The sequence below is a fragment of the Aethalodelphis obliquidens genome, unplaced genomic scaffold (genome assembly GCF_003676395.1).
Source record: "Aethalodelphis obliquidens isolate GAN/ISIS:26980383/991018 unplaced genomic scaffold, ASM367639v1 scaffold91, whole genome shotgun sequence".
NCBI lineage: Eukaryota > Metazoa > Chordata > Mammalia > Artiodactyla > Delphinidae > Aethalodelphis > Aethalodelphis obliquidens.
The window spans coordinates 1,516,551-1,577,498 of record NW_020838035.1 but is presented as its reverse complement, the minus strand read 5'-3'; the positions used below and the strand labels follow the sequence as shown (position 1 = coordinate 1,577,498).

The 60,948-nt window shown below is 48.6% G+C and overlaps 1 protein-coding gene and 1 long non-coding RNA gene across 7 annotated transcripts; one reads left to right on the top strand and one right to left on the bottom strand.

Moving 5' to 3' along the window:
- Positions 1-276: 276 nt before the first annotated feature.
- CD99 (CD99 molecule (Xg blood group)) lies at positions 277-33,298 on the bottom strand. Of its 6 annotated transcripts, XM_027095522.1 has the most exons (11): positions 33,181-33,298; positions 18,310-18,342; positions 17,007-17,045; positions 15,703-15,744; positions 14,996-15,064; positions 13,691-13,735; positions 10,496-10,540; positions 8,417-8,530; positions 2,080-2,136; positions 1,677-1,752; positions 277-795 (listed from the first exon to the last, which is right to left on the bottom strand). In XM_027095522.1, exons 1-11 carry the CDS (start codon positions 33,245-33,247, stop codon positions 744-746), a joined length of 639 nt encoding a protein of 212 aa, XP_026951323.1. In that variant the 5' UTR covers positions 33,248-33,298; the 3' UTR covers positions 277-743. The 6 variants fall into 6 exon arrangements, with proteins under 6 accessions (XP_026951323.1, XP_026951326.1, XP_026951324.1 ...); XM_027095525.1 differs by lacking the exon at positions 1,677-1,752 and having other exon boundaries at positions 33,181-33,295; XM_027095528.1 differs by lacking the exons at positions 277-795; positions 1,677-1,752; positions 2,080-2,136 and adding exons at positions 2,751-3,256; positions 5,123-5,159 and having other exon boundaries at positions 33,181-33,297.
- Positions 33,299-33,457: 159 nt separating this feature from the next.
- LOC113614183 (uncharacterized) lies at positions 33,458-42,176 on the top strand. Its single transcript, XR_003430502.1, has 3 exons — positions 33,458-33,650; positions 34,512-34,636; positions 41,015-42,176. It is a non-coding gene; the product is annotated as an uncharacterized LOC113614183 (long non-coding RNA).
- The last annotated feature ends 18,772 nt before the right edge of the window (positions 42,177-60,948 follow it).

Below are 60,948 nucleotides of genomic sequence, written 5' to 3'. Positions count from 1 at the left end.
CCACGCAAAGCCCTTCTGTATAAAAGCAAGCATTCTGGGCGCTGTGCAGTGCGTGCGCGGTCCTAAACGGGGGAAATGCTTCTAAAGGTGGAGAAGTCATCGTGTGTTACCGGGAGAAGAGCAGGCATTCCGTTCATTGCAAGATGTTATAAAGAGCGAGCACTTACCGCGATCGTCTGTCTTACAGCCCCAGAGAAGGGAACAGGGGATCCATCCCACTAGTTTCACAACCTTTTTTAAAAGTCACCCCATGGCAAAACATTAAGTAAAAAGTACTTGGTTTCTAATTTCTTTTTATTAGTTTGGTGTGGGAAAAAAAAAAATCCTAGTAAATGGAAGAACTTTTGAGGAAACTAGCCGAAGGCTTACCTCACTCTATAAAAAGGTCAATGTCGGCAGAGGTTCAGACGCATTCAATTTACAGGCAATTGGTAAACAGCGCGGCGTTTCTGGTTGGGGAACTTCAGTGGGGTTGAATGACGGGGACTTGGTCGGTCAGCCTTTCACAGCACACGGGAAACCCCTCAGGGCCGTGGAGAAGGTGAGTGTAATTGCCCTCTGGAGGCAAAACTCATCCCAAGTCAATCTCACCCACCCAGCACGGTGGTGACGCACCTCAAGATTCAAACCAGGAATCCCAAGTTGAGCAAAGGCACGGACAAGCCGGGGCTTGTTTCCAGCGGGGCCGCTCTGTCCCTGCAGGCGATCTTTGGAGAGGCTCAGCAGGCCAGCTCGAGACCCTGCTATGACTCACTTGGCTGCCGACCTCCTATTTCTCCAGAAGGGTCTGTTGAACTGCAGAGGACCGAGACACAAGAACAGATTTTACAAGGCACCCCCAGCGGCCCCGACAAGCACGCGAGTACCTGCAGGTGGAAAATTCCAGAAGCGGGTGACGCTATTTCTACAGAAGATAGAAGTGTGCTCAAAGCTCACTGCTGACAGAAAGCAAAAACTAAATCCAACGGGTTAGAAAAAACAATTCAGTACATTTCATACTACGATGCAACGGTCACTCGTAAAAAACGGACACTTCGGGAAAAGTAGAAAGAAACTAAGAAGAGGCATTCTCTACTCGCGACTTCTCTGAGACGGTAAGAAATGTCTGTAAACTACAAATTTCAGAATAAATAATTCTGTAAATGAGGGGCCACGGCGTTGGTTCATTGACAACAATGCAGGGCTAAGATTTTCGGATCAGTTCATTTCTGTTTTGGAGGTCTCTTTCGCATTTTCTTGTCCTTAAAAAAGGATAGCTCATGTTACACATCCTTCCCTTATTTGAAAGAGCAACGAGCTAGACACTTTCTAAACGTCCGTATTTTTAGAATTAAAACTATGTTAACTTTTCACTAAAAACTTATCTCGGGACTTCCCCGGTGGTCCAGTGGTTAAGACTCTGCCTTATAACGCAGAAGGCATGGGTTCAAATCCCTGGTTGGGGAACTAAGATCCCGCATGCCGTGGGGTGTGGCCAAAAACGTTTAAAAAAAAAACCCCAAACTTATGTCAATTCCACAGGCATCCTATGCAATAAATGTTGCCTTTCTTGGGCAAAGGAGTGGGTCTCCACATATATACACCAACAAAAGAAAGAAACACACACAGGTGTATAGACACATAATTTGTGTTTTCCTGCCGTTTTCAGAAGTGGTTCTAATCACTGAACGTCCCGCCTCTGGCCCTGAGAAGTTTCCATAATTTGCACCACCTCCTGTTCTTGGTCCAATTCTCCACCAGGTTGGGAGGATTCTGTAAATGTGACCGCAGCACGTGAAAATGCTGCAAAGGGTGCATCTCAGAAGATGCAATCCGGCCAGCTGCTGACTCCGGCCATGCGGCAGTGGGGCGACACTTGGAAAACTCTCCTGGCCGACATTTAAAGAGAACTTGAAGCGGACTTAGGTCTCATCGGAAGCCTCAAGCCCCGGAAAGTCTATGTGGCATCTCCCCAGAGAACCCCCTTGAAAACTTCGAGACACAAAGGATCCCATCCAAGAATCTGAGCAGGACAGTGGTGAGAGGAGGTAACACAGACCCGCGGGGGGGCGGGAGGGGGCCACTCGGGGCGCTTCTTACCGGGTGGCTCGGCGTTGGTGCCCTGATGGTTCTCCATGTTCATCTCGCCTTGGTCAGCTGCAAGAAGAACAAAACGCCCCAGGAGGGTGAATACCAAGACAACCTGATGGTCACTCTCAAGCTGAACTGGCCTCCCACCTCCTGTCTCCATCCGCTGCCCCCAAGCAGAGGACCGCCCTGGTCATCAAGGCACGAAGGGCACCTCGCGGGGTCTGGCTTCTTCGCTCCCATGCTTCTTCAATCTATCATTTTATTTCCCAATTTCTACTCCAAAAGTTTTCGAACACACATACGTCAACGCAAAGAGGGCCATGCCGCGCCCCGCCGGCCCCCAGAAACGATCTCCCAGCATACAGTGCGAGGCGACAGAATTCCAAATGCACGGGCGAGCGGGGCGGGGGACAGGACGGGACGACAGGGTGGAGGGCGGGATGGAGTGGGAGATTGGGATGAGCAGATGCAAACGGCTAATGCTGAGGATGGATCCACAACAAGGCCCTACTGTAGAGCACAGGGAACTCGATTCGATATCCTGGGATATGCCATCATGGAAAAGATTATGAAAGCGAACGTATATGTGTATAACTGAATCACTGCTGTGCAGCAGAAATTAACACAACATTGTAAACCAACTACACTTCAGTTAGAAACAAACAAAAACGCAGGAGAGATTCCCAGTCAGAACATGTTTATTTCTTTACTGCATGCTTGGGAAGGGACACGGAAGCACGTATGACGTGAAAAGGACTGAAGTAGCTCACGGGACCCTTGACGACCGTTCTCCTATATTCCCGAAGCTTTGATTTTTGCAAAACCGCAGCATCTGGGGTTAGCATCGTGCGTGAACGCCCAACACCACTTTTCATCCCGGTCCCAGAAACACGCATCCCCCCGTCTGTATGAAATGGATTCTGTGAGCCACCAGCCTTTCCCCCAACCACGAAAGGAGACCCCAGTCAGAGACCAAACTTCTAAGATGACAAAAAAAGAAAGAGAAACACCCAAAGAGGAGAGAGTTTGAAGAGATCTGTGAAAACACTGCAGGGCGGTCACTGCCAATGTCACGTCTTCTGCTGGCCGGGCAGGAGGCAGGCTCTGAACACGCTCACATTGTAGAGTCAACTATTATGACGATAAATCCTAAATGTGCTTTAATTTCACGTGACAAAGAATCTCCCTACCAAAAGAAAAACAAAGGAAGAAAAAACCCAGTCAAAATATTCTAATGGGTCTGCAGAAACCCTATATCTAGGTATGTTCAAGGAAAAGAAAAAAAGAAATGCCCCTGGGAAATAATAAAGTACAGCCAAACCCAAATCCATGTGGGGCCAAACGTTATTTCCAACAAGTAAAAGACATGTTCAATCCATTATCTGAAGAGACATTTGGGGGGAGGGGGAGGGGATGCCGGCACACCCAGTTTTGATGTTGGTGTCACCAACGCCCAGCATTTGGGGAGAGCCTGAGAGTGGGTGGGTGCTTCGTGGGCGGGGAAAGGGATCGGCCCCCTGGGATCCGTTTAGCCGGCGCCGTGTGGTCAGGGATGCAGGGCCGGATTCCCCGATGCCAAGCGCCCAACCCAAGCCCGTGGACCCCTAAGAGGAGACCCGGGCTCCACCAGGGGCATCTTCCCGCTGCAACCTCAACACTTAGAAGGCCAAACACACCCCATCTCAAACTCAAAACCAAAGCAGCTCACATGCCTTTCTTTTAAGCCAGGAGCCACTCGAGCTATGAAGGCAACTACAGCAATGGCAGCTTTCGGGGTCTCTCTGTGTGCGGGCTGTTTATGTAAACACAGCAGGCACTGGGGGCCAAAAGTAGACCCCAGAGACCACTGACCGGCAGGGTCTCATCTGTAGATCACACCCAGGACTTCATTCTTGGGGCACAGAGATTCGATTTAAATGCACCCCTGTGCTAACCGGGACACGGGCTTTATTTCATCAGAACCAAGAAATCTGCGACGCTTTCTTCAAAGACCCAGACGGCCAGCAAGGTGACCACTGTCAAGGCCATCAAGGTGACCGGTGGAAGATGACCAGGCCCACGGGAGGAGCACGGAGAGCCTCCGTTGCAGGGTTCTTTTTTTTTTTTTTTGCGGTACGCGGGCCTCTCACTGCTGTGGCCTCTCCCGTTGTGGAGCACAGGCTCTGGACGCGCAAGCTCAGCGGCCATGGCTCACGGGCCCAGCCACTCCGCGGCGTGCGGGATCCTCCCGGACCGGGGCACGAACCCGCGTCCCCTGCATCGGCAGGCGGACTCTCAACCACTGCGCCACCAGGGAAGCCCGAGAAGCCAGCACAAGAAGGAGATGGTCTGATGTTAAAAAGAAAAAAAAAAAAAATGCAGCGATGACTTCCATGCTTACGGGGATATACAAGGATGCAAGAATTCTAGGGTGTCAAGATCCCAACACTCACGTCTCCGCTGACCTCAGAAATTTAAGATCGTGAGATTTTTAGGTTTTGCCTAAATATGTGGATTTTTTTTTCACCCGCTGCGAACTGGGAAATTCACATAATTGGCAAAAACTGATCTGAGCAAGAGTTAGGAAATACTTCATGGAAATGGACCATAAAAATCCAGGGGCTATGGAATCAGAAGGGTAAAAATTCCATCATGAGCGTGAGAGAGGAAACCCTATGACCCAGGGCCGGCTTTGCCCCAGGACTCTGAAAACAGGACGGCTCACCCCCTGCAGGATACACTGGCAAGGATGGGGGATGCTGAGAAACCTGGTTCGTTCATGGAAGCCCCCGCCGGTACCATTTCTTTCTGTTGGATTTTACGTTAAAAGGAAATGTCTGCATTTCTCTTCCTTATTCTGAAGCTACCTGGGCCTTAAAATATCATATCATACGCTTCTGTGCACCGTGAAGGGAGAAAACATATAGGATTCAAGGCATGGCATCTGGTCTGGGAGAAACACATCACGGTGGCAGTTTTACTAATAAGGAAAAGGACAAATGACAAGGTCTGCTTTCGACTCTGCGTCTTGGTAGATAAACACGGATCGGAAAGGACGATCTTGAGGCCCCACCTGGGGTTTTCTGCTCATCCCTAGGTCTTCGACTCATCTGAAATGGAAAGTCAGGAAAGGAAAATGAAAGAGAAACCAACAAACAACGAGAAGTAAACGTCCGAAAGGTTTGCTTCAGGTGCGTGCCCACAGCCCAGGCAGCAGTGAGAGCGGTTAGGAAGGTGCCCTCTGGGCTCAGAAGTTGAGGAGACAGGCTGACAGAGCAGAGCATCACAGAGTGGACACCAGAATTAAGTGGGGGGAGGGAAGGGGGGCAGGGAGGAAAGGAGGGAAGGCAGGAAGGGAAGGAGGAAGGAAGGAAGGAAAGAAGGGAGGGAGAGGACATGCCAGTAGCTCATTTCACCAAAGCCACAAGAATCTGCTACCATCAAGGACAAGGGAAGCAGCTGGCGGATGTGCAGTGAGCAACGAGAATCAGCTATCGACCGCATCCAGTGACAACAACCAAACACTGTGCCCTGTCCCAGCGGGTCAGTCTCAGCGTCACCCATCATTTAAACTGGTGACTTGAACCCAACCCACGAAAACGCAAAGACACACATCAACCAGGAGCCTGCGTCCCAAAACGGCTTTAAGAGGCCAGCTTGCATCACTTGGAAGAAAACCAGATTAAACTCCTAGAGTCACAACTTCAAACCTTTAGGCATAAAAGACAGAGCTACCAAACTTTGCTGGCCGTGGAGGTTTTCTCATACCTTCTCACAAAATGTAACACGGAGAAGCTCTTAACTAAGTATATATCAAGACTGACAGTACTAGATGGATGTGTCTCCACGTTGGGAAAACACATCTGCTTCCCCCGTAAGTGCTCGAGAGGAAGCTTGGCGCAAATTCAACAGACACTACAAAATTCAATACAACAACGAGGTCCCGGAAAGTCACTCTGCAAACCGCCACGCTCAGAGAATAATGGTTTACCCCAAACCACGCTTCCTCCAAGGACGCGAGCTCACTGTACCCGCTGGAGCCACATCCTCCTTACGAAACCTCCAAGCTCACAGCTGCACACCTTAAAATAACCACCCCAGAAATAAAGCCTATACAATAGTCCTGCACGGACCTGAAAAGGTCTAGCATCGTCATGGACCCGATACCTGGCCATCTCTGTTCATAAAAACACATAACTGACAACAAACACTGAATTCATTCTATAAGGCAGGTCTATAAACCGCACGTAGTCAGAAAGATGCTCACTGTTTGCGTTAGACTCGGTGCTTATATGAGAAAAGGGACCTAAGTTTCTTTGTGTCACTGCTGGACACTTTACAGCTGGAGACAAAAGTGCTTAATTACTGAAATCAGAAACACCCGCTCCCTTCCCTCATGAAGGTTCACCCCCCCCCCCTTTTTTTTCCTTTTTCTTTGTGCATCTGCATCAGCTCAAGAGCATGGACCTGTGAAAACCACAAAGCAAATCAAAAATTTAAAGTCGCACCTAATGTTAATTCAGCCTACGAAGACAGACTGGAGGACATACTCTAGGGGAATGAATGGAGCCAGCCTCTCCGGAAGCGAAAGTTGAACCCTCGCCTGCTCTGAGCCAGTTCTTCAGAAAGTTCGCTTTGGTTTTGAAAATCGTACGTTCAACTCTTTCTACCCGGGAAGCTTTCCGTTTCCATGCCCATCCCTTCCCCCTGCAATGGGGGAACAGTGCTTGAACCCAAGACCAAGACCCCGGGGTGGGGTAGGGTGGGATGCAGAACACTTGGTTTTCCCAATTTCTGAATCCCTTTTCCAAATATGAGATGATGTCAAGTCTATTAAGACTCTCGGGTGTTTCCTCAAATCCCTGTGTCTTGACATACGAACATCCAGAGAGTCATGTATCCCGTTCACACGGTAACAGAAATGCTTTGTAATTCCAGAGTCCAACTGGGGTTCACCTGAAGATTTTCAGGAAATCTCGGGGCCAGGACTTCCTGTTTATCTTGCCTAGCGAGCGCCTTCCTCTCCTGGCTGGGCGTCAAGCTCTGAGTTTGAGTATCTTCAGAGAAAGTGGAAAGTGTGATTGAAAAGGAAACAGAAATTCACTTCTATCGAATCCCTAGTCTTTTAAGTCTTCGCTCGTTCTAGGAGAAGCAAAAGAAAACGGTGTTTTCTTTTGTGCTGTTTCCCCCCACTTGGTTCTAACTGTAGATCTTTTGTAAGTATCTCCTGGAACTTGGTCATCTATCCATTTGGGCATTGCTGGACGCCCACCATTCCGCCAGCCAACCACACTTTCCTGAGCGCGGCCAGATGGAAGGCGACCCACTCACACGAGGGAAATAAGATGCACTCAGGCACCCTTACCCTCCACTGCTAGCAGAGGGATATAAAAATGGCCTCTTATTTTAGGTCTCTGAATCCAAACAGTGTGTCAGACTTTTAATTTCAGGCTATAAATAGTGTCTGTGAACCTAGAAATCTGGAATGATGGAAGATGAAGGATAAACTCCATCCCTAGAGGGTAACTTGGCCTCCATCAAGTCTTCTGGGAATTTCCCAAGAACCCTCAGGAAAGGGTCCTTTAGGCAGATGACACCTATGGCCAACAGCAAAGTATGGATAAGGACTTAGGGTCATACACAGAAGGGAAGTTCAGATACCACAAGCCTCCTCCATGGAGGATGGGCAGCCACAGCCACAAACACCGCAACCCAGCCCTCGCTGGTTCTCAAAGCCAGACCTGGACAGAGCCTTCCAGAGATGCACAAACATAAACTGTGCTCAGAACAGCAGAACTCACTGATGTCAGGACGAATCCTAAGTAACTTAGCATTTGAGTACAAAGTCCCAAAATGCCCGGTGATGGAATTCCGACCTCTGTGCTGGTAACGGTGGTATTCGGCGGTCCATGTAAATAACAACGAATGAATCGTAAGAACTAACATTTCTTCAACACTCACTCTCTCCCAGGCAACCTGTCAAGACTTTCACCCATGACCTTATTGACCTTCCCCCATGACCTTACTGACCTTCACCCATGACCTTACTGACCTTCACAATGACCTTATTGACCTTCACAAAAATTCTAAAGCGCAGACTATCATCTCTCCTCGTTACGGGGACGCCTGCCCCCCAAAATGGAATGGTTAGTAACTTGCACCAGCTCACATGGCTAAACACAGGAGACGCTGGGATCAAAGCCACAAAGTCAGATCCCAGTTCTCTAGCCACTTCAGGACCCCCTCGGCCGCCTTCCACGTGTTTGTGCCAACCTGAGCTCTGCTTTTTAGTTCTTTTTTTTAAAAGAAAGCACGCTTTTCAAAGCAGCAAGGCCCCACGGAAAGGATGCGGCGGTGAGCGCCTTACCGTTCTCTCTGAAGCAGAGCTTCTTCTTCTGATAGGCGATGAAGCTGGAGATGGCCCCGGCCACGGCCACTGCGACGGCACCGATGATCCCAGGGACCACCCCCGGGGAGTCGGCTGTGGAAGGAAGCACAGGACACCGTGACACACGTAACCCTCGCGCACGGACCACGCCGGGGGCTGGCGGCCCTGCCCGGAGGAAGAGGGTGGGGCTGAGGCCTGAGAGGCAGGGGCTCCCGGTAACCACGGAGGGAGGGCCCGTCACTCCGGAGCCACGTCGGAATTCGGAATTCGTTTTACTACGCGAGCTGTTTCCAACCCAAGAACTGGCTCCCAGTGGGAGGCCAAACCCCACCTCTTCCCCACCCCTAGGACCAGCTCAGCTGTCCTCCCAGCTCAGTGAGGAAGGTCTCAGGTGGGTGATAAATCCCAGCGGGGACCATTCAGAGGCCGTGTGACCTCAAGCAGCCAGATGGCCGTCTCTTCATGTACCTTCCGAAAAATCAAAGTCGCCCACATCTTCGTTAGTCTCATGTGCTCTAGGGTGACGGGGTTTCCACCCCCCACCAAGAATTCTAAAACTACCTGCATCCGTCCCACATCTACAGCTGCTTCTTGACACGGCAGGTGCACAAGACATCCTCCCCCGTGAATAAAAAGGACGGTGTGATGGACGGTTCACCCTATGTGTCAGCTGGACTGGCCAGGGCCTGCTAGGCAGCTGGGAACACTTTATTTCTGGATGTGTCCATGTGGCCCTCTCCAGAAAAAAATAACGTTCGAATCCGTTAGCCTGGGTAAAAGCCCTCACCAACGTGGACGGGCATCGTTCAATCCACTGAGGGTCTGATTAGATCACAAAGGGACCATTTGCTCTCTGCCTGCACTGGCACGTCTGTCTTCTCCCGCCCTTGGACATTGGTGATCCTGCTTCTTGGGATTTTGGACTCAGACTGGGACCTACGCCATTCGCTGTCCTGGTTGTCGGTGTTTCGCATGGGGACTGACTGGCCACTTCCCTGAGTGTCCGGCGTGCAGACAGCAGATCGAGGCCCTTCTCAGCCTCCGTAACTACGTGGGCTAACTCCTTACAGTAAGTGTCTTTCTACTCATCTCTATACATCCTAGCGGTCCTGTTTCTCTGGAGGCCCCTGGGTAATATGGGTGGCGTTCCTTCTTAGGGCACCTTGGGAGGGCGACTGAACTTAAAATGCAGATCCCGTCGGCAGCAGGGAGACCTCAAGCTAGTGCGCTTCACGGACACTGTGGGTTTTTTTGTTTTTGGGGGGTTTTTTTGCGGTACACGGGCCTCTCACTGCTGCGGCCCCTTCCGTTGCGGAGCACAGGCTCCGGACGCGCAGGCTCAGCGGCCATGGCTCACGGGCCCAGCCGCTCCGCGGCACGTGGGATCTTCCCAGACTGTGTCCCCTGCATCGGCAGGCGGACTCTCAACCACTGTGCCACCAGGGAAGCCCTGTTTTTTTTTTTTTTAACAAATTTAAGGTTTGTGGCCACCCGACGCCAGGCAAGTCTATCAGCGCCATTTTTCCAACAGCATTTGTCCACCTCACGTCTTTGCATCACATTTTGGTAATTCTTCTAATATTTCAAGTTTTTCATCATGATTCTGTTTGTGACGGTATCCGTGATCTCTGACGTTACTCCTATGACTCGCTGAAGGCTCAGAGGGTGGTGAGCATTCATTAGCAATAAAAAGTTTTATAAATCTAGGCCTGCACGTGGTGTTTTTTCTTGGCCATAATGCCGCTGCACACTGAACAGACTACAGTGTAGTGTGAACATCCCTGTTAGATGCACCGGGGAACCATACAATTCGTGCGACTTGCGGTATCGTGATATTCGCTTGACTGCGGTGGTCTGGACCTGAATCCTCAGCATCTCCGGGGTCTGCCTGTGTTTCCGCTGAGCCCCCTTGGAACGCGTGTCCAGAGAACCATTCTTCATGCCAGTATCTTTCAGATGACGCTGCAAATACTAAAAGTGAGGCTGTGACCACTGGCTCCTGCTTTCCTCAATAGTACACGTGAGGAACCCAGGACATCAGGAACCAGGGGTACGTACCCTGCTCCGCCCCTCCAGGCCTCTGGTTGCCGCCATCACCGCCTCCTGTAAGAGAGGAATGAGGCTTGGTGACAAATGGCGCTGGGAAGACGTTCGGTAACCGAAAACTCATACCAAGGACCAGCTCCTCTGACCCTGGGTTGTGAAGGTTCCTTAAGAGGAATGACCGTGGGACTGATGAGGCCGTTAATATCAGGGTGTCCCTTTCCACTGATGGGAGGGGCTGTCCTCATTCTGCGGGAGGTATCACCTGTCTTGCTCCCGTGTCCCTGAAATCCAGGCTTGGCACCTGACTCAACCCCCTGGCCCCATGGTGGGCCCCAGGAGACCCACTGAGTCTTCAAAGTCCCCCAGGGATTCGGGGAGAAACCCAGCAAGGGCCTCAGAGCCCACCTGAGAAGTGTGCACAGCTCTACTCCACCCTTGAAGAAAAAAAAGAGAAAAAAAAGAGAGAAAAAAAAGTGGAGAAAAAAAAGAAACTAAGAAACCTAGATGCTCGCATGGCTATGGGGTCATCCCAGGCACATTCCTGTTACCTCTCAGGCCCCCAGTCTCACTAGGGGTGGTTGTCAGCCATGTGCCATCCAGGGACCCACCACCTCTGGGTATGGTCTTCCTTCGTGCTTTCCCCGGGGCTAAGGGATGCCGCTTCACCACCCCCTCTACTTTTTCCACATTTAATGCCAAGGGATACTCGATGTTTTTGTTGTTGTTTGTCTCGTTTTGTTTTTTCTTTTTGCCCACACTACGCAGCTTGCGGATCTTAGCTCCCCGACCAGGGACTGAACCTGCACCCTCGGCAGTGAAAGCGAAGAGTCCTAACCACTGGACCGTCAGGCCATTCCTGATACTTGATGTTAAGCTGATGCTTGTACAATTATTAGTGCACAAACCAGGAATCCACCCAGTGGACTGTACACTTGTGAGGGTGCCTTCAGCTTTGTTTAATGTCAGCCAGTCACTCCCAGTGTGTCTTTACAGTATAGTCACACAGGCACTGCATGTTACATGGCTATGGAGCAACACTGCCTGCTACAAAGGAGGGGCTGCATGTTACGCAGCTACAGAGCCAGCGTACGGCCTGTTACATTCAGTGGGTAAGAGCACGTTACACGGGTATCAAACTAGAATCCTGTCTGTTACACTCCTCAAAATGGGGCGATCTTGTACAGCACCTAGAGATGTAAATTTAAACGGAAAACCAATTAGAAGGTAGACAGCTAGCCACTGCAGACATGACTTTGGGGACCAGGGTAGAAGGGGTTTACTCTGAAAGGTATGTGAGCTCAAGAGGGGAGGTAGGGGCATTCCCGGTAGAAGGCAAACGAGATGATAAAAAAGCATGTCACCGTAAGGGCGTGACTGATAGAAACAGACTTATAACCCTTTGGGGGCTGGTTCATCCATTGATGTCAATCAATGGCACTCCAACAAGCAAGGATTCAAAGCAAAAATGTTTCCAGTAACATTTAAGGCAGGCCAGAGAGGAATGAACCCAGCAATCTCTTACATGGTCCTCTTACCAGTGGGACTATCAACGATCCCAGCCATCCTGGAAAGCAATGTAGCAATCCATGAAGGGATGTAAAAGTGGGAACTCCTTTCAGAAACCCTACTTCTTAGAAACCACCTTAAGGGAACCACATGGAGGACATCCAATATCAAAGCGTAAAGATACGTACAAGAAACCGGTGCAGAATCTAAAAATCACAACAAACTAGTGAAAATAAAAAAAAGAAGCAGCCTCACAGATATAGAGAACAAACGAGTGGTTCCCAGTGGTTCCCAGTAGGGAGGAGTGGTTCCCAGTCTGTGCCCAGGGGGATGGGCAAAATAGGGGGAGGGGATTAAGAGGTACAAACTACTATATATAAAATCAATAAGCTACAAGGATAGATTGCACAACACAGGGAATGGAGCCAATATCTTATAATAACTTTAAATGGAGTACAACCTAGAAAAATACTGAATCACTACGTCATACACCTGAAACTTATACAATACTGTACAGCAACGATAAACTCAAAAAAAAGTATTAAGGAGTATCAGGCAGTTAACAAATAAAAATGTTATTTTTTTATTAAAAAAAAAAAAGAAACTGGTATAACCTAAATGCTTAAAAAGGGAAGGGACAATAAACAGATTTTACACGCAGCGGGGAGAACACGGGTCAGGGCGGGAGTGTGGGGAGACGTCAGAGCATGAAAGTCCCTCCCCAAGGATGTCAGAGTCATGGGTCACCTCCTGGGAAATCTTCACGTCATCTTATTATTATTATTCACCGTTTACGCTCCATTCTCCAAGAAACAAACAAGAACCAGAGCTCGATGGCAGAGTTAGAAATAAAAGATTTCCCAAACTGGGGGCTGAAGCCAGGGTTTTCTACCTGGCGGGGGAAGCTGGAGTTAACTGCCATGGAAGAAGCTTCCCTCCAGGGGGAGGTCCAGAGGCTCTGAGTTTGCAGCCCTCCTAGGAGGCTGTGGGCCAAGAGTGAGGCCCAAATTCAAGGCTGACGCACAGTCTTTCCCCACCTCCTGAGGGTGGCCCAAAGGAATCCTGGGGGAGAAGATCTTTACCTTGTGTCTGGCTACGCCTTATATATTGCATACACATATACTACACATATACCTATTTTAGATTACATATGCATAACAGATGAATATAGTACAAATAAATTTATATGTAACATACGTATACACTATCATTTATACATACATAAGTACATAAAAAAGACTATATCTTTCATCAAGTTATAACTATTCTAAGCATATATTAATTTTACACTTATTTATTTATTATATTTAAATACTGCTTTGCCTCCACATGGACCTAAGATTTTAAAGACAGAGGTGGAAAAAGGACCTACGGTAGAGCACAGGGGACTCCACTCAATATTCTGCAATCACCTACACAGGAAAAGAATTTGAAAAAGAACAGACACGTGTCTATGTAGAACTGACTCACTCTGCTCTACACCTGAAGCTAACACAACATTGTTCATCACCTCTACTCCAATATAAAATAAAAAACGGAGGGACTTCCCTGGCGGTCCAGTGGTTAACACTCTGCCCTTCCTGGTGTGGGTTCAATCCCTGGTCGGGGAACTAAGATCCCACATGCCGCGCGGCGCAGACAAAAGATTAAAAAAAAAAAAAAAAAAGAGAGAGAAAGACAAAAAAAGAAGGGGAACCCTACCTCCATCTGAAGTCCCATCAGTAAGGTCCGAATCCGAAAAGCCATCTAGAAGGAAAAAGACAGCATCATGTCTCACATCAGAACCGTCGGGAGTGTCTTGATGTCTTGGGGTGAAGGGAAACGTATCAGAATCAAAAGCAGACATGGAGTGGCGGGGAACCCCATAAACGTACTACTCTATGGAAGGAATCTTTCAAAGATACAATTACTGGACTTCCCCAGTGGCGCAGTGGTTAAGAATCCACCTGCCAATGCAGGCGACACAGGTTCGAGCCCTGGTCTGGGAAGATCCCACATGCCGCGGAGCAACTAAGCCTGTGCGCCACGACTACCGAGCCCGCGAGCCACAACTACAGAGCCCGCGTGCCGCAACTACTGAAGCCCGCGCGCCTAGAGCCCGTGCTCCGCAACAAGAGAAGCCACCGCAATGAGAAGTGCACGCACCGCAACGAAGACCCGACGCAGCCAAAAATAAGTAAATAAATAAAATTATTTATTCATTAAAAAAAAAGAAATAAAACCATAAGAAAGCATGTGAAGGTGGCTTCAATTTGCTTTGCAACTCATACTTCTAAAATAGCAGAGAAACATAACATTTTCAAAATTAGGGATTAGTTATGACAGTATATAACTGCCAAGAAAAGTCATATGATAAAAATTATTAAATGACATAAGAAAATGCTTATGGAATACTAATAAGCAAAACATAATGTTATGACACAGTGTGAATAAAAGATTGACAGTTTTACTTAACAGTTGTTTCATTTAAATTGATATAAAATACTAGGGAGAAAAACCATCTTCACTGTGGTAGAGGATGGACAGTATTTCTACTTTTCTGCATTAAAAATTAAACTAATGTATAAACAATCAAAAAAGCCAACTCAAAATCTGAAGTTTCAACAGCCATTCAACTCAGAACACTGATGTTGCTCAAATACTCAGAGAATACTATGATGTGTCCGAAAAAAGGCGGCAAAAACCTTTAAAAAAAAAACAAAACCAAGAGCTTCTCTAAAGGGAAAGAACAAGCTGATACTTTTCTCCATATTGATTCTCTATATTTAAAATCTTATATTTAATGTTTTAAAGTTTCCATTAAAACCTTGGAAGTTAAATCAGCAAACTAAAAATCAAACCCGAACCAAAAATGTCTTTTTGAAAACTGTTTTCCATGACTGGAAGATGGGCATTACCGTTCACAGTAAGATCGCGCTAAATCTGAAATTACCTCCTTTCAGCTGACATGGAAATCGCTGTACTCTGAGAAACACACAAGGACCCACAGGGGCGAGAAGGTCTTACCAGAAGAGCCGGGCTGCTTGGGGTTTGGATTAGGTTTTGGTTTGGGTGCTTCGGGTGTCACCGGGTCATCTGTAAAAGAGGAGAAGTGCAATTATGAGCACTTTGCAGTCAAAACAACAAAACGTGCATTTGCACACAAATGGTTTACTAAACAGTTAGAAACGGAAGCATGTCCTTTGTCGTGGCGGGGCAAGTACTTTGTCATGATGGGGATACCCGTACACACAGGCACCTGTGGACTTCTTTCCATCATCATCCAGCTGCAATACTTAAATTCATGTATTTCCAATAGAAAATAAAGCAGACGGCTGGACCAGCTACAGAGTTTGCGGAGCCCGGGGCAAAATGAGAATGCAGGGTCCCTTGTTTAAACTGTACTAAGAAATTCAATATGGCGGCCACAGAGCAGTCCACCGAGGAGGGAAGCCCTTCTGAGTGTGGAGCCCTGTGTGACCCTACGCACCCACGAGGCCAGCCCCGGCAAGGACATTCAGTTTGTCTTATATCACCCCAAAAGACTGTAAGAGCTTTAAAATAAAAGCAGGCCTACGGATAAAAGCCAGAAAAACTCAACCACAACAAACAATACATCTATTCCTTAGGTTTTCGTCGTAAAAACGAATTCGACTTATGTAAAAGAGACAAGCCTCTTTGCAATGATAAATAAGCCAGTCAGACACATAGGAGATTTAAGAGGTACCACTTACTGCTCCCTCCACCAAGGGCATCTTCTAAATTGAAGTTATCATCTAAAGGAGAAAAACAGATAGTTAATACTGAAGCTCTGGGTGAAACGAGGAACAGAAATGACTTCCTTAATAGATGGAGGAAACACTGCATCTCCACATCTCCAAACACTTTCCTGAGTATCAGTCTGACCAACGTCTCAACAGAAAAACCAAATTCCTGACTGTATCCATATCCTCCTTCTCTCCAAGGAAAGGAATAAAAGGCAAAAACCAAACCAAAACAATGCAAGTAATTTATAAAACAAGTACGCCCCATGGACCGAGTTGAAATTCCAACTTCCGCCTGCAGACAGTTCTTCCCCGGGGACCGTTCATCCTAGCATCTTCCCCTACCAAGTTGCCAACAACTTCCACAAGGTAGATAGTACGAGATAAGGGGGGAAGTCTGAGGCCAGATCTGGGCTTGTGCCCACCAAGAAAATGATTCAACTGACCCAGGTGTGCTTGACAAAATGATGTGACAACTCCTGATGGCTTCTGAGGTTGCCTTCTTAGTTTTAAGGACTCTTTGCAAGTCCCAGCAACATCTAGGTGAGCCTGTGTATCCACCCAACACGATGTACTGACCCATCACGAGTCACGACTGGGAAACACCGTTGCTGCCCCAGGGAGCAAAGTCCATTGTTCAATAATGACTGGTCCAGCATCCTCCGCGTGCCTGCACAGGTCAAGGACCTGGCTCTGAACAACGCTATCTTTTTCCTCATAAGATGCCCTTCTAGATGAGAAGCCCAACATTTGAAGAGAGCTATCACATTTTTTAAAAAATCAGTGATAAGAGCTCTGTAACTCTGGGCATCGATTTTACTGTGGGTGACTAACCACCAGTAACTCTGACCTTGGTCAATTCCACGATCGGTCTGATTCCTGACGTTTACTGGAAAGGGTTAGTGACAGCTAGTAGGCTCCTCCTAGAGGCTGAGATCGAAGTTTGCTCATGGCTTATAGGAGGGTCCCAGGGTCCTAAAACTGTTCCTGCCAAGAAATGAGTATCCAAAACCAGGGACAGACACTCAGGAGAAAGGCATCCCGAGATGCCTTCCAGGGGACCCAAACGCATCTCGCCAAAGTGTCAGCGTCCGTTCTCTTACAGCCTCTGTGGCCTTGAAAGCACCCGCATCCCAGCATAATTCAAATATTAACCAGGCTGGATCCAGAGCCGGTGAATCGCTGACTACGTCTCACCAAGCTCTTGGGAAAACTGGGGCGCACGACAACGATTTCTCGGCTGTGTTTGCATGTTGGGCGCCTTTGCTTCTTACCGGTGGCTTTTTTTGGTGGGATCGGAGTGGGTTTCTTGTCTAAAGAGAAAAGACATTTCTGTCAGTAAAACTCGCAGCTGGGAAACAGAAAGCAACTCCCGACACTGTTCTGTTTTCCTTAAAAAGACTCAGAAAACGTTTGAAGCATCGTTTTTTCCTGGCAGTGGCCAAGCACTGGAGGACCCACGGCAACAGGAACATAGGATGATGTCGACCATGGCTGCCACGGAGACCAAGGACCCCTCCCACCTCATGACGCCAAGTGGGGGGACTGTGAGGGAAAGGGGAACCCGGGAGAACACAGGACACGAGGGAGAGCCCGGGACCTGTGTGGGAGAAGGAGGGACACGGGACCCTCGGCTCAAAGGCTGTGCACATTCACTGCGTGCAGCACACCTTTTGCTCCTTGGGACCCCCAGGCAACCAAGGCAGTGTGGGCTGAGGCCATTAGGACCACAGACACCTCCCCGGCATCTCTCCCCACCAGCCAGTGAGGGTTCCATCATCAAGAAGAAGACTTAACCCCCGCTGGCTTTGGGGAATACTACTGCCCTCACGGTTTTGACTCACACCTCTGCATCGGACCCCAGGAGTGAAAAAGATATCTTGGGGCCCTGACATCCATACAGTACTATGTATAAACTAGGTAACTAACGAGGACCTACTGTAGAGCACAGGGAACTCTACTCAGTGCTCTGTGGTGACCTAAGTGGGAAGGACATCCCAAACAGAGGGGATGTATACATATGTATGACCGATTCACTCTGCTGTACCGCAGAAACTAACACAACATTGGAAAGCAACTGTACTCCAATTAAAAAAAAAAAAAAGATGTTTTCGGTTGAATACTGGGCTCCCAAATTCACATCCACTGGGAACCTCAGAACGTGACCTTATTTGGAAACACTGGTTAAGATGTGGTCACAGTGGATTAGCACAAACCCTTATAGACGAGTGCCTTTATCAGAAGGAAATGGGAAAACATAGAGGCACGTGAGGCAGAGGCAGAGACTGGGGTCATGCAGCCACCAGCCAAGGGATGGAATCAGTGAGCACACGGGGGACCAGCCCACGGGGGACCAGCCCCTTCCCCAAGCGCATGGCAAGCCCACGTGGCATTCATTCACCACCACAGAACGTGGAAATTATTCCACCAAAAAAGGTTCATTTACCCTGACAAGGGCATGTTGATTTTCCTCATCCTACGTGAGTCTGGTTATCACAGTAAGACATATTTCAAAAGATTGACTACAGTCCAATAAAATATTCCCTGTAGTTTACAAAATGTTTTAATGTTACTCACCATCAAGGGCATGCGATAAATCTAAATCCTGGCCTAAAAGAAAAAAGAGTCCAATTAGAAATAAGTCAAATAAAAGTAAATTGGGAAATTAAGAAGACAATTAAAAAAGGGCATGATTTTGAGATGTCTGGCGGCTTTGAAAATGCATCACATGCTGTGATTTCTCATTTGAAATATTCACTCTCATGTGTAAACGTAAGAACATGTCAGCTTAGGTTTTACATTATGGACATCCTTAGAGTTTAGCAGCAATTAAATTAGTGGGGAACCATGATAATTCTGCACGTGCGTTGGTCTAAAAAAGCAGGTGTTTTGAAATAGGTGAGTAACGATTTCCAATACATGATGGAGAAAAAACATGGAGAGAAAAACATCTCTGTAATTATGCGACCAAAATGTACTTCTCGTAGAAACACCAGACAACCCAGAAAAAGGTAAACTTTCTTTTAAATTTCCTGTGATCCCAGAGAAGGGGGGAAACTGCCTTTAATTCCACGGTGCTTCTATCCTGTTGCTACTGCTTTACTGAAGCAATTTCAATACGATTTCTATTTCTATCCAATTAATGATGGATTGAAGGAAAGCACAGTTAGGGAATCGGGGAACAGTCCACTTGGACCGTCCGGTCAGCGGAAAGGAGGGTGACAGCGGGTCGGAGGATCGTCCTGCAGGGGCAGAAGCAAAGGGCACACATGTCCCATGTCAGGAAGTGCTGGGCGTGTAACAAGCCACCTTCATCCCCGGGGGCCTCCAGAAGGTTGCAATGTGTTCAGTCCCCCTGAATGTCTCACAGATAGGTGTCAGCCTGTAACTCTCTCTCTCTGTCTCTGTCTCTGTCTCTGTCTCTGTCTCTGTCTCTCTCTCGTGTGTGTGTGTGTGTGTGTGTGTGTGTGTGTGCGCGCAGCTATGTGTGTGAGCGATTGGGGGTGTGTGTGTGTGTCCGTTTACTGAGTTGTTTGGGATCCACGGGGTTTTGTGTGTAGGTGTGTGGGTGGTTTGCATGTGTGCACATGTGTGTGTCTAAGTGCAGTTGGCATGTGTGTATTTGTGGTGTGTGTAGTGTATGTGTATATGTGGGGTTTTGTATGTGCACGTGTGTAGTTTGGGCGTGTGCCCATGTGTAAGTGTGTCTACGTGCAGTTTGGGAAGTGTATTTGTGTGTGTGATTTTCCATGTGTGTATTAAGAACAGGCAGGCAGGTAAAAAAGAATGAAATCATGCCATTTGCAGCACCGTGGATGGACCTAGAAATTGTCATACTAAAGGAAGAAAGTCAGACAGGGAAAGACAAACACCCTATGATATCACTTATATGTGGAATCTAAACTACGACACAAATGAATCTATCTACAAAGCAGAAACAGACTCACAGACATAGAAAACAAACTTACGGTTACCAAAGGGGAAAGGGAGGGGGGAACAGATAAATTAGGAGTATGGGATTAACAGATACACATGACTATATATACAATAGATAAACAACAAGGACCTACTGTAGAGCCCACAGAACTCTATTCAATATCTTGTAATAACTTACATGGGAAAAGAATCTGCTACATATATATATATATATAACTGAATCACTTTGCTGTACACCTGAAACTAATATTGTAAGTCAACTCTACTTCCATAAAAACTACGACATGAACAATGAGATGTGCCCCCGAATTAAAAACAAAGAAAACAACAGGCAGCAGAAGCAGCAGCATCTGGGAAGGCCCTGCGTCGGACGGACCCCAGCCCTCGCAGGGGGAGGGGCGCTGGTTTCTGGATCTCAGAGCTCGGAAGGGACAGGTGTGGTTTCAGCTGTTCCTGCAGCATGTGGCAGATGTCCACGTGGTAGCCAGGGCGGCTGGGGAGGGTGGGATTTGTTCAGCCCCGAAGACCCCCCCCCGCCCCGGGCAGGTGCAAAGCCTACACATACATGCGCGTCTCTGGTCCTGTACGTCTGCTTAGAGACCCACAACCGTTATCACTCCCTCTACGCTCCCTCTGCCGAAGCGACGGCGCTGGGACCTTCCTGAGATATTCAGCGCCCCTGCCATCGGGACGCCTCCACACCTGACTGTGGCGGGGGGAGGCAAGTAACCCCAAACAGAGCGATTCAAGGAGCGGACGATGCTGCGTTTCGGACGGGGATTTGGAAAAAACAAGCAGACAAGGCTCTTTGGAATGTTGAAACCAACAGCAACACACTTGAACGTAAGATGTTGCTACACGTGATGCGTGCGCGCGCATGCTCCTGTGTGGGTGTGTCTGTGTACGGATGTGCACGTGAGTATACTCGTGTGCGAGTGTCTGTGACCACGTGCACCCGCGGGCGTGCACACTGCATGTGGGTGAACTGCACGCGTGCCCACGTGTACCTGTGCACATGCATGTCCACGTGCACTGGTGCGTGTGCGGTGCAGGTATGTGCTCATGGGCGCGCGCGCGCGCGAATATGCATCGTGAGTGTTGTGTATGTATGCGTGTCTGTGCCCTGCGTATGAGCATGCGTGCACATGTCTGTCTGTCTGCCTGGTAGCTCCGTGTCCAGGGCCTGGAGCCTCCCCAGCCCACCTGGGCCCCGTGCCCCACCCCGCTCCCCGTGCCCCGCCCTGCTCCCCGTGCATCTGGGCTCCTGAGTACCGTTGACGTGGCCTCGCTTAGAGGAGAGCTCATGGCTCAACTCAGAGCCCTCTGCTGAGCCCCCGGGGTCCCGCACGAAAACCCAGGAACAGCAGACCCAGTGGGGCTGGGGGAGGGGCCGGGCATCCGAGGGGGACACCCAGGCATTTCTCTTCCGGCTGCCGTTGCCCAGCCCATCGGAGGCAGCCTGCACCGCCTCTGCAGCTTCCAGGCGGCCCCTCCAACCTCCAGATGCGGAAGGGGACACCTCCAGATGTGAGGCGGCCCCCCCAGACGCAGGGCCTGAGTCATCCCCACAGCACACACACCCCCTGCCGTGCGCCCTCCCCCACCGCCGTGCACCCTCCCCCCCCAGCCATCTGTTCGGTTCCCTCCTCCCGAGACCGAGGACAAGCCCCAGGACGTCCCCAAGGCCACCCTGGGCGCCGGCTCCTCCTGGGGAGCTGTGCAGCTGCACGTGCCTCACAAACCCGCTGAACCGCGAATCTGAGGTTCCACAACCATGAACTGTGCAAGTGACGAGCGCACAGCACGAGGCCCGAATCCGGTTTCCCTTAAATTCCATCAGGGTGGCGCACTGACGCAGACATCACAACGAGGATATAAATACTGCTGATAATAATTTATAGAGATGATCAGTTACACAATTTATACACAGAGCTTATAAATTATACAAATGGAAATAGAAGTGAAATAAATACTGGAAACAAAACTAGAACAGAAACAAAATATAGATCGGGGCTTCCCTGGTGGTGCAGTGGTTAAGAATCCGCCTGCCAACGCAGGCGACATGGGTTTGAGGCCCGGTCCTGGAAGATCCCACATGCCACGGAGCAGCTAAGCCCGAGCACCACAACTACTGAGCCTGCGCTCTAGAGCCCACAAAGCACAACTACTGAGCCCGTGAGCCACAACTACTGAAGCCTGCGACACCCGTGCTCCGCAACAAGAGAAGCCACCGCAATGAGAAGCCCGCGCACCACAAAGAAGAGTAGCCCCCGCTCGCCGCAACTACAGAAAGCCCACACGCAGCAACGAAGACCCAACGCAGTCAAAAATAATAAATAAGTAAAAAATTAAGAAAAAAGAAAACTAGAACAGAAAGAAAATATAGTTACAATAATAATTACAGAAATTACAAACTATAGAATTTATCATTTATATACAGAACTTATAAATTATATAAATATATAAAAATAAGTAGAAATAAGTTTTAGAAACAAAATTAGAAGAGAAATTAATATAATTATAGAAGTTACAAATTATGTTATTTATACTTTAGACAGAATTTATAAGCTATATAAATAAATATATACAAATAAAATAGAAATAAATTATACAAGCAAAATTAGAAAAGAAATAAGATAAAGTTGCATAATAATAAATTACAAATTATATAAATTATAATTTATACACAGAACCTATCATTATGTAAATGAATATATGTTTAAATATAATAGAGATAAATTCTAGAAATAATATTAGAATAAGAAATAAATTTTATTATAAATTAAATTATAAATTATGTAACTTATAATTTATACACAGCACCTATCAATTATATAAATGAACACATGTATACATATAATAGAAATAAATTCTAGAAATAAAATTAGAATAGAAATTTTTATAATTATAAATTAAAAGTTAAATTATAAATTATGTAATTTATACACAGCACCTATCAATTATGTAAATGAATACCTGTATACATATAATAGAAATAAATTCTAGAAATAAAATTAGAAAATATAAATTTTATAATAATGAACTATAAATTACGTAATTTATAATTTATACACAGAACCTATGAATTATATCAATGGATATATGTATACATGAAACAAACTCTAGAAAGAAAAAAGGGTAGAGATAAAATTTAAATTTTTATAATAATAAATTATAGAAATTATGAATTATACATAAATTTTATCATTTACACACAGAACCTAATAATATAAATACAGGCACAAACAAAATAGAAATAAATTCTAGAAATAAAGTTAGAATCAAAATAAAAATTAGGCAGTTAAAAGATTCCTTGGGCTTTCAGATCTTCCTACTAATGAGGTAAGAATCACGTAAAACTAACAGTAGCCATGGATGAATTTTCTGGACGGCCTGCATGCTCCTGGAGCTGTCTAGATAATACCATTGATCTGCAAGACCCTCTTTTAGGGAGGAAGAAACGGAGACCCCAGAACTCGCCCCCAGTCCCCTGCAATGTCAACGGCAACACCAGGGTCCCCCCGGCCCTGGCCCCGTGCAGGCTGGTCACTGCTGTTCAGGGCTGGTCCAGGGCCAGAGGTGATGGTGAATGCTGTTTGATCTTATTTTATTTCTAAATATTAGAGATGCCCTTACTTTTCTGTAGCTAGGAAGGAATTGCTCCAGACATAGTTTCGACGTTTCTCGAGCCATGTCATTGAACATTCTGCCTTACAGATTTTGTGACAAGGAGGGGAAAGGTTCTTCTCTTGTACCATGACCCTGGGGGTGCCGCTCTGGGCTGGGTCAAGCTTTGGAAGAACCCAGAGCATTTGGGGACGCTGTGGGCTGGGCTCCGGGTGCCGTGGACCAGTGAGTTTTAGAATTTGGGGAGCCCAGGTTCCTGGGCCCCGATCCCAAAGACACTGTGGGTGGGAGCCGCGCCTGTGAATCTGCATTTCTAACAGCCTCCGGGTGATGCTGATCCTGGTGGGCGGGCTGGGATGGCAAGAGTGGCCCAGGACCCTCATCCCGGCTGTAGGGAGGTAGTTCTAGGACCCCGGTAAATTCCGTCTCCCTGAGCTAGGAAACCAAGTCATTGTCACCCTGAAAGATAATCTCCAGGATCTGACTCAAAGCCCCAAACCCATTTCCAATTTTATCACCCTTCACCCTGGGTCACCGCCCTGCCCTTCGCACTGGCCCTAAATGACCCGTCAGAAGGCCCCAAACTTGATCAGTCCACAGAGGCTTTGCATCTCCAGAAACTGGCCCAAGGCCCCTAACCTAGACCTGACAGTTCTGTTTATTAATCACAGTCAAGGCACGTCATCCGTAGTGGTTCTGTTCTTACAGTCGCCGGAAATGCTGAATGAGCTAATAATATTCAATCATGGCTCCTGGGGAACTCCAGGGTTAAGTCCCTGCGCCCTCAGGTCACACCGCCGTCAGTTAATCGCACATAACCTTGTTTCATGCATGTTTCTGTGGAATTTGATCTTATTTAATCTAGACTGTTGATGCTCACAGCACTCTTTCTCCCGCCTAAAGGAAGCTCATCTCACACACATATTTCAGGCACGCGGCAACCTCCTCGTGCTTAGAAGCAAAATCGCAAGCATAAAGCACAAAAATGCGGCACGACACAGATACTTGTTTACGATCTAAGACTGGAGAGGTGACTCCGTGTTTTTGCAGCTGGGCACAAATCCCCGAACTCAGTATCAATTTGGGAGTTACCAATAAATTGTAGCAAGTAGGCAGATTTGCAAATATGGAGTCTGAATGCTGAGGATGGATGGTACAATCACTACTATGACTGGCCAAGAAGTTCACTCGGGTTTTTCGTTAAGATGTTATGGAAATACAATAGATGTCACTCTATGTCCCTCGAAAATTTACAATCCCCCCAGCATCCTGTGAATGATTTGAGGGGTCATACAGTTTGGGCACCTTGTCCGTCCTTGGGGTTTCCCTCGAATCCTCTACTTGGCCGTAAATGCCAATCTCTTCTGTCCATACCAGGAAAACTCCTATTCAGTCCTCAAAGCCCCGATAAGAGGCTGCCCTCCTACAGGAAGCCCTCAGCATCCCTCCCAGCCAGACTAAAGCATTTCCATGGGTGATTCCTATGCATATTACAGTTTCTGAAGCTCAAATACAGATCTTGGTTCTCATCTCTGGCTGCACATCCAAGGAGACCTCGTAAGTCCCGAGACCCAGGCTGTGCCCCAGGCCAATTAAACAAAAAACTTTGGGGGCCGGTTCGCAAGCCACTAGTATAGATTTTTATTTCCTTACTACTCCTTAACACAGCTGGTCCCTTCTCTCTCATTTCTGCTGTCCTGGTCCAGGCTCTGCCAACACCCTCGGCTAAGGCCAGCATCTTCTTCCCCTGCACACTGGGTGGCTGGTTTAATATAATCTGTTTCCCTGGCAGTCCTATGTATTTTATTTTATGCATTAAAAAGAAATGTTATTCTGAGGGGGAGTCCCCAGGCCTTCTCAAAGTACCTGAGCATCCAGGAAAGAAAATGGTTAAGGGCTTCTTGTATTCTTCCTGGAAGGATTTTGGGGGGGCAGGGGGAGCCTTAAAAATGAAAGCAGAAATGGAGACAGGAGCATAGGTGGAGAAAGATTTAGAAAATGAAATCAACAGGATTCGCTAACATTGGATATGGGAGAAGGAGCTGGCAGGAATGAAAGCTGACTTTTCATTTTGAGAATCTGGGCAAATGGTCCTATCACAAGAAGCAGGAGTGAAGGAGGACATGCCGGCCTGGAAGAACATCATGAGAAGCCCGGGATATGGAGCAATGTAGACACCGTGGGTGCATCCAGACGGACCAGATCTATCACCATTTATGGAAGTTAGCCTAGGGTGGAGAGAGATCTGGGGGTGGGACTGCAGGGGAACCAGCATCTGCCTTCCAAGAGGTGACCAGGAAAGCTTTCTCTGTGGTAGCAGGATGCAGTCCACACCGCAGCTGAGGCTCATCTTCTGCTCCGTCCTTCCCATGCCCTGATTCCTTCCCCAACTCTGAGTCAGCTCTTATCATGTAGGAATGCAGAGATTATAACCCACTGCCTGGTGCTGTGCTTACGGTGAGTCTAGGTGCTGGTGGTTTCAGAGCAGTGAGATAATGGCCCCCTCCAACTGGCAACCACTTGAGACAGGTACTGCAGCTATCTATATATCTATCATCTATCTATCTATCTATCTTCTATCTAATCTGTCATATCTATCTATCATCTTTTATCCATCCATTCATCCATCCATCATCTATCTTTTGACATGTCTCCATCTATCCTGTGTCTATCTATCATCTATCCATTATCTATCTTCCACCATCTGTCTGTCTATCCATCCATCCTCTATAAACCTATGATCTATCTATCTATCATCCATGCACCAATCAATCATCAATCACACCTGTCCAGCGCTACCTCACTCCAGCCAGGCCACTAGTCTTTAATTAATTCCTCAGCATGGAGTCGAGTCAGGGCGGGGGGAGGGGAGGGGGAGGGGAGGGTGGAACGCCCTGCGGATGCACAAACAGAAACAGCCGGAATTTGCTGGCTGCATTGTCTGCGGATGACGAATGCCTTCCAAGTCCCGGAATACAACAGGTCTGGCTCTTTGCCTTCTCACGAAGGGCGGTGAACAGGCAGCAATGAAAATGAATTCTCTCTCTCTCTCTCTCTCTCTTTTTTTTCCTTCTCAAAAGCACCCTTGGGAGTCATTACTTGGCTCTTTGAAAAGTTGCTGATGCCCTGTGGCTTTATGGCCCTTTTTGAAAACAGAGGGATTCTATCGAAAATGTCCAAGTGCAGAAGGCAAGAGCGATGGAAAAGGGGTTCAAACGCCCCCGCCTGCCTTCTGCGGAAATAAAGACATTTTACGACACGGCCCAGTCCACCCAGACAGCTGAACTGGCACCGAAGCCACACCGATGCTTACTTAGCAAAGCGTGGGTAAAGTATGCTGGTGTTTTCTACTCTAATCTATTTGATCTTCCTTGTTTCAACGCTGCTGGACGTGCACTACATTCCCAGCCTGTCCAAGGGTCCCTAATCGCCACTGGAAAAACACCACTTAGAGAGCTTGTATCTAACTCCAGGGGGAGAAAAAAAAAAAAAGGAAGTTTCTGGTTTTCTGTTTACGGGATTTTTAAAAAATAATACGAGTAGCGAGACGGTGGCCACACCGAGTCATTCAAGACAAAGCTGAAACTAACACAGCCGTGTACCGACTCCCAAAAGTGCCATAAGAATTAGGCGAAGAGGGGCTTCCCTGGTGGCGCAGTGGTTAAGAATCCGCCTGCCAATGCAGGGGACACGGGTTCGAGCCCTGGTCCGGCAAGATCCCACATGCCGCGGAGCAGCTAAGCCCGTGTGCCACAACTACTGAGCCTGCACTCTAGAGCCCGCAAGCCACAACTACTGAGCCTGCGTGCCACAACTACTGAAGCCCACGTGCCTAGAGTCCGCGCTCGGCAACAAGAGAAGCCACCGCAGTGAGAAGCCCGTGCACCGCAATGAAGAGTAGCCCCCGCTCGCTGCATCTAGAGAAAGCCCACGTGCAGCAACAAAGACCCAACACAACCATAAATAAATAAATTAATTAATTTTTTAAAAAAGAATTAGGCGAAGAATACAAACAGGAGATTCCAAAAAGCAAAAGAAAAAAAAAAGGAACTCCTGTGTCCCTACGTGGACAGATACAGATGCGGATGTGAAAGACACAGGCAGACCTATTTAGCTTTACTGTGTTTTTTACAAACTGAGGGTTTGGGGCAACCCTGTTTCGACCACATTTATTGGTGCCACTTTTCCAACAACTTTTGTTCACTTCGTGTCTCTGTGTCACATTTTGGCAATTCTCGCAATCGTTCAAACTTTTTCATGATGATGTGTGTGTGACGGTGACCTTTGATCAGTGATCTTTGATGTTACTACTACAACTCTCCGAAGGCTCAGAGGATGGTTAGCATGTTTTAGAAATAAAGCATTTTTCAATTAAGCCATGTTCATTGTTTTGTTTTTGGTTTTTTTTGCGGTACGCGGGCCTCTCACTGCCGTGGCCTCTCCCACTGCGGAGCAAAGGCTCCGGACGCGCAGGCCCAGCGGCCATGACTCACGGGCCCAGCCGCTCCGCGGCATGTGGGATCTTCCCAGACCGGGGTACGAACCCGTGTCCCCTGCATCGGCAGGCGGACTCTCAACCACTGCGCCACCAGGGAAGCCCCATTGTTTTTTTTTAAAGACATAATGTCACTGCACATCCGACAGACTACAGTCTAATGTAAGCATGACTTTTACATACACTGGGAAACCAAAAAATTCATGTGACTTGCTTTTACTGGGGTGGTCTGGAACCGAACCCGCAATCTCTCTGAGGTGTGCCTGTCCTATTAATTAGGTCAATACACATAGGAATTCTGGTTAGTTAACCTCTTTCACCCAAGAGATTAGGCACGAACAAAAAAAGAACATGTAGTGTTGGGTGGGCAACCAGAACCCCCTGGGAGGACAAAGCCAGAATCAGAAGCAATACGGCAGCATCTCCTAAGACCACGCATTTGTGTATCCTACACAGCCTGGCCATTGTCCCAGAAGGACACAAATATAACAGAATATTCATGGTTGTTGACTGTGATTGAAGTGCGTGTGCGTGTGTCTGTGTGTGTGTGTATTGTGTGTGTGTGTGTATGTGTATGTGTCTCTCTGTGTGTGTATGTGTGTGTCTCTCTGTGTGTATGTGTGTGTCTGTGTGTGTATGTATGTCTCTCTGTGTATGTGTGTATATGTGTGTGTTGTGTATGTGTGTGTGTGTATTGTGTGTGCATGTGTGTATATGTGTGTGTGTGTGTGTGTGTGTGTGTGTGATGTGGGTCTTTGTCCTATAAGGTTGGAAGGGTGACTGTAAATTAAAAATAAAAGCCCTGGAGGAAACAAAGGAAGAGACTTCTCTTCCCTCGCCCTTTGCTTCCAGAAGATCTTTCTCTGTCCTTTTCCAAGGTGGGTAAATATTTTCAGTGGCTAAAGGAGCCTGTTTTGACAACCTGTATAGAACGGGTGACATTTACTTAGCTACTTTTAAAAGTGCGTCTTTGCGGCCTTAGTGGGTCACCTGTGATGCATGTCACATCCTGGCGTCACGCTCACTCAGTCATAAAATGGGTTTCTTTCCCTTCTACCGTGGCAGAGAGGCTTTCTGGGTTGATGTTGGGTTGAATTCTGATTCCCCAACAACACCTTCCCTGTTCCACCAGAGACGCTCTGGTAAACACTACCGCCACGAAGGGGCTGCCGTGACTTGTATCACGAAACCCATGTTGATAACAGTGCTTGCGGGTAGTTCATTTTCAAGTATGTGTCATCCTCTGAGGGTTAGAACACACCCCTCTGTCTGCAGAAAACACTTCCAAAACCACTGTATCCCCCCAAAAGGACTTTCGGAGATCTGTAAACACACACTCCATCGTTAACCCTGAGAACTGGCAAAGGAGATCAAAGGGCAATCTCCACTGATTTACATGGGACGGACACCCGGGTGTCAGAACAAACCACATGGGGACTCGGTGAGATGTCTTGTGCCAGATGTGTCTTCCCAGCTGCCACCAGGGCTGGGCGTCCTCCAACAGCTGGGTGTCTGAAGGATTCTGTGGAAAGCCAGGACGCTGAATGAGTTGACACCTCACCCCAAGACAACCTCCGTCTTCTTTCTAACCCCGTCTGTAAGTCATACAGAAGCATGGGATTCTTTTCTCCCTAAAAGAAGCCACCGTGATTGGAAAATCTCAGTAGGAACAAACACATGGGCTCCATGTGTGTGGTAGTCAGTCTCCTTTGGGAGGAAAACCTCAGCTGGAAAAAATTCCACATTTCATCCGTGAAAACCCTGCCTCCTACACGTCGGATGGATATAACTACTCGACCACCTGCATTCTTTTTCCGAACACTCAGCATATCACCCAGATGAAGAAAAGTGCATCTCCCCCCATGAAGAAACCGCCCCCCAAAATCAAGTATTTTAATATCTCCAGATGGAAAAAAAAAGGGGGGGGGTTGAACCATCATAAACTGAGAATGAAGAAAAAGCCAAAGCCCTAAAGGAAATAACACGCAATTAACTTTTTATCAGAGCCGAACACGCAGGCAGGACAATGAAACTCACTTTCTCTGCGTGGCAGGCAGAAACAGGAATAGCCGGATGGGAAGCGGGAGAAGCCACACCTGCTCGGGCGGGGGAGGAGGGAATCCCCCGAAACCCAGCAGTTGCCCCGGAAGTGTCGCTTTCCCTATAGGCGTTTCTGGATTTTCGAACGGCACTGGCTACTGTGCAGAGGCTGGCACGGAGCGTGGGGTCCTGGATTCAGCACCTTCCTGGACCCATTTCCCACCCGGTCCGCCCTTAGGTCGCCCAGGTGCCAGGAGTTCTAAAACCCGGGATGTAAGTGTCCTACCTGGAGGAAGACTACGGAAACCAAACCCCCAGCCACCAGCAACCTGGAACGTGTGACACAAATCCCTGGGTGTCTCAGCCTCAGCACGACTGACATTGGGGCTGGAGGACCCTCTGATGCGGGGCGTCCTGGGCACTGCGGGGTGTGCAGCAGCTTCCCTGGTCTCCACCCACCGGATGCCAGGAGCACCCCCTCCCCGCAGTGTGACAACCAAAAACGTCCCCAGACACTGTCATATGTCCCCCTGGGGAACCAAGTCATCCCAGGTTGCAAACCACAGCCACAGGTAGACAAATGGATGGAGGGACGGATGGATGGATACATAGATGAATGATTTATATGAAGTCTCCACGCTCGGTCAGGGTTTCTCAGCCTCAGCACGACTGACATTGGGGCTGGGTGACTCTAATACGGGGCGTCCTGGGCACTGCGGGCTGTGGACCAGCAGCCCTGGTCTCCACCCGCCACATGCCGGGAGCACGCCCCCTACCGTTGAGACAATCACAAACGTTTCCAGACATGGCCAAGTGTCCCTGGTGGCGGGAGGAAGCAGGGCTCCATTGAAAGTCGAAGCTGCCTCTTGCCTTCTAGGGCCCCTGCGTCTCTCCACCCCACGCTGTCCCACGGGGATTTCCAGAAAAACCTGGGAACACAAGAGCCCTGGGTCCCAAGGCCTCAGAAACCAGGCCAGTGCTACCTGCACCCCGATGAAGATCTACCCCCGACTCAATGGACTTCTGTAGCCAGAATGGAAACGAAGCCAAACCCCGATTTCTAGAGGGAAGTGTGTTCTGAACTTCAGCAACTCGAAAGCAAACTTTCCTGATAAAACCCCATTTGTATCTTAGGAACAGTCCGTTCCCTGCCTCGGACCCCAGAAGGATCAGGCAGGGGACGGGGGAGGCGCCCTCCAAGAGATCAGCACGTATCAAGGCTCTGTTCTCCCTCTGTTCTTTCGGGGCGAGGCTGGCTCTCCACCCCCGCGCTGCTCTGTGCCCCCCTCCCATCCCCCTGCCATTCAATCCCCAACATCTGCTGGCTGAAAGCATCAACCAACCCCGAGTAGCTGGGAGCAACCTGCATAGAAGTCAGGCAATTCCAGGCTAACGGTGCTCTGGGTTTCTTCTAAAAATTACACATTTTATATACAGGGTAGAATACAACCTGTACGTGAAAGCTGTTAAAAAACAAACACACGAAAAACAACTGTCACCAGAGACAGCTTCCAACTCAGCCACACCCTCGCACTGGCCAAGGCTGTGTTCCCCACCCCGGAGTCCTTGAACTGTGGGACTGTCACCATTCTTCGGCCCTGTGTCCTATCTGCCTGGTGAGATGTTTCCCTTCCCCCAGCAGATGGGACCTTCCTGGGCGACCAGAACCCCTTGTGATCCATCTCCCTGGGGCGAGGCACACAGTTAAGGGCTCAGAGGGCAATTAACTGACGAAACATGAATGAAGGTGTAGCCAGGGGGATGCACGAAAAAGTCTCATGAACAGGTGGGACTCAACCACACGGCAGGAAAAAAAAAAACAAAACCACTAATGAAGAACTCTGTGGTGAGGCAGCTAGGTGGGATTTAGGGCAGGAAACAGAGAAACAGGAAACCCATCCCAGGCCCTCCCCACCAAGCTGTAAACTATTCCAAGAGTTTCCCGTGGATCAGGCTGAATTGGTTCTAAAGCCTGCAACGAACACACAACTTCTAGAATACGTGGCACACATTTTAAAAATGCAGACATCGATTAGCAAATCCTCCCCAAAATAAAACTCAGGCGGGGGACCAGGGCTCAACATTCAACCTCTAGCGCTGAGCTGGAAATTTCCAGGTAAACACCGGGCCTTCTCTGTCCTGTGTCTGGCTCCTAAAACGTGTCCTCCACCGACCAGACCACTCCTGAAAAGACACTGCCCTAGTGGCTGTGCACTTAAAAATAACCACGTAAGGACAGAAAACAACCGTTAGTCGAAGAAACCCGTTTTTTATGCCACGCCCAGCAGGATCCCAACTTTCCTTTTCAAAGAAGAGAGAGACAGGAAAACTGGATCTCAACTTCCATTTTAAAAGGAGAAAGACAGAAAAACGCAGGCAAGAACCAGAAACAGGCCAGGTTGGCTGGGGAGTGTGGGCGTCCCGGGCGTCCTGTCCTTCTCCTGACACTTTTTTGGGTGCGGTTTTCCGAATTATCTACTCGGACACACGGACGATCGGCTGAGAACACGTGTCCCTTGGCGGCGTCGTTCTGCACCCGACCGCGCGCTCGCCAAAAGTCCCCGCGGCCCGGACACCGCAAGAGCTGCTGAGCGTTTCTAGAGCCCCGAGTTTTTCCTGGCTTCCTCCCCCTTTCCCGGGTTTCAGGCTCCCCGGCCGAGTCCAAATTTAGTCCCGGGCCGCAGGGCGTGGCGCCCGGAGGCGGCCACCGAGCGCCTGAACAAAGACGCGGTCCCCGGGCCCTGCCAGCGCTGTGGCCGGGGCGCGGGGCGGCCGCAGAGGCGCACACCCGCGCCCGGGAACTGAAGGGAACCCCGGGGGGAGGAGGAGGGGGAGGGGACTCGGGGGCCACCGCCCCACCCAGGGGCCTTCCAACTTTTAAGAGTCTGTGAATGTGAAAACAAACGCTGACATTCCGCCTGCGGAGTGAGTGCAAAGGCGCCCGGGAAGAAAGCGGGGAGGAAAGGGTAAGGCCGCCTCCTTGGGCCGTTGGCCACCCGTTGGCACAGCGGGTCCCTCTAGGCGGGAAGGACGGCTCAGGGCTCCCCGGCGCGTCGCCCTCCACGCGCCACCCCCCCACACACACAGTGCGCCCCCAAAATACGTCCCTCGCCATGCGTCCCCCAACGTGTGTAGGCCCCGCACAGCGCGCCCCCGAGGTGCATGCTTCCCCAGTGCGACCCCCAAACTACGTGTCCTACGCACTATGCCCCCCGAAGTATGTCCACCCCACACGGAGCGTCCGTCCCCCAAGGTTCGACCCCCTCCCATGGCCCTTCCCTGGGGCCCCGACGCGGGTCCCCAAGCCAGGCCCGCGCCCCCGTGAGCCCCACCGGCCGCCTCTCACTCACCCCGGGTGGGCACCTGGGTGCCAAGCAGGCCGAACAGCAGCAGCGCGAGGGCCGCCCGGCGCGCCATGGTGCGCCCCGCGACGCACAGTGTCTGTCCCGGGAGTGGCGCGCGGACGGTGGCGGCGGGAGGGACACCCCCGGGGCGGGGCCGGGTCAGGGTGCAGCGCGGTCGCCCCGCCCCGGCCTCAGCCCTCCCCGCTGGCGGCCGCCCCACCCCTGGGCCACAGGGAGCCGCAGGGGCAGGGCACGCGCTCGGGAGGCGGGGCGAGGCCAGTCTCTCCTGCTCCCAAAGTGGAGGGCCGCGTCTCCACCCTCCCACCCCTCTTTAACGGGGACCCCCCCGGGCGGCCTCTCTAGACAACGGAGTGAAGCCCCCGCTCCGGGGTCTGCTAAGAGTGGACCCCCTGCCTCGGGTGCAACAGCCCGCGGTCCCCAAAGTCCAGTCTGGAGTAGCAGAGCGCAGAGCACGGGTAGGGGTTTCCGGGCGCAGGGCCGCCCTTACTTCCCAGCCTGACCAAGGACCTCCTTTGCAGGAGCCTCCGGGCTCCGGAAGCGTCTCCCCGCCGAGCCGGAGGTGGGGAGGGGTGGGACATGTCTCCCCTCCCCCATCCGAAGCAGCTGGCTCCCAGGTTGGTGGGGGGAGAGGCATCTCTGGCGACAGTCACAAGCCACAGCTGCAATGTGGGTGCCCTTCCCTGTCCCGGGCTTACAATATTTTTTAAATTAAGGTATTAGCTTAAAATTCTATCCGTGTTCCTTCAGGACACTGGAACGAAGGTGTCAGACAGAAATAGCCCTGAGTCACATTCCGGGATTCTACCCTCCCGACCCTACCCATCCAGGGCCAGGTCTTACCCATCACACCCCTCCGGCTCCCGGGATGCCTCAGGGCCCCTCCTCCCTGCCCTCCTGACACCTGTCCTTCCGCCGCCATCTGCCGCCATACACAACGGACACGTGTACCCACTGGGTCAGACACACATCTGGCCAGAGGTGCCTGGACCCACACCCCAGGGCCCCCAGACTGCTTATCTTACAAGACCAGCAATCTGAACAAACACACCTGTACCCAGGGAGAAGGTGGTTCTTTTTCTCGGCCAACTGAAACCCCAACACATGATTGTAGACTACAGGCAGGAAGGTAATGTAATCATTTTCCGGCGAAAACAAAAACCAAAAAAACCGTCTTTGAAGTGTCCCTTCTTGTAGCTAACCTGGGTTGACCACTCAGCCAGAGAGCCCCATACCTCCAGGGAAATTTCTCTCTATATGTTTTTCTACCCCTCGCTTTTCAGCCTTGACTCTGCCAATTACCACTTTCCCTTTCCCAGACCACAGTCTTGGGGCCAATAGAGGACATATGGACCCTGGTCAGTTGTAAACAAGAGGACGTCCAGGGCACTTCTGAGGGAGGAAGGGGATGTTGGAGCTGCTGCAGCCATTTTGGCACCTTGAGGTAAGCCAGCCTCTGAAAGAAGCATAGATAAAGAAACCATGTGCTTCCTGCCAAGGTCAAATTCCAAAGACCCTTCCCTGGGAACTTTTCAGCTCACCCCAATTACCTTCAAAAGAAAGGTCCTACCTGGCAAATCTCCAGCCTCCGACAATTGAGCTGTACCACGGCTGACACTTTTCTCTTTTTAGAAGCTTCTGGAGGCTGTGTGCATTTGGTCACTGAGGGGCTGAGTCCCCATCATCAGCCATAACCTCAGGCACCATTGCTCTCTGAATGCCAGGGCTGGAGGTTTTAGATTCATGTCCCTACAGGGAGGCATTCTGAAGGCTTCTGTAATTTATTAAGATGACTTTTGGCTACTTCTCTTCTTTTTTTTTTTTAAGCGCTGCCTTCCTTAGTTCAAAATAAAAATTTCCATAACATCATGCAGATGCTTTGGCTTCAGAAAGCTCTAACTTCCAGAATGAAAATTAAATTACTTGAAAAAGCTTCCTCCCTTGTATCCAAACACCACAGAACCCATGTGAAGTCCATAAGCTGGACTGGGAGCTGGATAGAACGCATTTGGGAGCAGGCTTCTTGCTCCGAGTGGGGAACCCAGGGGAGTCATCAGTGAGATGCGTTAAACTGTAACGTGCTTAATACATGATGAACTTGGAACCTGCCTTCACTGATCACTTTAATTGTTGCTACCAAAAAAAAAAAAAACCCAGAAAACAAAAAGCCTCACACGCTCCCCAAGCATCACAGAGCCTAAACTGTTAGATGTTTGCCAAAAAAAAAAAAAACAAACAAACAAAAAAAGAAAAACAAAAAAAAACTGTTAGATGTTTGCCAGAGTTATTTTTCAGGAACTTGGGTTCAGCTGTGTCCAGTTTGAGCTCAAGCCAGGTAAGACTGGTCAACACCAGAGACCCTCCAACTGGGCATTTCTGAGAGTCCACTTGATGACATTTTCACATCCCAGGGCCAAAAACTCAACCTTCAGAGCAAGCTAATGCCAACATTTTCTGAACAATGGTCCCATGAAGAAGCCTGGACCTTAGTTGCACCTTCTCAGAGTGACGATCAACTCACTTTTTTCTTTTTTTTTTAAATTTTTTTTAATTGAAGTATAGTTGATTTACAGTGTTGTGCTAGTCTCTGCTGTACAGCAAAGTGACTCAGTTATACATAAATAGATACACACACACACATTCTTTTTTTTATATTCTTTTCCATGATGGTTTATCACAGGACAGTGAATACAGTTCCCTGTGCTCTGCAGTAGGACCTTGTTGTTTATCCATGCTATATATATTAGTTTGCATCTGCTGACCCCAAACTCCCAATCCATCCCTCCCCCACCCCCCCTCCCCCTTGGCAACCACAAGTCTGTTCTCTATGCCTGTGAGTCTGTTTCTGTTTTGTAATTAAGTTCTTTTGTGTTTTAGAACACAAAATTTTAGATTCCACGTATAAGTGACATCATATGGTACGTGTCTTTCTCTGACTTACTTCACTTGGTATGATCATCTCTAGGTCCATCTGTGTTGCTGTAAATGGCGTTATTGCATTCTTTTTTCATGGCTGAGTAATATTCCATTGTATATATGTACCACATCTTCTTTATCCATCCATCTGTTGATGGACATTTACATTGCTTCCATGTCTTGGCTATTGTAAATAGTGCTGCTGTGAACACTGGGGTGCATGTATCTTTTTGAATTAAGAGTTTTATCTGGATATACACCCAGTAACGGGATTGCTGGATCATATGGTAGCTCTATTTTCAGTTTTCTGAGGAACCTCCATCCTGTTCTCCATAGTGGCTGTATCAATTTACATTCCCACCAACAGTGTAGGAGGGTCCCCTCTTCTCCACACCCTCTCCAGAATTTATTATTTGTAGACTTTTTACTGTTGTCCATTCTGACCGATGTGATCACACATTTTTTTCTTATCTTCAGTCACCTTTCCACACACTCCCCACACCTCAGCTTTGCCCCATAGATACCCTAAGCCCTTCACCTTCAGGGAGGCCAATGTGCGGTTTCTTCTCCTGTCTTCCCACCTGGCTGCCTCGTGAATAAGCCCTTTCTCTCTGCTGCAGACCCCAGCATCACAGCGTTTGGCTTGCTCGGTGTCAGGCAAACAAACCTGGTTCAGTAACACGTGCATTATGCTGGCTGAACCACAGGACGTGACCAAGGTTGGACCATTTTTGATGGATGCAAAGGGCAATTCTGTGTTTCAGCGTTACCCTTGGTGACTCCCCGTCTTAAGCTGGGACCTCGTCTATCTCTTCAGTTTTTAACTGTTAATGCATCTGACTTTGGTCCCTTCCTAACCTGCTCTCCAAGCCAGATATTCATGCATATGTATATATTTCCTCTAAAACACACGCTCACACGCGGCTTAAACAACAGACATTATTTCTCACAGTCCTGGAGGCTGGGAGTCTGAGATCATGGCATGGGCAGATTAGTTCCTGGCCAGGCTCTCTTCCTGGCTTACAGATGCCACCTTCTTGCTGTGTCCTCACATGACGGGGAGACAGCTCTGGTGTCTCTTCCTCTTCTTATAAGGACACTAATCCCATCACAGGGACCCCATCCTCATGACCTCATCTAACCGTAATCACCTCCTAAAATCCTAACACCATCACCTCAGGAATCAGGGCTTCTGCATATGAATTTTCGGGAACACACACACATTCAGTCCATAACCACCTCCATCCATCAAGAATATTCTTTACAACAGCAAAATAGTAAAAACAAACACAACAAAAAACAACTATAGGCACTACAGGAAATCAGAGTGTACTGGGAAACTCTGCAGCCATTTGAAAGCATCGTAGAAGAACGTTTAATGATTTGCAAATACTCGTAAATCTTAAAGGCACAGCCTAAGCCAATGCAAGTTCTATAGAAACTCTCTATAAACAAGTGAAAGTGAATAGCAGCATACACACTAAACCTTTAGTAGGGATTAGTTCTTAGATTATGAGGGATGTTTTGGTGTCTGTGTTTTCTAAATTTTCTGCACTGCATTATTTTTGAATAGGAGGTAAATGTATTTTAAAATTGTAAGAGTGGAAATTTGGAGAACGCCCTAGAGTGTGACCTAGTTCAGGAAGGAGGTCCTGGAAATATGATGGTAATTTAATAGGATGGAGTCTGACCTCCCCTCTCACCCGTGGACGTGGAAGCAGTGAGAACAGACAGAAGGACCATGGGAAGCCTGAAGTCCAGAAAATATATGAGCAGAGTGCCCTCCTGGAGTTGGCAGAAAATATCAAGTACTGCCGCTGAGAAAGAGGAGGCTCGAGTTGCATTCCCAGAAGCAGAACCTGAGATGGGCATTCTTGTGCCAGTGGGTTATGGAGGGAGAGCTCGCGGGAGGAGAAAGTTAGGGAGGCTGGCCAGGACAGGGCCAAGAGCTGAGCAAGGAGGTAGTGTCAGCTGGGGATGGGGCTTACCCTGACCCTGCCAGGCACTCTGGAGCGTGGAATGTATCTCCTAGAGGCCAGAGGGGCTTCTGTCCACCCCAGTCGTCAGTCGTTGGCCAGGCACTGCCTTCAACCCTAGGAAGGGAGTATACGGGCATAACCTTTAGGGTAAGGTGGCTCATCTTCAGGCCAGGACCGTTCTGTGAAGAAGGGGCAGTTAATAGCCAACACTCATAGCTGTTGGCAGTCAGGTGTCCAGGCTTGGGGAGCATCAACAATGTCCACTACATCACCACCCGCGATAAAATCAAAGCTCCATACTGTGGAAGAAGGGCTAAAGGATAGGGGATGGTCAACTTGAAGTCTCACATGTACACAAAATGGATGGCAGGAAGAAAGGAAGATAGCAAGGAGGGAAGGATATATGGATAGATGGTTGGATGGATGGATGGGTGAGTGGGTAGTAGGTGGATGGATGGAAGGATGGATGGATGGGTGAGTGGGGAGTAGGTGGATGGATGGATGGATGGATGGGTGAGTGGGGAGTAGGTGGATGGATGGATGGATGGGTGAATGGGGAGTAGGTGGATGGACGGATGGATCAATGAGTGGATGGATGGAAGGATGGGAGGATGGAGGGAAGGAAGGTCAGATGGATGGAGGGATGGATGGATAAATGTTATTAGCACCTGGCCACACCGAATCATGTTCACCAGACTTTCTCCTGACGTTTAAATTATTCTTGGGGAGTCAGCCAAACTTGACAGATCTGCAACCTGGTGTATATTCAGCCAGCCCGCTACCCTGAATCAGGTCAGCTCTAGTGCCCTTTCAAGCTTAAGGCTTTAATCTTCAAGCCTGGGCAGCACCTGACCCGTTGGCCTTTGGCAGTCACCAGGGCCAAGCCCACAAGCATTTCCCTCCTCCAAGCCCCCACCTACACAGCTACCTGCCCGCTAGAACTTTATTTCTTATCGTCAGCATTTCTCATTGGCAGGAATCATTTTTTCCCTCATCTATCTGTCATCGAACCGATGTTAGAAAATTGAGACTCAAAAAATGTATATAGGAGTGTTTGAAATAGTCTTTAATTATATCTGAAATATTGGTTCTTCTTAATATAAAGAGAGTGTATCAAGGAAAAGAAAAAAAAAGAAAAAAAAAAGCACAAGTAGAACACTAGTGTAGCCAAAAGTCACAGGAAATGTTTCACAGTCAAAACCGTAATTTTTTCCTGTTTAAATGCCACTGACTGGAAATGATCATGAATAAGAAATACTTCATTTTTGGTGGTACACACAGAAAAGCAGATGGCAGCAAGCAAGTCCATGTGGCTTTAATTTTACATCTGAGGCCATGTCAGGAGTGTAAAGTTGTTGGCTAAGGCTCTTCCAGAAAGCTGGAAACCAAAAGAATGAGGTCACACCCCATGTGGACGGGACTCATCCAACCCACTGAGGGCTAGAATGGGAAAACAAGATGGTGGAAGGAGGAATTTGCTCCCTCTCTGCTTAAGCAAAGACATCCATGTTCTCAGGCCTTTGGACTTGGACTGACACCACCACCAGCTCTCCTGGGTGTCCAGCTTGCAGACAGCAGACCGTGGGACTTCTCAGCCTCCATAGCCATGAGCCAATTTCTTTCTTTCTTTTTTTTAAATGATTTTATTTATTTATTTATTATTTAGCTCCTTCGGGTCTTAGTTGTGGCACGCGGGATCTTCATTGAGGCATGCGGGATCTTTCTTTGTGATACAAAGTCTCTTCATTGGGGCACGTGGGCTTCTGTCTAGTTGTGACGTGCGGGTTTTCTCTTCTCTAGTTGTGGCACGTGGGCTCCAAAGCGTGTGGGCTCTGCAGTTGTGGTGCACGGGTTCCAGAGCATGTGGACTCTGTAGTTTGCAGCACGCGGGCTCTCTAGTTGAGGTGCTCGAGCTCAGTAGTTGTGGTGTGCGGGATTAGTTACCCTGTGGCCTGTGGGATCTTAGTTCCTCAACCAGGCATAGAACCTGCGTCCCCTGCATTGGAAGGTGGATTCTTTACCACTGGACCACCACTAATTTCTATAATAAATCTTCTCTTATACGTATGTCCACATATCCTATTTTTTCTGTCTCTCTGGAGAACCCTGACAAATACAGAGGGTGATGGGCAGAGAGGGTGATGAGGATGGAGGATGATAGGCAGGAGGTGGTCCAAGAAGACCTCTTTGAAGACACAGGGGGCCTCTGAGGCCACATGAATGAAGTGGAGGTTGCAGCGTGGAACAGATTCTCCCCCCAGCACCTCCAGAAGGAATTAGCCTCACTGACCTGTTGATTCCAGATTTCTGGTCTCCAGAACTGTGAGCAAATAAATTCCTGTTGTTTTTCAGGCACCTAGTTTGAGGTAATTTGTTTTGGCAGCCCCTGGAAATACATACAAAGATCAGACCCGTGCTGACAGTCTTTCCCATAAAACAATGATGAGTCCATGCGCTTAACGATATCCTCTCTGCACTCACATGCCTTTCTTCACATCATCATTTGTGTGTGTGTGTGTGAGGGAGGGTGGAGAGACATATGACAGTCAGAGGCAAAAATAATTAAGGGACACAAGTGTTGTTTGGGGTCATTCTGCTGCACCGTTGATCTGTCCTCTATTCAGTTTTTTAGGTGCAAGCAAAGAATAGACTTCTGAATGATGTTGCAAAAAAAAAAAAGGAATTTGGATATTTGCAGAATTGCTAAAAGAACCGGTGGGTGCCCAGATATGAAATGTTTATATGTTTATAATATTGTATAATCCCCTTGCCTTCAGTGTGTGTGAGCTCTGAGATGTGCTTCTAACCCAGAGAATGTGGTAAAAAGGATGAGACGTCCCTGCCATGATTACACACGATGTAGCTTTCTTAGCAAGAAAGGCTCTATTCTCATTCTCTCTCTCTCTCTCTCTCTCTCTCTCCTCTAGTCACTGGCTTTGGCAAACCAAGCTGCCATGAGGTAAATGATCAAGATAGAGGAGCTCACATGATACAGAAGGATCGGTGACCTGAGAGCTGCTTCCAGCAAGACGCTGAAGCATCAGCCCTGCCTACAGCTGCTGGGAGATGAATTCCACCAACAGCCTCAAACACCACAGGAAGTGGACCTGACCCCAGCTGAGCATCTGATGAGAATACAGCCCAGCTTATCCCAGGATGGCTGCCTGCTCAGACCCTGAAGCAGGAACCCAGCTAAGCCAGGCTTGGACTCCTGGTCCAACAGAAACCATGAGATAACAAACGTGTGTTGATTTAAGATGCTAAATTTGCACTAGTTGGTTATGCACTATCAGAAAACGACTTCAGCTGGAGAAGCAGCCTTCGGACCCTGCAGACAGGAAAATGCCCCCAAACCAAACCCCAAAACTGGCCTGTGAGGATATTTCTCTGGGCACCACAGCCCCGGGAACTCAGCCTTGCTGTCCCATCTCTGCCTCTGGAGAGACTGACTTCCAGCTGTGTCTCGAGCTCCCCATGAAAAGCCTGGGAACAGATGCATCTGGTCGCAGACCCCAGGATTCAGGTCCCCTCCTCCACCTGCAAGGGAAACTGGGAAATGTCTTCTGAGGTTGCTTCTGCGCTGGAGTTCACGGGGAGGGGAGCGGCCCAGACGTGGGAAAGTTGTCACCATTCTGTTCAGCCCGCCATGAGCAATGGACTTCACGAACCACTTCTTAATGGCCCTACATTCGCCAGGATGTGTCAAGGCATCACTGAGCCAAACTCCACTCAGCAAATTCCTTCCCTGTCACCCCTGTGAGTGCGCCATATAATCTGTTTTCAATGTCTCATTTAAAATAGGAGGTTCCTTTCTTCAAAGGTAAAAAGAATAGTGTACGCTTGTAAACTCAGCCAGTCTTGTTTCATCTATTGCTCATCTCACCCTGGATTATTTACAAACAAATCCCAGACATCATAAAACTTCATCTGCAAGTATTTGAGTAACTACCTCTGAAAGTGAAATTTCATATTTAAAAACTATTACACCCTAAAAATGATCGATAAATATTTGAGTATCTCTGAAGGTGAAATTTCATATTTAAAAACTACTACAGGGCGTCCCTGGTGGCACAGTGGTTGAGAGTCCACCTGCCGATGCAGGGGACACGGGTTCGTGCCCCGGTCCGGGAAGATCCCACATGCCGCGGAGTGGCTGGGCCCGTGAGCCATGGCCGCTGGGCCTGCGCGTCCGGAGCCTGTGCTGTGCAACGGGGGAGGCCACAACAGTGAGAGGCCTGTGTACCAAAAAAAAAATAATAATAAGATCAATAATTCACAATTTCATCAAATATCAAGGCAGGGAATATCTTTACACTTTGTCTTAAAATACTTGGATTACAGTTGAATTGCTTAAATTGGAATACAAAGAAATCCCATAAATTGTGAAAAACTAAAACTAAACTAAACTAAAACAAAATAAATAAGAACAGTAGAATAGAATAGAATAAATAGAATAAAATAAGTGCGACTAAGAATAAAACAAGAATAAATAAAGTTAAATAAATAGAATAAAGTAGGAATAAAGTAGAATAGAAGAGAATAAGATATAACAAATAAAAATGGAGGTACTTCCCCGGTGGCGCAGTGGTTGAGAATCCTCCTGCCAATGCAGGGGACGCGGATTTGAGCCCTGGTCCAGGAAGATCGCACATGCCGTGGAGCAACTAAGCCCGTGCGCCACAACTACTGAGCCCGTGTGCCGCAACTACTGAAGCTCATGCGCCTAGAGCCCGTGCTCCGCAGCAAGAGAAGCCACTGCAATGCGAAGCCCGCGCACCGCAACAAAGAGTAACCCCTGCTCGCCGCAACTAGAGAAAGCCCGTGTGCAGCAACAAAGACCCAACACAGCCAAGAAAAATAAAAAAATAGAAGAGAACAAAATAAAATAAATAAAATGATAAGGTTCCTCATCTCCCGGGACGTGTGAATCTGCTCTGTTAATGTTTTCAACACACAGCCCGTCAGGAACCGTTCATTAATAATCACACGTGGAGAGCGCTCCAGCTGCCGTGCTTATTTGCCTCGAAACTCCGTTTCCCATCTCAACACTCCCTCAGCTTAGCCTATTTCGGGGTCTCCCACGTGTCTTTGAAGGGTCCCCAAGTTTCAACCCACTAATGGCCCTAAAAATCAGTGTGAGCAAAGGCGACTTTCACTCCATGAAAATGAAAAGGACACCCATATACTTTTTCATTTTCTAATGACGAATTCGACTTTTTCAAAAATGGGTCATCCAGCATCTGGAAGACATTTGGTATCACCGGCCACGTAAAAATCATATGTCCCTCGTCCTCTGGAGCTGGCCTGTCTGGCAGCCAGTGTGCTCCGGTCAGGGTGACACCGGGCCTAAAAGGGAATGAATATACGTATATGTACAACAGAATCACTTTGCTGTACACCTGAAACTAACACAATATTGCAAATCAACTCTACTCCAATATAAAATGAGTTAAATTAAAAATTTAAAAAAAAATTTTTTTAATCATAAATTAAGTAAAATGTGTCTCAGGGAAAACTCCAGGTCCGTTTTTTCCCTCCGACCGTGGTGTTAAAAAAAGATATTCATTGGTCTAGAAGGAGCACCCTTCGCTTGGGGTCAGGACAAATGAAGGTACTTCTGCACGGCCGTGTTGGTTTGCTTCGCTACCAAGCGGAACGCAAGCGAAAGCTATACCGAAGCAGCAGAGGCCCTCTGCACCCAGATGCCTGCCCGCTGCCCCACCCCGGCCGCCGCTCAGGCTTCCCGCCGACACTTCTCGCTTCTGCTGTTTTGTTTTCACCTTCTCCATGGAGATCTTGTGCAGCTCTAAATCGGGCTTTTTTTTAACCACAAAGAATGAAGGGCTGAAGATTAGTAAGATTTCCTGCCCCGGTGCAGGTTTTGTTTGCAGGAACTGAAAAATGTTAGATCGGGGAGCAGATGGAGGTTTTAAAAGCTTCTTACCATTGCCATGGATTTTTTTTTTTTTGAGTTTTTTTCTTTAAGCAACTTTATAGTAAGCATTGATATTTCAAATCTTATTCCTTCTTAGGAATCTTTTGTCCAAAGAACAAAAAGAAAAATTATTCTTTTTTTGATCAGAATAAAGTTCACTCTATCGTGCAGTTTCTATATGTATCTATTTGAATCCTTTGCAAATTGAAGATACATTAGGGTGATCTCTATAAACTGAAGATATTTTATGGTATCTTAGGGATTTTATTTTTCCTATATTTTGAGTATTTTGTTATTTTATCAGCCACAGATATTTTTAAAAACACAGCACAGACCCAGAGGCAAAAAATAGCATGTGTCTCACCGGAGACTGCCCCAGTGCTGGGCAATTCTGTCTCTGTTCATCACCCCCATCTTTACCCTTCTGCCCAGCGCATAAGAATAAGTCATCCTATTCCTAAGGGCACGCTCCCCAAATAGATGAGACGTGCTTCAGACCTGAAGACCTGAACCTTCACACACTCATCTCAAACCTGAAGAAAGTTGGACACAGTCTAGGACCGTCTGCACTGGAGCGTTGACAACCACGTCACTGGCGAGTGGAGTGTGTCTTCTGCTTTGCATGGAAGGGATGGTGCCCGTGATGCTTTCTTTCAAGATGCAGGAAGAGAATATTGCTTTATTCTTCCCCTTCCTGGCCCTCCATAGGACCCCAGGTACAAGGAGACCAGAATACCTTTGTCTCGTGGAGACTGGCATGGCCGCCATCACACATATGGCACTCAGTGGGCACCTCCATCCAAGCCAGATCCCACACGCCACTCCAAGTCTTGTAATTCACATGAAGGCAATAGATGTAGGCAACCTCTTCCTTCCTCCAAGGAGGAAATCTTCTTTTCTTTTCTTTTCTTTTTGTTGCACCACAAGGCATGTGGGATCTTAGTTCCCCGACCAGGGATCGAACCTGTGCCCCCTGCAGTGGAAGCTCGGAGTCCTAACCACTGGACCACCGGGGAAGTCCCAAGGAGGAACTCTTTCCTTCTTCTCACACCTCAGCAAATGCGCCCTGCCATCTCTCTCTCCTCCCCGCTACATCACCCTAAATCTCTCTCTTTCTCTCTCACACACACACACATGCTCGGTGGGGCACGGTGAGGCTCGGTGCTTATCCGCCAGAAGAATGTATGAATGAGTTGACAAAGATGACCCTTGGTTATCTTGCATAGCCTTCCATGAACTCGTCACCATTGGGTTCCTCGTCACCTTCACACTCGCGTCTGCCCATCATCCAACCCCCCGGCCTTCAGGACACATGGTTGCAATTCTGTTCTGGTCCTCCTTAAATCCATCCTTTGCTCCCAGAGCAAACGTTCTGAAATGAAAATTCACCCCTTTCTTGCTGACCGCATCCCTTAAAGTGATGCTCCCTGACGTCACTCACGAGGATTTGTCTCCTATGCCCTCCCTGTGTGCCCCAGCCATCCCTTTCTCCTGTGTGTCCACCTCTGGGCTGCTTCTCTGAGACAGGTTAGCTCGGTAGCTATCTGTGCAACGTTTGATTGGATGAATGAGTCGCCAAAGCTAGCTCTCCAAAGAGGAAACAGAAATGAGCTTCCTGAGACTTTTTGGAATCCTCCTGGGTGGCGTGGACCCAGGCCCTGAGCCTCACTCTCTCCTCAATGCTTGCTTGTTCCAGGGTATTCTTCCCTCTGGGGCTATGCACCGCGACCAATGTCGATAGGTGGAAGGGATTCATCATAAACGTTTATAGTAGACGCCCTTGATTGCCTTCCCATCACTCCACACTCTGATTCTGTGCAGGTGTCCATGCCTCTTCCCCTGACACAGGAGGTAAGACCCCTGCTTCTCACCTTGGCTGAGAAATGGGTATCACCCACAGAGCTTTCCACCCCCAGGATGTCAGCTAAAATTCAGGCACGATTAAAATGACAACAACAGGCTTCCCTGGTGGCGCAGTGGTCAAGAGTCTGCCTGCCAGTGCAAGGGTTCCAGCCCTGGTCTGGGAAGATCCCACATGCCATGGAGCAACTAAGCCCCTGTGCCACAACTACTGAGCCTGCGCTCTAGAGCCCACATGTCACAACTACTGAAGCCCGCGCACCTAGAGTCTGTGCTCCACCTCAAGAGAAGCCACCGCAATGAGTAGCCCACGCACCGCAACGAAGCGTAGCCCCCTCTCGCTGCAACTAGAGAAAGCCCGCGCGCAGCAACAAAGACCCAATGCAGCCAAAAATAAATAAATAAAATAAATAAATTTAAAAAATATGACAACCACCATCACCGTCCTCTCGGGGAGACCACAACCGTTAATGGTGCCCTTGCTGAACAGGTGATGACCAGCCTCTGTCTGTGGGCAAAACTGAGCTTGAACATCTCTACCTTTGAAGCCACAGTGATTGACTGTGGTCTGGAGGAAAATGGACCATCCTCAGGATACGGAACATCTTCATCTCCATCACACATTCACCACACTAAAGAGAAACCTTTGGAGAGAATCACAGATGCCCACATTCACAACACGGAAGCTTTCTGGTCACACAGAAGTGAACTCAGTCATGCATTCATGACCTCCTCGTCATCACTGCATTTGTACAGAAGGTGGAAATGCAACTCTGAACAGAAAGACGACTGAAAGTGTTTAGAGGAAGGGTTCATGCAGTTCCTGTTTTCTGGTTAGAACTGTATTTCCAAATCCCAAGGAATCGACATTTCTTAATAATTGTGGGTCTCTTATGTAAAGCAGAGCTTGGGTTGCTCTGATAGATGTCTAATTTCCACATGAGAACATCTCCACATTTGTTCTAGGGTAAGGTAGCTCTTCAAAAAGCAATTGAGGTTTTAATGTATTTTAAACAGCACTGAAATTCAGGCTGGCATGTCCCCGGTTGGGTCCAGTGGGGATGGTTCTAGGTCAGCTCAAATTTTGGGTCAGGGAAGAGTATTGTTCTGAAAGGCAAAACAGCCCACTAGCTCCTCTTAGAAACTGATATACGAATAAAGCAGAGGTATGGGAATTGCAAAAGAAGCACACTCTATTCCCAGTTCTCTTCCACTTTAGGTGAATATAGAAAAGAATTGCAAATTTTCACACGTGCCCACACAAATGTACACTAGATACTACCAAGGCTATACAGTTTTGCCCCAACATGAGATCCATCTGCTGTTAGAAACCAACGTGGCATTTCCAAACCTATGCTACAGTCAAGGTCTTCAAACATGTGTGTCATCTTAAAATCGGGCAGCAAATCCTACGAGATTGACTCCCAAGTCTAAAATCCAGCTACATAGGGGACTTTCAAAAATCCTGAATGATTTTTCCCAGCTGTCAAACATGCTTCAATTCACCTGGGCAACTGGTAAATCATGGTTTCATTTGCTGTCAGGTAAACCCTGTCATGCATTTAGAGATCCGTTAAATTAAAGCATCTATAGGCATGCTAACCGTGATAATTTTGCTGTGGTGATGAGCATAAAGGATACTTTAAGATATTTGAAAGTCCACTGCAGTGATATGAAAATACCTGTGATTATGAATGGTCACAAATCCACAGGCAGCTCGAATACTGTTGTGGTCTGTTGCCTGTGTCCATAAGTTAGTGCGCACCATGGGGGAAAAGAATACACACACTGACTGAAAAAGCTGGGTCTCCTGGTCCATGTTCTGTCTTTCTTAGTGCACGGTGGGGTGATACCCCAGGGACAGGCTAGAGGCAAAGACATCCCATTGCCCACTTGGGATGGAAAAAGAGCTGGAAGATTCCAAAACTAGGACAAAAAAATGCAATTTACTGGGGCAGGGAAATGGCATCCCAGCCCCCCAACTCTCCCAGGGCCTCGTTTCATTGGTTGGTCGCTCAGCTGCCCCGCCAGCCACTCGCAAACTCAGCTGGTGTGGCCCTGAGTGCCACGTGCCTGGCTTCTAGGAGAAACCAAACACTCTGACCCCACTTTCAAACACTCGGAGACTCTGTCTCCAGCCACCCCGTGGGCAGTATAGACAACCCTCCCTACCCCGCCTTGGTTTGGCGGTGAAAGGGCAAGGAGTCATGTGCCCAGTGGGGAGGAAAGCATGTTCAAATGTGTTTGCAGACAGGATGTAAACGACCAGCAATTTGAGTGACTTTTGCAAAAATGTCCTGCAGTGGGCTGTGCCCCGCGGGGTTCCCACTCAGGCGGCGGCGCCTTGTCAGCGAGCTCTGAACAAGGGTCCCTGTGTCAGGAAGTGGCTGATGCCAGCAGGGGCAGCTCACTGGCAGGAAGGAGAGGATGGAATGGGTGAGGGAAGGCATCTGTGCATTTGTGGGGCGGGGACTCCCACAAACAGCCCCGGAAGAGAAACCCGAGCAGCCCATCCTAGAGTTTCAAGTGTGGTCCAAAGAGATAGGAGGTGGTGGGCAGGAAGGGGTTCCCAGAGAGGCTCAGGCTGCCCCCCCTTCCTCTGGATACTGAAGAGCCACATGTCACAGAGGAGGAGAATCCCAGAGACTTCCACTTGACAAAGGAGGTGAGGGAGACCGAGGACAGTTCAAGGATCTGGGGAAGATCACTCCACAGAGGAGACAGCTGGGCTCACCGCCCAGGGTTACTCTACATCTGCACCGGGTTTTCTCTGGACACCAGGAGGCTGGGAAGAGGGCCCCACGCTGACAAAATGACACAGGCCTGGAGGTGTAATTCCCCCTTTCTGACCCAAAGGGGGAAATTCTGGCTGTCACTGTTATAAAGCTACCTTTGTCTCTCTATCTGTTGATCCACCCGTCCAGCCATTCAAACTCCACCCATCCATCCACTCGTCCATCCACCATCCACTCAAACACCCATCTGTCCATCCATCCATCCATCCATCCACCCATCCATCTACTCAAACACCATCCACCATCCACTCAAACACCCATCCATCCATCCATCCATCCACCCATCCATCTACTCAAACACCATCCACCATCCACTCAAACACCCATCTGTCCATCTACCCATCCATCCATCCATCCATCCACCCATTCATCTATTCAAACACCATCCACCATCCACTCAAACACCCATCTGTCCATCTATCCATCCATCCATCCATCCACCCATCCATCTACTCAAACACCCATACATACATCCACTCAAATACTCATCCATCCATTCACCCATCCATCCATCCATCCATCCATCCCTCCCTCTCTCCATCCCTCCTGCCCAGCACATGGATCCCTAGGCAACTCCTGTTGACATCCCCCTAGCCACAGCCCTACCTGCTGCTATGCCCACATCCTAATCCCTGGAACCTCTGGATATGTTATATCATGTGGCAATGGGAATTGAATTAACATTCCAGATGGAAGGAAGGTCGCTGGGACAGGGAGATGTACCTGGATGACTCAGGTGGCCCAGTGGAGTCACAGGCATCCTTATAAGTGAACGAGGGAAGCAGGGGGGCCAGAGTCAGAGAGATTTCAAGATGATACATTGCTGGCTTTGAAGATGGAGGAAGAGGCCCAACAGCCAAGGAATCAGGTGCCTCTTCAAGCCGGAAAAGGCCAGGAAATGCATTCTCCCCTGGAGCCTCCAGAAGGCACCAGCCCTACTGACACCTGGAGTTTAGCCCAGTGAGACCCGGGCAGTCTTCTGACCTCCAGAAGTACAGAAGAACGAACCTGCTTGGTTTTCAGCCACAGAGTTTGTGGCTACTTGTCACAGGAAAAGGAAGGAAACTCACCTAACACCTTTATGTTACTGTGGGAAGGACGTTAAGTCAACAGTTCAAGCCTTGAGGAAGATGCCCCTGTTACCCAGAGGGACGTTTTCCTCTGCTATTGGTTTTGCCGAAGACCTAGGATCTGATGATGGCCGTTGCAAGGATCGTCAGGGGATTAGGAGGGACAAGACGGTGGGTTGAGGTGGGCGGTGGTGGGCACAGAGCTGAGGAGATGCTGGGAAGGCTGGATGCCCGTGTTAAGCTGGAGAGCTATTAGAGGTTGGTTTGAAAGTGTGGCGCGTTCACGGTGTCTGGAGCTGTTCCCTGTGACTGCTGGCAGGAAGGTGCTTTGTCATTATATTCTTAGATATGTCTAAAAAGGCAAAATCTCAACAAAGTCCCAGAGTAGCAGCTGCTGCAGAATTTGTGCACTTATGGGAGGGAGGGGGCACGTCGACGCATTCCTGCCGTCAGGGAGAGCTTCCAGGAAGCCTGGGAGCTGCATGAGCTGTGAAGGTCGGGGGGCAGGGGCAGGGGGCAAAGTAAGGTGAGGCGGTCCAGTGACAGGAAAGAAGCAAGCAAAAGGAGGACTGGCCCCCGCCCAGGGCACAGGTGCACCTGCTGACTAAAGAGTATTTTCACAACCTAAAAGTTGAGAGTTCTGTTTTATTCGGTGGGAATTTTTAAGACTTCAAGCCTGGGGGGCAGCGTCTCAAGTGACCCTGGGAGAACTGCTCCTAGGAGGCGAGGGGGCGTCTAGGATATCTAGGAGTTTTGTAACAAAGGGCAGGTAGTCGGAACGTCAGACGATTACTGTTAATGAAAGAAAACCAAATATGTCAAGTTAAGGACTTCAGCGCTTTTCTATGTATGGGAAGGTGCAAGAGTGTGGGGTCACTGAAAGCATTCCTTTGATAGGCACCTCAGCTCTCTGGGGCCAGGATCCCGTGTTTTCATGTCCTGAGTTTCCTCAGGGCTCACCGCAGGGAGTGGCTGCCGTCTGATGGCTGCTAGAAGGCAGGCATTCTTTCCTTCCTGAGTTCCTTCAGGGCTCACCCTCTCACCTGGCTGCGATCACTGATGACTGTGACATCCTTTGTTTACTGATATGGCCGGCAATATTCCATTTCCCACACCCATGGGGATGGTCCAGCTTAGAAAACCACCAGATGCCCAGGGTCTGCCCAGATTAGCCAGACGTCCACCTTCCTTGTGCTTAGAATCCAATAGAGAAGGAGGCTGGGAACCAAATCTTCAACAGAGTATGAAGTACCTCTGTGCAAACAACAACGATGAGGGGTCTGGGGCTCTGCATGCTTCCAAAGGGGACCCCAGGGGGTCTGGCAGGAGCCCAGATGGGGATCAGAGGGGTTCGCAAAAGGGGAAGCAATCTCTGCGCTGACTGTTGAAGAAGAAGCAGGATTTGTGACTCCAAGGGGAGCCGGAAGGGAGTTTTGGGTGGCGGCATCCCACGTGACAGGCGGGGCAGAGGATGCCGGTGATGCTAAGTGGGGAAAAGAAAAGAGGAAGTGTGGGCTAGGGTGGGGCAAAGTGAGCAGGGTGAGGTGGGGGCGGGGTGCGGGCAGCCCAATCCTGAAAACGTCCCTTTGACTCTTCCCCAGGGCCATCCTTGCTTCCCACGCTCACGGAGTCCCCCCATCCCAGCATGCTCCCCGAGAGCCCCCCCCTCCTGCCCCACAGCTGCCCTTGGCTGGGGCTCTTAAGCTGCTTCTACTGGTGTCCCATCGCTAACGTCCTTCCCTCGAGCATCAAAGTGCAGTGTTTACTTTCCCATCTTGAAAGCAGTCTGCTCATTACAGACAACCAGGAAAACCAAAAGAATACAGTAAATGGAGGAAAACACACACAACACTCACATTTGCCCTTGAAGGAAACCACTGATATCGCTTGCGCTCACCTTCTTGAGGTTGAACTTCTCCATTCATGTAAGTTGCTTAGATACAATCCTATTGTCATACAGGGATCTACATATAAAGGGTTCCCTTTGTACGTAGGTGGCTCCCTCTCTCAGCTGGAGACTCCCAGTGTCTCTCCATCCATGGACCCCTTCATTCTGCTAAGCCGGTGCCCTCAGGAGTCACCACCTTCCTGGATCACCTGCTCCAACAACTTGGTTCTCAAGGACCCAGCCCCACAGCGACCCAGCGCTCCCTCCTTTCCAGGCTCCTGGATCCCATGAATTGTACAGACACCACGTGGTGGGCTGGAGAGTGGTCCCCAAAGTGGTCCCTCCTAATCCTTGGAGGCTGTGAAGGTGTTAGCGTCCCTGGAAAAGGGTGACTCTGCAGATGGGATTAAGTGAAGGGTATTGAGATGGGGAGATGGTCCTGGATTTTCCACACAATCCCAACGGAATCACAAAGGTCCTTATAAGAGGGAGATTTAACCACAGAAAAAAGTGTGCTGATGAAAGCAGAGGTCCGAGAGATGCTCTTTGAAGATGGAGAAAGGGGCCACCAGCCAAGGACGCAGGTGGCCTCTGGAAACTGGACAAGAAAAGGAATGGATTCATTGGAAGCGATTCCAGAGCGTTTGTGACATTGCCAACACCTCCATTGTAACCCAGCGACGCCCATCCCGGACTTCTGACTTCCAGAAGCGTCAGATAATACGTTTGCATTATTTTAAGTGTTGGTAATTGTGACAACAGTGGCGGGAAGTGAAGGCACCTCACTGCCCCCTTTCATCCTTCTGCATCTGCCCTCTCGTGCCATGGTGTCATCCGCTCCCAAAGGCATGAGCCCCACGGACCAGGCACCTAGAGGCAGGGGCTGAATCATAAGAGCTGTTTGGACCCTGTTCTTAGCCAATATTGATTTGTTTATCTCTAAATTTTTATTGGAATATAGTTGATTTACAATATTGTGTTAGTTTCAAGTGTACAGCAAAGTGATTTGGCAATACATACGCATATATATCCATTCTTTTTCAAATTCTTTTCCATTATAGGTTATTACAGAATATTGAGTTCCCTGTGCTCTACAGTAGACCCTTGTTGCTTATCTGTTTTATATACAGTAGTGTGTATCTGTTAATCCCAGTCTCTTAATTTATCACTTCCCCCCCATATTGCCCCTTTGGTAACCAGAAGTTTGTTTTCTATGTCTGTCATTCTATTTCTGTTTTGTAAACAAGTTCATTTGTATTGTTTTTTTTAGATTCCACATACAAGTGCTATCATATGATATTTGTCTTTCTCTGTCTGACTTACTTCACTCAGTATGATCATCTCTAGGTCCATCCATGTTGCTGCAAACAGCATTATTTCATTCTTTTTTATGGCTGAGCAATATTCCACTGTGTATATGTGCCACCTCTTCTTTATCCACTCATCTGTCGATGGACACTTACGTTGCTTCCACGTCTTGGCTATTGTAAATAGTGCTGCAATGAACATTGGGGTGCATGTGTCTTTTCAAATTATGGTTTTCTCTGGATATATGCCCAGGAGTGGGATTGCTGGATGTTTAATCCTTACTTTCCTGCATGGCCGTTCAGCCCAAATGCCTGTCAGCTTAGGACACTGAATAAAGAGTTTCATTCCCAAGTTTCACACCTCCCAGCCCTGGGTATTTAATGCCCCCAAGACCCCAAAGACATCAGAATCTCAGGGCAGGGGAGTGGCTCCCGGCTTCGGTGTTCTTTAAGGTCCCTGGATCACACAGACAGGGCTGGGAGCCACCACGGCCAAGGTGATGTAAGTCTGCAAAGTCACTCTCAGGTTTGAAAGATTAATGGAAGCAGCAGAGCCCGGGGGTGCCTTGCAAGCACCCCTGTTGCTTCCCAGTTGTGTGTGTCATTTGCTTCTTAGGGAAGCAGAAGGTTCCCCGGGTGCAGCCCCTGGGGTGGGGTTTCCTTGGGAACCAGCTGTCGCTTCTGGTGAGCATCCTTCTGGCCTCAGGAAACTCAAAGCAGCTGCAGAAGCAGCTGGGAGGAAGCGTGATTCATGTTAAATCGGCCGTTCAATGCGGTTTTATGTCACAACGAAGGGATCCACATCAGAGTTCTCGTAGCCTTGCCCATTCCAAAAAGAAGTGGGTGTCCTTTACAAAGTGCAAAAAATGCTTAAACAGGTAAACAGAGCAAAACTATATTTTGTGTCCAAAAATGGACACTTTGTGAGCTGTATGTGCAAATCCAGACCTGGGTTATCCCATTTCCATTACTCTCAAGTTGTGTGTGTGTGTGTGTGTGTGTGTGTGTGTGTGTGTATGTGTTAAACCCTATTCCAAGGATATGAAACATCTGGCAGTAGAACTTTGTGAATAAACATGGGCTAACACACTTGTGCTTTCTGTTGGCACAGGATGGGGGGAAGGAAAGAACAATTTATAAAAGTCTTTTGTTTTAATTCTGTCAAGATGGAAAGGAGTATGCATGAAGGATAAACAATTTTATACATGTTTCAGAAAGTTGTCTCCACCCAGAAAACAAAACAAAACAAAACAGGAACTAGGCCAGCATTTAGAGCTTGAAGTCACTCAAGAATATATCTGACTCATCTCTTAGGCGTTGGCCAAAGAAGGAAAAGCTTAATAATGTATAAGCTATTCCATGCATTTCTAATAGTAAAGGTTTTGATGTTATTGGAGGTCAATTTTCTTGCAGTCAAAGCTGCCATAAAGATGGATTTAGGTGTACCATTTTTAGTAACCATCATGTCTTTTGCAAAGAAGCCAATGCAATCTTGAACAATAAGGATTTTATAAGGAACGCAGACATAGATAAAGAAGCACACAGAGGTCAGAGTCCCCGTCTGACCAAACTCGTGGGTAGATGCGTCCTCCCTCCTCCTCAGTCTCTCTCTGTGGTCAGATTCGTCCGCCCAGCATCTTCCGGTACACGGATGATCCGACCTCCGCCGGCCCCTCCCAGTGGCCCATGTAGACTGATCCCATGATTCTTTTTTTTTTTTTTTTTCTTTTTGCGGTACGCGGGCCTCTCCCTGTTGCGGCCTCTCCCGTTGCGGAGCACAGGCTCCGGACGCGCAGGCTCAGCGGCCATGGCTCACGGGCCCAGCCGCTCCGCGGCATGCGGGATCTTCCCGGACCGAGGCACAAACCCGCGTCCCCTGCATTGGCAGGCGGACTCTCAACCACTGCGCCGCCAGGGAAGCCCAATCCCATGATTCTGAACGACTCCTAACCTCCTGGACTGTTGACATATCTGACACGAACATGGTTGTGGCCCCTTCCCTGGGTCTGGGGAGGATTCAGTAAAACCTGTGTCCAAAGCCTGGTACTCAGGGGGTTCATGATGAGTGTCATGGACCATTCTTCTTCTCTGAGCGCAACGCACCAGCCCACTTAGTTCTAGAGGGTGCTGGGAGCCTTCACCACCTGAGGACAGGGCCCGGCTCTTGGTTCTGCGGCAGCTGGCCTTTGGGTCAGGAGTCTTCAGGGGTGACTACTGCTTCAGCTCTCGGCCCGCCTGTCCCTCCTTCCATGTATCTATCTATCTATAAATCTATCAATCATCTATTTACCCATCCATCCATCCACCTCTCTATCCATCCATTCTTCCACCCATCCATGCATCTCTATCTACCTACCTACCATCTATCTATATCCATCTGTCTATCATCTATTTATAATCCATCCATCATCTATCTCTCCATCCCTCCATCCATCGATCCATCCAGGTTATCCATGCATCCACCCATCTATATATTTATCTCTATCTACCATATTTATTAATTTACTCACCACAAATAACATGGATGAGATTAATTCACAAATTTTCTGGGAGCAGATCTCAAGTTGCTCCCAGCAGATGGCTATCAGAAAAAGAAGGAGGATCTAAAACCCAAATGCGGAAGGACTTCCCTCCCTTCCACAGAGCCTGCCTTGCAAGGCAAAGTGTCCCAGACAATCAGAACCAGAGGGAAGAAAAGAGTTCCTGGGGCCAACAGGGGCTGCTTAGAAGGAGATTTTAAAACCACTTCATTGAGCCTGCGGTCTTTCACCCAATGTTCTCCATACCTTGAAGGGTCAGCGTCAAAACTGAATTCTAGACTCACGGAAAAAGGAAGCTCTGTGAGGTCTCCTTCTGTTTCCAGCTACCCCTGGGAGAGAGGTGCCCTGTGTAACTGCATTCTTCACCGGTAGAGAAAACCATCTGAAACACTCAAGTACCCTGAAGTCAATGCTGAATGTGAATTTTAACATTTAATTAATGTATGATTTGAATAATTAAAAAATAAAATTCAATCAATCAATCACCAGCCATCCTGGCCAGAGGCCAGCTAAGCCACGGCTCTCTCTCTGCTCCTCGACAAACAATATCTCTTGAAAGTTTGCATTTTGTTTGAATAAATTTATTTATTTATTTTTGGCTGGGTCGGGTCTTCGTTGCTGTGTGAAGCCTTTCTCTAGTTGCGGCGAGCGGGGGCTACTCTTCATTGCGGCCAGCGGGCTTCTCACGGCGGTGGCTTCTCTTGTTGCGGAACATGGGCTCTAGGCGGGTGGGCTTCAGTAGTTGTGGCACGTGGGCTCAGTAGTTGTGGCGCACGGGCTTAGTTGCTCCATGGCATGTGGGATCTTCCCGGACCAGGGCTAGAACCCGTGTCCCCTGCCTTGGCAGGCGGATTCTTAACCACTGTGCCACCAGGGAAGTCCCTACATTTTTAATACCATGGACATCACCGCAATATTTTTAAGAGGCTAATGAGAAGTCAAGAGGTTTTTTATATTTTTAATATAAAACAGAACATCTTCTGTCCCTGGGAACATATTTATGAGAAGCACAACCACGTAAAGAATCACCTTTCCTTTGCATGTTAAACCTATTATTATAGTGTTATTTCCCATGTGAACAGGCATGTCTTAAAAGTAATGAGAGTTAATATTTATGGACTGGTTTTTAAGCACCAGGTACTAAGTCCTTTACGTGATCCGATTTTATTTTCACTACAACCCTGCAGAGTTGGTTCCTCACCCCCATGATACAGAGTGAAAGTCTATGTCCCCCCCCAAATTCATATATGGAAGCCCTAACCCCCAACGTGATGGTGTCAGGAGGTGGGGCCTTTGGGGGTGATGAGGTCATGAGGGTGGAGCTCCCCTCAATGGGATTAGTGTCCTTAGAAAAGAAACCCCAGAGAGCTCCCTCGACCCTTCCACCAGGTGAAGACACCATTGATGAACCAGGAAGAGGGTCCTCACCAGATGTTAAATCTGCCCTCGCCGGGATCTCAGACCTCCAGCCTCCAGGACTGTGAGGAATACACTTCTATTATTTATAAACCACCCAGTCTGTGATAGTCTTGCTATAGCAGCCCGAATGGACTAAAGACACCACATTTTAAGGGCTGAGATACAAGGCTGGGACCTGCCGAGGGTCATCCAGCCCGAAGGTGGCATTTGGGTTCTGCCCACAAAGCACGTGAACTTAACCGTTCTGGGATTCCTCTGCCCTTCCTCCCATGACCCAGACGTTGATTTACGTTGCTGTTGGTATACCCACCTCTTGGAGTTATCTTAATATTCATCAAGATACCGCTTTTATGATCATAACGTCCCTTATCAATTAACTTCAGCTGTCACCACCATGGCCACACTCTAAACATCACTTTACCATCATAATTGGAAGTCTCACACAATGTAGGATCTTTCCAACACCACCAATTAGTTTATGTTCCCCCCGTGAAAACACTTCTTGAAAAATAAATGAGCAGGACCTCCCTGGTGGTGCAGTGGTTAAGAATCCGCCTGCCAATGCAGGGGTCACGGGTTTGAGCCCTGGTCCGGGAAGATCCCACATGCCGCGGAGCAGCTAAGCCCACGCGCCACGACTACTGAGCCCGCGCTCTAGAGTCCGCGAGCCACAACTACTGAGCCTGTGTGCCACAGCTACTGAAGCCCGCACACCCTAGGGCCCGTGCTCCGCAACAAGAAAGAGAAGCCACTACAATGAGGAGCCAGCGCACCGCAACGAAGAGCAGCCCCCGCTCGCCGCAACTAGAGAAAGCCCACCTGCAGCAACGAAGACCGAACGCAGCCAAAAAACACAAAAAAACAAAGAAAAACACCTGGGCTCCCAGCAGTGAAAGGCCCTAATCCTAACCACTGGACCGCCAGGGAATTCCTAGAAATAAACATTTAACATTTAATGTGTTAAGCCACTGAAATTCCAGGGCTTCTGTGTTCCCGTAGTGATATCACTGGAAACTCGCAGCCCCTGAGCCCCGCGCTCCTCGGGGTTCCCGGATGCCACTGAGGTTTCTCCGGGGAGGAAGGGCTGCGATGGCGAGCCCCGCGGCCACGACCCCAGTGCCCTGTGGACGGCGCGCCCTCGCGCATGCGGCCCGCAGCCTCACGGAGCCCGTGTGTTCCCATAGTGATTTCACTGGATACGGTGAATGGCTTAAAACACCCCAGTGACGCTGCTCTTCTCATCTGGGGGGAGAAGAGTGCATCACACGTGATCGAGCACCTCCTCTCCTGGGCATATGTCCAGAGACAAATTAAAACTCTAATTCGAGAAGATACGTGCACCCCGGTATTCACAGCAGCACTATTCACAATAGCCAAGGAATGGACAAAGAAGATGTGGTCCATGTATACAATGGAATATTACTCGGCCATAAAAAAGAATGAAATAATGCCATTGGCAGCAACATGGATAGACTTAGAGAATATTATGCTTAATGAGATGTCAGACACAAGTACTGCATGATATCACTTATGTGTGGAATCTAAAAAAATAAACCAAATGAACGTCTGTGCAAAACAGAAGCGGACTCCCATAGAGAACAAACTAATAGTTCCCAGTGGGGAGAGGGAAGGGGGGAGGGGCAGGATGGCGTAGGGGATTAAGAGGCACAAACTATTATGTATTAAATAAGCTACAAGGATATATTGTACAAGACGAGGAATGTAGCCAACATTTTATAATAAAGGGAAGCGGAGTATATTAACCTGTACAAACATTGAACCACTAGGTCGTACACCTGAAACTTACCTAACACTGTAAATCAGTCATGGCTCAGGAAATGGCCAATCGGCCTCAGCCTCTCTCTCCCTCCCCCTTTCCCCAACCCCTCCGTTTCCTCTCTAGAACCCAGCACCACATCACCAAAAAGTTTCCATTATTAAAGAAGCTTAGATGGGGTGAGCGACCTCAGAAATCCCTAACAAAATGGGCACTCTTTGTGCCCTGCTCTGAGCTCTTCCCAAACCCGACGGACGGCAGGTGACACCGTGCACAGCACCCCAGGGGCGGCCGGGCAGGTGGACCCAGGGCGGCACCAGGCTTCCGACAGACGCACGGGCAACAGCAGCTGCGCCTGGAAAAGACCAGGCGGGCAGCGCGCGCCCTGCAGGGCCGGTAGGTGGCGCCATCAGATCGCGGTAAAGGGAATCCGAGCTGCGCCGGTGCCTGCGTCCCGGGAGGCAGCCCCCGAATCACAGCTGGAGTCTGCTGGGCAGCCTCACCCCGCAGGCTGTGCTAGGTCCTCACACACGTGATGACCGCACAGTCATCCCGCCAGGACCCTCCCCATGCTCGAAGGAAACCCTGCCAGGGTGTCACAGCCCCGCCCCGCCCAAACCCTGGGAGGCGCGAGATGCACAAGGTCAGAGGGCGATTAAAGAATAAATACCGTAAACACACTCCCAGACGTAGAACACTAACGCAGGGTTACCGGAGGGGAAAAGGGAGGGGGAGGGATAAATTAGGAGCTTAGGATGAACAGATACGTATTACTGGACCTAAAATCAACAACAAGGTCCTCCTATAGAGCACAGGGAACTCTATTCAGTATCCTGGGACCACCTATAATGGAAAAGAATCTGAAAAAGAATAGATATTTATAGAAGTATAACTGAAGCACTTTGTGGTACACTTGAAACGAACGCAGCATTGTAAACCAGCCATACTCCGATTTAAAAAGAGAGTAAATATTAGACAACGCAGAGCATAGGAGACACTTTGCCATCATGAGTTTTCTGATGCCCCAAGTGGGCACCCAAGTCTGGCTTTATACTTGGAAATTTGGAATTTGTGTTAAAGGCAGGGGAGATTTAAAAACCGCACTTCTTACACCTTTTTAGAAACAAAGCATAATTATCTATTGACACTGAATGACCCCTACCGTTGTCCCCGCAAGGAAGGGTGGGGTTCAAACCCCGTAGATGAGTTGGTCTGGCTCCCCCAGCTATCTCCTTTGAAAGGGGCACAGTCCTTCCTCCCTCAAAGGGATGGGCTTTATGTAAAATATTTCCGCACACAGGAAACACCATGAAAGGGGAATCGATGAACGCATATTGTCTGTTTGTTCCCCTCTAGTCCCCCAGTCCCGTATTTTTCCCTACTAGGGCATTCCTATAGGTTATTACCAGATACTGAATATAGTGCCCTGTGCTATACGGTAGGTCCTTGCTAGTCATCTTACATTCAGCCTGACGGTTAAGGATGAAGAGCACGTGGGCATTCCTGCCTTAAAGGATATGACGTTTTTCAAAGAACGTAAAACTGCTTGTTAAATATCCCATTGACAGAACCAGGAGGTCCTCCGGACACCTGAGTTTTCCCCGTCTCTTTGGGAGGGTGGGTGGTGTTGAGCTTGTCACAAAAGTGGGCATTTTCCTACAAGCCATCAGTGCTCTATCTTGGCGGGATTTCCCCTGGTTTTCACGGACCATCAATCTTTATCAAGCACCCACTCCGTGGGAAGCAAAGACCCCCCCCACTCCCCATAAAAGGGCATAAATACGGATTGAAGTCAGCTCTTGTGATCTCCTAATTGAGGAGCGTTTCAAATGTTAATTGGAGGCCACAGACCTGCACGCAAGTTATAAAGGATTCCACACTCTGTCGACAGTACCCTGATGCATGAAATACTGATGGTTACACCATCCACCTGATAAACATTTCTTAAAAGGAGACTACAAACACAACCATTCAAAAGTAAAACCCTTTCCTACGGTTCCTATAGTTGGTCGCCGACCATAGCTGCTGCGATAAAGTTTTTTTAAAAGTGCTAAAGTCTGAACTTGCCATGAGCGCTGCCTTGGTTACTGTATTACTTGATGACTACCTTTCCAATGCACTGAGTTTAATGCATCTGTCTTCTGGGACAAAGCAGTTATCCCAAGAATGTGAGGAATGTTTCCTTGTAAAGCGACCCCATTCTAAGAGGCAGATGGGCTGCAGCTGCTTCCCTTTACGGGGAAGTCTTTCTCCTATAGGCGTTTCGGTTC

Coding starts and splice junctions, on each gene's coding strand:
- CD99 (XM_027095522.1), bottom strand. CDS start 33,247: ATGGCGCGCCGGGCGGCCCTCGCGCTGCTGCTGTTCGGCCTGCTTGGC. Junction 13,736..14,995: donor CAAGCAGCCCGGCTCTTCTG/GTAAGACCTTCT, acceptor TTTTCCTTCTAG/ATGGCTTTTCGGATTCGGAC. Junction 1,753..2,079: donor CACCAACGCCGAGCCACCCG/GTAAGAAGCGCC, acceptor TCACATTTACAG/AATCCTCCCAACCTGGTGGA.